This window comes from Microtus oregoni, unplaced genomic scaffold, assembly GCF_018167655.1.
Source record: "Microtus oregoni isolate MIOR12 unplaced genomic scaffold, Mior012 000012F_ref0000307, whole genome shotgun sequence".
NCBI lineage: Eukaryota > Metazoa > Chordata > Mammalia > Rodentia > Cricetidae > Microtus > Microtus oregoni.
The window spans coordinates 22,720,572-22,781,519 of record NW_024543071.1 but is presented as its reverse complement, the minus strand read 5'-3'; the positions used below and the strand labels follow the sequence as shown (position 1 = coordinate 22,781,519).

The 60,948-nt window shown below is 43.5% G+C and overlaps 1 protein-coding gene across 1 annotated transcript; it reads left to right on the top strand.

Moving 5' to 3' along the window:
* Window positions 1–3,674: 3,674 nt before the first annotated feature.
* On the top strand, window positions 3,675–43,580 carry Lgi1 (leucine rich glioma inactivated 1). The gene is made up of 8 exons (XM_041661611.1): window positions 3,675–4,289; window positions 4,742–4,813; window positions 24,293–24,364; window positions 24,480–24,551; window positions 33,537–33,608; window positions 36,405–36,574; window positions 36,858–37,022; window positions 42,392–43,580. Exons 1-8 carry the CDS (start codon window positions 3,826–3,828, stop codon window positions 43,225–43,227), a joined length of 1,923 nt encoding a protein of 640 aa, XP_041517545.1. The 5' UTR covers window positions 3,675–3,825; the 3' UTR covers window positions 43,228–43,580.
* The last annotated feature ends 17,368 nt before the right edge of the window (window positions 43,581–60,948 follow it).

Genomic DNA, 60,948 nt, shown 5'->3' with positions numbered 1-60,948 from the left:
AGGATGGCCGGAGAACGCCGCACCCGTGCTCCCAAACCTTTTGTGGCGTCCTTCTCTTTGGCTCTGGCTCTCAGCTGGGTTGGTTTGCCAATTCCTCCAATAGCTGTGGGGCTTGGGCCACCAAGGCTGACCTAGCTGCTCGCAGAGGAAAGAATCATCTGGTGACTGGTGTCACCTCAGCCTTGGCCCAGATAAAGATGCTATTCGCCTGGTGTCTCTACAGCTGCCTGGCGTCTCCACGCAGTGCAGTGGTTTCAGGTGCTCACATCCACCACTGTGGTGTCTCCGACTAGAGGAAACCCCTTGGTACAAGTATCTCAGTACAGAGCCCTCTCACCTGTTCAAGAGCATGGGTTAGGAAGAACCCCCCACCCCGTCCCACTTCTCTGTACCCTTCTCTTTCTCCATGTCTAGGTCAACTCTAGGTGTGGTTGTTCTCACTGGACTGGTGGGGTCTTTTTGGTTCCTTCCTGTGGTTAGACTCTTAATGCCACCAGAACCTGCCATCGGAGAGAAGAGTCAGCTTCCTAGAGTGGCTATCGTCTTCAACTGGCCTCATATTTATATGAAAACTTGGCTTCGTAAGTAGTGGGAGTCACAGGACCAGAAGTTATGTCTTGTTTAAATGATGATAACTCTTTCTTATGTATCAGATCAACACCAAGCATTTAGCTATGTGATCTTATTCAGGTCTCTCAGTAACTCCATGTGCTATGTACCCCGACCGTCCCCACCAGCAAGGAGAAAACTGTGACGTAAGAAGTTAAGTAGGTCCACGATCACACCGCTGTTGTGTTGCAGTACCAGCCTTAGATTCTCCTCGGCTGCTGCTCGGCAGCTCAGACTGGGTTCCTGGGCCGTTTCAACCAGGCCTTCCAGCTCCCCCGGGCCACCTGCCAGCTCTGCTTACATCTCTCCAAGACCCCTCTCCCAAAGGCCACCATGGGGCACAGGTGGGTTGCCAGTCTTCTCTGGCACCGCATTTCCACGCGTCCATCTGCTCTGCACTCTCCGGGAGCTTCCCAGGAGGGTAGGATGGGAGGCATCACCAGCAGTGTTAGTCTCTCGTCTGACCTCACGTCTCTGCAGATTTGCTAAGCCCTTCCTCAGATTCATTTCAGGAGCGTATTCCCAGAAAGGCTGTCAGCATCCCGCACGGCATGGTTTAAACTGTGCCTGATCTTGGTGGGCATTTTAATTGAATAAGGAATTCAAGTCTGGGCTTTAAATGCCATCCAAAAAGAAAAAGTTACTGTCTTTTCAAAACGTCCATTGTAAATTGTACTTAGTGCGCCCCCCACCCCCACCCCCACTCCATGTTTCTTTCTGTGCTTGAACTGGCAAACTGAGCTGAGCAGCAGCAAGTGAATGGGAAGGATATAGTTTCTTGCTTTCATTCAACATCCTCCTGGCTTTTACCATAACCAAACAAGAAAGACTGCGTGGCTTGTCCAGCAGCCCCAAGCCAAAGGCTTGTCGGTCTTGATAATCGGTTTTATTTGAGAGGGAATGGGAGGGAGCAGATATTCTGTTTGTCTACCTTGATTGTTTGACCCAAATATTTGCCATTTGCTTTGCCCTATGCAGGGTAGTGGCTCTGTCAATAGGTGTCTATATGGTGGCCCAGTGCCTCAGTGTCCCCATCCAGATCCAAGATCCCTGAGCATGTTTGAGGTCATTGTTTTGGAGTTACAACACTTATTAGAAATTAGGGAATCAAGAGGGCAGCTGTCTGAATAAAATGAGTCTGCACAAAATTTTCACAGTGTAATCACATTATAGAGAGAGATCCCATCATGCACTTGCAGAAGAATTCAATTAAAAAAATAAATTCGACTTGTGGCCAACTTTTAAGCGACAATTACTGTTTAATTGAGGCTTGCCCACGGGCCCGGGTTTCTAAGAACAGTCTCTTGCGTCCTTTTCGGCACAGTCTACGGTGAAACAGTAGTAGGGCCCATTTTAAAGCCAGGGCTTCTCTGAGATGGTCTTTTGGAAACATGCACCAGGAAAAAAATGACTGCTTAAAACCGCATAAGCGTCGTCCAGCTGTTGAGAGCAGCCCAGGCTTTGCACACGCCGGTCCCTCCTCCCTCCTGCCTTTGGATCCCAGCTCATTCATTGTTTCTTGAGGGAGCTGTGCCCTGACTTCTTTGACCAATGCAGTCCCTTGGGTGCTAACACCGTTTGGAGTGTTTTCCATGGAGCTTTCCATCCCCTGGAATCATTATCGTTCATCATCACCACCGTCACCACCAGCCCAGCAATCCAGTGAGACAGTGGGCAGGACTGGCACACTCTTCTCAAAGCCAATGAGTTAAAGGTAGGGGTGGTGGCACCTACCTGCAAGCCCACATCTCCGGAGGTGGAGACAGAATGAAAGTTCAAGATCAGCACAGGCTACAAACAAAAGGAGTAATTGGAGTTAGCCTATGATCGAGAGGGAGAGAATGGCAATGCATGGGCCTCCGGTAAGGGTGGAGTTTATTTCATAATGGCACAGGCACATGAACAATCCTTTTCATATGTTCAGTTTAAGAAGCCAGAAGAGAGCCGGGCAGTGGTGGCACACACCTTTAATCCTAGCACTTGGGAGGCAGAGGCAGGTGGATCTCTGTGAGTTCGAGGCCAACCTGGTAGTCTACAAGAGCTAGTTCCAGGACAGGCTCCAAAGCTACAGAGAAAGACTGTCTCAAAAAAACTAAAAAAACAAAAACAAACAAAAAACAAAAACAAACAAACAAACAAAAAAGAAGCCAGAAGAGGAAGAGCCATGCCTAACATACCAGAGAGGGTGGCCACCTTAAGGGATGGCTGTCATCAGAGTGGTAAAGACCTTCTCTTCCACTGTCCTAAGGATTTTCTCACCCTTTTGGACTGGACAACCCCACCTCAAGGCCAGGTCATCTTGATTTTGTCATTAAGCCAATTTCTTTTTCCAAGGGAGTGTCCTCTTTCCTCTGGTATATGCCGGGAAGAGCCTGTGGTTTTTGTTTGATTCTCATAGCCATGACAAGACCGTCTACACTAGCATCCCCACTCCACAGCCGTGATAGCTCTGTTATCTGTGAAATCAGCTAGCTTCCAAATGACCTGAGCTCTCAAAGCCTGATTTCCTGCTTACTCCAGCATTCCCCACCCTTTAACACAGCCGGCTGGGTGAGCCAGGCCCCTTTTCAAAGCCCCAGGAAGCCGGAGTTGGCTGCCTCCTGCTGGCAGGGAGTTCGTCCCAGCCTTTTGGAATGAACTCTGCCTAAAGGAGAGAGAGGAGAGAGCAAGCAGGGAGGAGAATGGATTATACACAGAGACGGTTTACAATTCTGTCACCTCCCTCACCGTGCAAGGAGAAGCAGGCTGTGTATGGTGGTGGGGGGTTGTGAAAAAAATGATAATTCATACTAGTTGATGAGTGTCAGGAAAGTATGTGCTCACACGCATTCCTCTGAAAGTGACAGTCTCCATGTGTTCGGGTTGATCTTTCAACAGTGGCATCAGCCAGGTGGACTCTGCAAGGAATGCTTTGAGCTGCAGACAGAGTTTCATTTAACTTCCTTTTCCCAGCCAAGACTGGCCCCCAAGCTAGGTTTTCTTACGAGGTTGTTTGCTACGTGAAAAGCAAATTCCCAGAGGTTCCCCCAGATTGCCCACATCCTATGCTGGGATGACTGCTCCACCGCCCGCCCACCCACCCACTAATAAGACATAATGCTGTCCTATTTTTGGTAACAATTAAAGGGCCTCCCGGTGAAAGCCGAACGCTGTTTATTTTCTGTTACATCACTTCACTTGCCTTCGAAGACTGCTCTGCGCTCACTGTTTTCTGTGATGCGAGCCGGCTCTTTTCCTCCAGCAGTTGGCTCGCTCCCATCTCGCAGCACCTCACAGGTCTCTTCCCCCAGCAGTGCTCTGCCTGAGCGAGGAACAGCTCACGAATCAGCTGGAGGTCCCTGTTTTGAAAAAGCAGATACAGAGGCAGAGAAGGGTGGACTCCCGAGTGACCTGTTCCTAGAGCAAGACAATCCGCAGCTGAATTCCAGAAGCCCTGTTCATGTGTGGGGAGATTTTCTCGACTGCATGGAATCAGAAAGAAGCAGAAGGATGGGAAATGCCTGCATCCCCCTGAAAAGAATTGCTTATTTCCTATGCCTCTTTTCTGTGGTGTTGCTGACTGAGGGGAAGAAACCAGCGAAGCCAAAATGCCCTGCCGTGTGTACTTGTACCAAAGATAACGCTCTATGCGAGAATGCCAGGTCCATTCCGCGCACCGTTCCTCCTGACCTTATCTCACTGTAAGGCCCGTAAGCATTTTGATATCTAATTTACAATTGAAAAAAATTCCAGCTGGTGGATTTGGGGGTTTGTATGGATTCTGAGAGGGGGGCATGGAGCGAGAGAGAGACAGAGAGAGAGAGAGAGAGAGAGAGAGAGAGAGAGAGATTCCTCTTGCATGCTTGGCCATTTGACAGCACTAAGATTTTGCTGTATTTAAAATTTGTGATTTCCATAAGCTGCTACCAAGCACGCGTAGCGAGCCCCCACCCTAGACATTATTCTGAGGTACCTGGAGCAGCTGACCTCTCTCTTGCTTCATCTGGGAAGGAAGAGAATCCTACTTTATAAAATACTGTGGAAACAGCAACTGTTGTGATCAATCGGATTAACATAAGGTCTGTTCTCTGTGTGTATGTCTCTTTGTGTGTGTGTCTGTTTGTTTTTGTGTGTGTGTTCTGTTTTCTTTCAGATCCTTTGTGAGATCTGGCTTCACTGAAATCTCAGGAGGGAGTTTTTTATTCACACCATCGCTGCAGCTCTTGTGAGAAATCTTTCTATCACGACGCTTTTTAATATGGCATATAGTTGGATAAGCCTTCGCGTAAAATAAGCTGAATATTATTTCTGTTGAATGTGGTGATGCTTCTGAAAAGGGGGAGGCTATCAGTGAGGTGGGAGGCAGATGGGGTGGTTTGTAACTTCACACCCACAATGCAGGTTGATTCTCGCACGGGTTAAATTCGCTAACCTGTAACGCCGTCTTCTTTAATGGCTGTTTATGAAGTTGTTGGGATGTCACCACAAGACTACCAATTTTAATGAAATTGCTTTCATTTTTAACTCGGGAACTTTGGTCATTTTGCGCTGGAGTTCTTGGATTTGTCAATGCAGAGCCCATAACATATGCACTCAAGATGTTGTTTTCTGGGGATCTGGGGCAGCCTGCTCCTCTGTATGATTTACCATGTGGGGAGAACGAGAAGGGGGGAAAACACCATTGGTTCTTTCTAGGTAATTCCTTAAAATACCAGTTCTCCAGAGACTGCTTTCTAATCTCATCTAATTTATCACCAGTCCCCTCACAGTGAGGGAAAGATGATATTAATACAGCAATACTCCATGCTCTGTGTTTTGAGTTGGCCACAAGGGAACCACATATTCAGTCTATGCCTGAAAATATTCAAAAATAGCCTTGGGCTAGGAAATCAGATCTTTTCACAGGCGTAATGAAATATGGATAATTTGTTCTGATGTGTAATGTTTGACAATTGGACTCTAGTTCTTAATGGGGTATCACATGAGGGCCAAGGGGTCTTCCATGCCGCAGAATCAATCTTGGGTTGGCAGAGAGACACTTCCAAGGTAGAGTCAGCTGTCAATACACTGAATTTGAGATACCGTAACTGTGCAGGCTTTGGTTTATTTGTTTTCTGGATTTGTATTTGTTTCCCCACTTAGCCATTTTGTTGAGCTCATTTATACTAGGCAAACAGTGTAAATTTGAAATCTGAGAATCCTGGGTTCAAATTTCATGCTACTAATCTCAGCCCACCATTCTTTGGAACTTTTATGTAGTCTTGTGCAGACTGAATGTCCCCTCCCCTCAGCTTCCTTAGCTACAAAATGGAAGTTATAAGACATATTTTGAAGAGCTGTAATCAGAGAAAAATTTAAGTATATAAAACTTTTTCTTTTATTTTTAAGAAAGGGTCTCACATAATTCATGCCAACTTTGACTGGCTGGCCATCAGCTGCTGCTCTTCCGCCCTCCACCTCCCCACTGCCAGGGATCTAAGGTGTGAACCACCACACGCAGCTTTAGATCAAGCTCAAGACGTGATATATTGGATGTGGCAAAGTCGTACATGTTTTATAAGGGCTACAGCTTTAAATTTTTACATCAAGATAAAATGCTAAAAGTTCCTTCATATCTCATGTGGTCTGCAGGAAATCCCAACACTGGCCTGACTGTTCCATTACCTTTACAAACTTGTCGGGTGTTTTGACATTATATAACAAGTTTCATTAATGTCCTTTCCCTGGCTAGTGCCTTTGAGCGATTGCCAATTAACTACAGAATTCCTATGGGTTTATCTGTTTGATTAAAGGAAGTGTTAACATGTCAAAGAAAAGAATTTTAAAAGGTTTTTTTTTGTCTTTTTAAGACACAGAGGGGCAATGTCTATAAGTCTGTGCTGATTCTGAGAAAGTGATCAGCTCTGCTTATGTTGTTTATTGGTCACGTAAATAAATGTTTGTTTTTAACGTGCTCAGGCACCTGCCTCTTCCTGGGATAGTCCACTAGATCAGCCCTTAAATTCCCAGCATTCTCAGTCACCCCAGTGTCTGTCACTCTGACACTAGGTAGACATTAACTGGACATTGAGAGCCTAGACTACACTCTACTTTGTTTTCACTGGGTGGACCCAGCCACACTGAGCACAGACGCTGGGCAGTCATGGAAATACTTACCGGCTGCTGCGCGGTAATGTGATTTCACCTATTTAGAATCACAGAGGGAAGCCAGGGGACTGGTTTTAAATAGCCCACACCGAGTGTGTGCCATGCTCCTCTGTCCCATGCTCTGAGTTCCTATGGAACATTCCAGCCTTTCTTTCTAAAAGCAGTTCAGGTTTCAGAAATAACAAAGGAGCTGGTAGCTCTGTCCTGTATGTCCTCAGTTACCTCATTTTAGCTGACCTCAACGGGGCAGATTTGGCCACACTGGCCTTATGCAAAACCATCAAAAGTCAAAGTCTGTCCATAGGCTCTAGGACCTTATTTCTAAGGACCGTTTCCTGTGCAACCTGCTTGTTGTCTCAAGAACAGGCCAAATGAAATCATTTTACTGAGTAAAGGAATAAATGGCTCTGGTGTACCCTGACCGCAGACAGAAGGTGTCTTGTGGACAGTGCTGCCCTGTGCCCTGAGAACCCTACCTGCTGCTAACACGCCATTGGAACAGGGAGACCACAAGGCCACCAGCATCACGAGAGGTTGACAATGAATTCTAGGCCATGGATCGCTAGATGAATCATATATATGTCTGCGAAGAAAAATTTTAGAATCAATTCTGTTTGATCTTTGTTGAAGGCAGTTGGTTTCTCTGCTGTTTGAACAGAACAAGAAATGCCTGGTTTCAGCTAGGTGTGGTAACGCACCCCTTCAATCCTAGTAGTGCTCGAGAGGGCTGAGACAGGAGGATCCTGAGTTTGAGGCCATCCCAGATACACAGAGAGACCCTCTAAAAAAAGAAGGGTGTCTATGATGTGGTGTCCTATCCCTAGCACCCACCATAATAATCTGATTGTGTGCTCATGGCCCCACATGCTTCTTCAGACCTTCCACATGAGGGATGATGAGAAGTTCTTTTTAAAATGTCACCCTCAGGTGCTTTGAGAAACAAATGAGGTACCCCAACTTCTAAGTAGTATTTGGGGTAAATATGCTGGTAAATTGTGGCTGGCTATGCAGTAAGCTGTGTTGGAGAAGAAGAAAATAAAAGCCCCACTCTGCTAGGGAAGAGAGAGAAATTAAAATGAGCCAATAAAAATTTATCAGATAAGTTGTACAAAACATTCTTTTAAAATATCCTTTCTGGGGAAAAAGGTTCCTCAGCAACTGTCATTTTCTTCATGTTTTTCACAGGGCCAGTTTTGAAGCATAACCAGTGAGCATGATTGTGTGCTCCCGGTAGCTCTCAGTGCTGAAGTGGTACTTTTAGTGAACGCAATTTGGAGAAATGTGTTTTCACACATTATGGTCCTGTTCCTTCCCAGCTATAGACTGAAATCCCCAGTGATCAAGACTCATGATGGGAGACTCAGAGAATAAAATGCGGCCACGCTTCTATTTGTTTATGGCGTTTTAATGAATTAAGGCCCTTCAACTCCTAAGACACTCCTATTTTCTGGCAATGAATTCCAGAAATACAGAACAGCAGCAGCAACAACAACAACAAAAACTGTACAAATTCGATAAGGCCAGAAAAAAATAACCAATTTTTTTTTCCCGATGAGATTTAGTCTTGGGTAGAACGCATATTTTACCCTGATATAGATAAAAATAGTTTTTCTGTTTTTTAAAACTATTTAAATTTAACAAAATTATTCCACAATTGACACCTGGATACATAATCCATAAGAAATCAAAAACTCAAAACAAATAGAAAAGCAAATATCGTGAACAAGAAATAAGCCTATTCTTATCACAGTTCTTCATGAGGCAAATACCCATAGGAGCTCTGGCTCTTTAAAGCCGCTGGGTTCTCTACTATAGGTAATGAGAACAAAATGTGGCAATACTCAAGCTAGACCAGTCAGCCTCAGGGGTGCAAGGACACTTTCCTAGCTGGTTACATGTGGATGAATATGTCTTGTCTGGGTCCAACAGGTGCCGTTGATGCAGCTCTGTCTACGAAGCTCCCCTACCTAACACTAAATGTCCATGATTTCTTTAGCTTTTTAACAAATATTTCTTTTCTTCCTTCCTTCCTTTCTTTCTTTCTTTCTTTCTTTCTTTCTTTTCTTGAGACAGTGTCTTATGTACTCCTGGCTCTTCAGTCTAGCAAGGATGATCTTGAACTCCTGATCCTCCTGCCTCCACTTCCCAAGTATGGGGATTAAAGGCATCTGTTGTCACACCCTGCCACCCCCACCCCCACACCACTACACTGGGTCACACCACTCTGTTACCCTGTGGTGCTGAGAATCAAACCTAGGGCTTCATGCACGCTCTGAAAGCATTCTACCAACTAAAGGACTACACCCCAGCCCCATGAGCTGATTATCCGTTGGTGCAAACCGCTTCTGTGGGAGGTGTGCTTTCATTGAAAAGCACATTTTACCCTTCCAGTTATTCAGGCCAGAAGCCTGACGGTGACCTGCCCCTCATCCCTTGATGCCCACTTTCACCTGGGAAGTCCCCCTGTGAACAACCCCAACCCTAAAACCTGCCTCTTCCTCTTCACACAGACTTTTCCTGCCTAGGGACTTCCAGGCTTCTGCAGCACTGCCCCCACCCCCAGCTTTCCATCAGAGTCCTCGCCATTAGCGTTACCTTCTTTGCAACAATAGCTCTCATTGTGCCACCCAAGTGCTTGGAAGCTTTTAATGGTTCCTAGGAAGGGAGAAAAACAGAGTGTCGGAGCTGATGTTAATAGCACTTGGCTCTTTCCTGTTGTTCTGGACTGTCGGTCACAACACTGACCCTAGCCTCTCCCTCCCCATATACACCAGGGACTACCACGTGAGAGAATGAGGAGTCTCCGTCCTAGCCTGGTTTCTCATGTTCTGGATGCTTCTAATACTGACTGAAGTTACTTAGTTGTACTTATATCTAGTCCGTAACTGACATCCAGGGTGGGCAGTGAGCCATGCTTAGGGAAGAGTCTTGGCACTATAGAAGGCCAAACTTTGCTTCCTATGTATTTGTTGATGCCAATCCCCATAGCCACAGACCTCTAGTGAAGCATTTTGTTTTCGGACCTTGGTCATGGTTTCAGCCTTTCTAAAGTTTTATATACCCTACTTTCACATAAATTAATAGAGTACCAGGAAATGGTAGGTCACTGATAAGTGACCTAAAAACTCTCCCCCTCCATCCACATACTACTAATGCGAAGAGATCTTCAAAGTTCTTCTAGAGAGACGGCCAGCATTTCAGAGACAAAACATCTAGCCTCTGTGAGACCCCTTTGTCTTTAGCCTCCTTTTGTCCCCCCATTTTGCTTCCCATTTAGCTTCCTGGGTTCTTCGCTTGCCTGCAGGTACCAATGTTTCTCTCTTCTGTGAAGGGTAAATAGCCCATTTACCCTGTCCAGAGGGACACCCAAACAGATGCAGCAGAGATGCATTACTAAGATGAGAAAATCATGAACACATAATTTTCTAGCTTATTTGTAACTGCTTAGTGAAAAATCAGTGTTTATTGGTGACCAAGGGACCGGGGGAGATGAGTATTTATTGTGTAGCTGTAAGCAGGAACAAAGCCAGAGCAGGAGATTCTCACTGGAGTAAATGGGTTTGGGGATCCTACCGTCCAGCAGGTTCAAGGCTGGACATTGTGAGGGGCACAAATGGGATTGGCACGCAAGGTCACCTTGATCATCTGTGATCAGAACCATGTTGCATGCATGGTCACCCTGATCATCTGCGATCAGAACCATGTTTGGCATTGGTGGTGATAGTGATGCCAGCTAGTGGAGATGCTAACATGGGCAGTGGTACTGTTGCAGGGGCTTCTCTGTGGGAGCCATGAAGTCGCCCCTGCTTCCCTGGTGAGCTGGCAATGAGGCAAGCATTAGTAGCTTTGTGGTCAGACACTGTTGAGTACCAGTTCCCTCTTCGATGCTTAGTAGTTGTATGATTTGGAGTAAACAGCAAGGCATTGATATTATGAGTATGAAATGTGTAATATGCAATAGAATCTATTGAATTGGGTAGCAGTAGGGATTAAAATCAGCAAAACCTGGCTTTCTGACCGTGGTTGGTTTCTTTCTTTTCTTATTTTGAACCTATCGTAGCCTCCCACTACGATCCTGTTGTATCATCTCAGTCAATCTACAACCCCAGCTTTAAGGTTCTGTGGTACTATGCACAGGTTTCTCTCAGAACATGCTGAGAAATCTTGCCTTCAATTTCTTTTAAATAAGAAATGCATGTTGTTTATTTATAAAAAATGTCTAACCTTCTTTCTTCTTCCTCATAAATAAATAAGAAGAACCACAGTTTGTAAAACATGTCCCATTTTTGCTTAAAATAGTGAATCTGAGCTATTCCTCAGATGAGTGCCCCAAAAGTAGGGTGCAGAGAGGTCTAAACTAGGATTTAGGACACGGGAGTCTGAAGTCCACTTTGACCATAAATGGACGGTGTCACATTGGGTAGGGCACACAATGCTGCTGGGCCTCAGCTTTCATAAGCATAAAACACCAACGGAAACATAAGTTATGGCTCTAAAACTCAAATGCTATTTGGGGTGATGAGATAAACGAAGAAAGCCCTTGGGTATGAGACAATAGAAAGCAGTAGGGGCAGGCAACCCGGAGAAGATATGACTTACTTAAAAGTGACATCCTTGTCTCTCACGGATTATTGCTAATGGCCATGCGGTTCATGAACATGTAGTCATTATCCTCCTAACCTTTAGGGAAAAGCAGATTCTAAACAGGACAAGGGCAAAACAGAGCATGAGTCGGCATTTAGGGCCTTCGCGGTAATAATACCTTAGCGTCATCCAGTCTTCAGACTCTATTCTATTCTGTGGGGCTGGAGAGATGGCTCAGTGGTGAAGGCGACTCGCTCTTGCAGAAGACCCAGGTTCAGTTCCCAGCTCCCATACCTTTTGTCCACAGCCACTTACAACTCCAGTTCTAGGGGCTCCAAGACCTTCCTCTGACCTCTGTGGGCAATGCACACACTTGGTGGACCTACATACTCATCCACACAAAATAAATACATCTAATAAAAATAAAAATTCAAATACAATTTAAAAAATCTATTATACTGTAATCTATGAACAATTTATAATATCATAGAAAGTCACTTTGTTAAAGTAACATAAAATTATTATATCAGTTCTCACAAACCAGCAAATTAGATTGGTAATTAAAAGAACTCTTGATATAGACTTATAGTTATTGCTAAAAGTACTAAATGTATTGATTTCATGACACCCCGGGTTCAGTCCCAGTATCTATTCCAAAAATAAGTCAAAATAAGTGATATAGTTCCCAATCCCCTAAATAGTAAAATGGGGCCTAACTGGGCCTTGTGTGTGGTGGTTGAAAAGAAACAGTATTTTCGTATCTCTCTCATGAGTCCAAGATCAGGAAGGAATTGCTGGACCCACTTACACAGTGAGATGGCGGGTGTTTGCCTATGTAAAGTGCAATGAGAAAGCAATGCGTGGGGGCTGCCGAGATGCCTCAGTCTATAAGTGCTCGTCACTCAAGCATGAAGGTCTGAGTCTCAGCCCCAGCAACCGGTAAAAGTTCTAGGCATGGTGGCTCATACCCGTATTGGGAAGGAAGAGGTGGGGGGATCCTGGGAATTTGCTGGCCAGCTAATCTTTTTGAATTAGTGAGCCCCGGATTTAGTGTGAAACCCTGTCTCAAAAGCAAAGGAGGGGAGCAATAGGGAAAGACACCCAATATCAACCCCTGGCCTCTACACACGCACACGCGCACACACACACACACTCACACACACACACATACTCATTCACACATACTCATGCACATACATACATATACACACTCATGTGCACACACTAATGCACAATGCTCATGCACATATACACACTTGTACACACATTCATGCATACACATACACATAATCATGCACACACATACACACACACACTCATGCATACACGCTCATGCACACACATACACACTCATGCACACACATTCAATTACACACACACTCATGCACACACATCTACACACATTCAATGACACACATACTCATGCACACAAACTCATGCACACACATACACACACTCATGCACACACACATTCAATCACACACACTCATGCACACACTCATGCACATGCACATCTACAAACATTCAATGACACACATACTCATGCACACACTTATGCACACACTCATGCATACACACTCATACACACACATACACACACTCATGCACACACACATTCAATCACACACACTCATGCACACACATACACACACTCATGCATACATCCTTATACACTTTGTGAAAAAAGAATCAGATGAATCTCTAAAACATAGAACCAAAAATCCATAAGAACAAACGGATTTATCCCATGCTTCCACAGCTAAGTATCTCTGCTCTTCTTTAAGAGGCCTCACTGGAGGTTTACAAGCCACTCAATAAAACCAGTTAAGTTTTGACTAGAGACTTTTACATTGCCTGGTGCTGCTCACTCTGTATTTCGATTTTTATCTCATCATCACGACCATCCCAAGTGCACAGAATTCTCTCTGGAGGAAGTACTGAGCACAGAGCGAGTGTAAGCCCAGGTAGCCCCTCACTGTCTGTTGAACCCCAATAAGCTGCAGAAGCGGAGCTGAAACCTTCGTCCTTACTGTTAACCACTTCTGTTTACTTCCTTCTGACAGGAATAATCTCGGGCAGGTTTGACTTTGCGTAGCTTTGTTCCCCAAATCAAACCCCCTTTCAAAGGGTCAACCTCTGCCATTAACAAGGTTATTCAGGGAAAATGTGCCCCGATTCCTGGGGACAATGACAGCAAAGGAGTTCCAAATGCTCTCTGAAAGAGCAGCAGCATCGCTGGCAAGGCTTTCCTAGTTTGCCTAGGTTTCCACCCTCATTTGTATGTTTAAGCTCTGGTCTCCCTGCTTGAAAAGAGAGGCAGGCAAGCTGACAGGAAAAGAAAGAAAACAGTAAAAGAAAAGGCCCTTCTTTCCTTCGGCGCTCCATCCTAATACAGTGTTCTCCAAGCCTGTGGCCAGGGGAACCGCTATTCTGCCAGGAGAGGGTTGGATGCTCCAGTGAGGACAACTGCATCTCCATCCCTGATTGGCTGCTCACAATGCACCTTGACTTAGAGAAGACTGTAATTAAAGTTGTTCTATTCTTCTCAACTTCCCCTAGAACATGGGTTTTATGGACCGTCTCTTGAAAATGTCCAGACACAAAACTCAGTTATTAGCTTACTTATTTAGATCTCACTTTGTTCAGAAGAGTCATGATGGTAAACCATGGACGGGTCACGTCTATCATTCTAAAGGAGAAATGAAGCCATCTGGTCCATAAGGGGATGACTCAAAACGGTTTCGTTAGAGTCGTGCCTCACCACCAGCCTATCCACCTGGTCAAGCAGCTTGGCATATGTCTGTCTCTTCCTTAGGGAACCTCCAAGTCGATGGTCTAGCTCATTTACTTGGAAATGACTTGCAGCTCAATCGTCAAGTGAAAGGCTCCGTAGCTTGGTTGTACTCTCACTGTATTGTTGCTTTTAACGGAAGTGAGTTTTGTCATTATTGCTTACTTTGTCACTGAGCCAGAGCTGCCCTGGATACATTCCATGGGAGACTCAGTTTGTGTAGATTTCAGTGATTGACAGGTCCTGCTACCAATGAGATTGGGAACTTGCATGTTTAATTTCCCTTTGAAGAGGCTCTACTTAAAGAAAGGACTTGCAGAGCTAAAATCCCGGATGAGTTTCTTCAACCCACTCTACTAAGCTCAGCTGCCATTTCTTCTCTGTGTGACCCTCCCAGTACCTGGAAGTTCTTATGCAGCCTGGGAAATATTGGTAGCTGTTCCAGTTTATGGCTACTGGGCAGAGCTGGTAGGACCAAGGTGAGGAAGCTAGCTGTGCTCATGGACGTTAACCAGTCCCAGTGGGACAATCATGCAGGAATTGCAGAATTGTACCTATACCATTTGCAAGATCTAAATTATTTTACTCCCTCTCACCTCGGTTTTCTTTATGTTTTAAGTGGAGACTGTAAAACCCACATCGCCGCATGCATTTGAGAATAAAAGAGACGTTGAGCTGCTCAAGATGAGGTCTGGTACAGATCCGACTTTAGATCAAATTTAAATCACTCCTTGGTGTTCCTGGGAGCTAGATAATGACATCATAGAAACACAGGGAGAGGGAGCGGCTGTGCCAGTTTCTAGAAAGAACGCATTTTGAATATACTGAGATGAGAGTTAATGAACTATATCATAAAGGGGTGGGCATGTGCGCAGGGAACTCTTAGAGATTTGAAATCTATATTCTAATCCTGGCCCACTAGTGACAAAAAAAAATACAGCTTGATCACATTGCTTAATCTCTGCCAGCTTCAGTTTCTTCTCCTGTCTAAGGTGGTATTAGAGTTTATGTCTTTAGAGCACACGCACACACACACAGGCGCGCGCGCACACACACCTTTCGGCAGACGACTTGAGGATCAGCTGAATTCCACTGAAAATATTTTTCAAGGGTGAGAGTCAAAAATAACTGTCAAACAATGTGCTCTTCATCACTGCTTCCCACTTGAGCGCTCCTCTGTCTGAAGAGCATATTTTAAAATATTCTAATGTAAATCATTCATATGACACATGCACTCAGAACAGGGGCGCTTAGCTGATGTGAATCACCAGCCTATTGTTAATTCTTCTTCAGTCAACCCTGCTCTTTTTGGATAATGAACGTTACCCACAACCAAAGGGTCTGAATTGGTTAAGCGAGGCTCTAAAGGCTTTGACAAGTCCCGCCAGCAGTGCTGCCACAGCCCCCAACAGCTGGAACGGATGCAGTTTGTTCTCCTTAATGCATAGATAGTACACATACGCCTCGACTCATAGGATCCTGAATATGTACTGTACGTTTTCATACACTGCCCGTGGACGCCTGATAGCTTGGACCATACCACCAGTCTTATCTGGCAAGGATGATTTCCCTGAAACTGAGTTTCTCCCATCCCTGTTTTCTTTGTGTAGCTGCTCCCTGGCAGAAGCCCCAGAGACAATGCTCATCTACATTCTCTCCCAGGATTCTGTAGGCTCATCCAGAGAGTCCTTTTGTTATTATAATTCTCATTTTTAACAGAGCGCAAGCATATTCATTCTTAATTTGTTAACAAGCAATAAGTGGCAGAAACACGCTTTGAAGTCTGATTCCGTATTCCATATCCAGGTGGCAACCAGTGCCACTGCTGGTCCTTCTCTCCTTCCTCCATTACAGGAGAGGGATGGGTGAGGAAAGTCTTTTTCTCCTCTGTTGCTAGGAGAACTGTTCTAGGTGAAAGTGGGGGCAGGCCTTTCTGATGGCAGTCAAGATGTTCAGGCGGTACAGAGGTTCTGAGTGAGTATCATTGGGCCAGGGGTCTCGGGACAGGGCCAAGTGAGCAGCCTGACTTGGGACAATGAGATTTTCTCACAGGCATGGCACTTGCCCTGTTTTGCCATCTGCAGACAGACCTTCATCCCAGCTTATCTGCCTACAATGTCACAAACCTAGACTCACATGTCTTTAGAATTAATTGTAACCCCTGAAACTATCTCATCCAGTCCCTTCCTTTAATAAGACAGAAACTGGAATGCATTAGGATACACAGACGATTTATGGCCAAATGGGAAATCAAGATGTAAGCTTGGTCCTTCTGTGGTGTTCCTTTCTTGGCCTTTGGAAGAAGAAACCAGGGCGAGAAGCCACTTCTGGACTCTTTGTGCCTGCCCTGTCCTCTCTCTGAATGGACCTTTGTCTCTGTAGTGTCAGCTGCTCCTAGGGCAGCCTTAGCCTTGAATGCCTACAGCCAGACCTTGCTTCTCAGACCCCCTGCCCCTCGTTCACTTCTCGGCTGCTGACCACAGGTTCTGTTTAATCTAAGATCCCTGGTGATTACGTTGCCTATTCTTTTGAAAGCTGATCTTAGCTTTCATCCGACTAGGACCCCAGCCACCAACAACATTATGGCCACGGCACTAAAGTGTTTTGTTGATGAAGAGCTGTGCCTTGCTCCATACACAGCCATATAGAGGCAAGTGGAAGAAAGGACTGCAGGGTGGGGTCAGTCCTTAGTACATCAAGTCATATCCTCTCGCCACAGTGTATATTGTCAATTAAATTTATGAAAGCTTGTTTTTAAAAAGGCAGTTTCAAAAATATTATTCTAAATTGGGCACGGTAGTACATACTTTTAATCATAATATTCAGGATGCTGGGACAGATGGATCTTTGTGAGTTCCAGGCCAGCCAGGGTTATATAGTGTGAACTTGTATTGAAAGAAAGAAAGAAAGAAAGAAAGAAAGAAAGAAAGAAAGAAGAAAGAAAGAAAAGAGTAAAGAGAAAGAGAAGGGGGGATGGAGGGAGAAAGGAAAGAAAGCATTCTTGTAAATAATGGTTAAATGAAATATGTAATCAAAAGCTTATTACTAACCAAAACTTGCTTGATATTTTACACAGTGGTGAAGTCATATGTCTCCATGTTTTCATGCTTATAGAGAAAGAATAAAAATATGATTTAGTGTTAAATTCAATAGATACCAGAAGGAAATAAAATAAGTAATAATGAAAAATAAAATAATTTTTATATTAAGAAACAGTGGGTATAATACGTAAGTCCAAAATTCACTATTGGGAGTAAAAAAGCTAGGAAAATGGTAGCCATTTGGAAAGAACAACAGTCACAAGGTAGAGGTCCTTTAATTGTGAACAAAAAACAGAATGTTTAGGAAAGAGCCAAGGAAATGATCCACTTTACATTATACATGGGACTAAGTCCCAAGTGAATTAAGAAGTCATTTTTCATAGGGAAAAAGTGATAAATAAATGTTAGTGAAGAGATGATGAAATAGGCCTGTACTCCAGATTGAACATGTGATTGGCAAAGCTTGCATAAAAACTAAGGACTTAAAAACATCCTACATCCAGTGAAAATCTACTCCTAGTCCATCTATGGAAATAGAGACAGGAAAAGTGTATCCAAAGGGAGTGTGCAGTTAAAAACTGGAATTTTCATTAGACAATTACATTATAGTGATATGGGAGTCTGTTTATTTCATTGGTTAAGCAATAAAGAAACTGCTTGGTCCTCATAGGTTAAAACATAGGTGGGAGGAGTAAACAGAACAGAAGGCTGGGAGAAAGAAGCTGAGTCAGGGAGTCGCCATGATTCTCTCATTCCAGACAGACGCAGGTTAAGATCATTCCTGGTAAGCCAACTCGTGGGCTACAGCAGATTATTAGAAATGGGCTAGTCCAGGTGCGAGAGCTAGCCTAGATGAGGCTAGATAGAAATGGGCCAAGCGGTGTTTAAAAGAATACAGTTTCCGTGTAATTATTTCGGGTAAAGCTAGCCGTGCGGAGCTGGGTGGGAACGCAGCCCACCACAGCTCCCTCAACATTATAGCATACCACAATACAAAACCCAGTCATCTATTAAACTATATTAAGTTGGGGTGCTGTGCACACCTGTAATCCTAGCACTTAGGAGGCTCTCTTTCCCCAACCCCCACCCCAGTTTACCCAGGAGATCTTTTCTACTTCCCCCTCCTAGGGAAATCCATGCATCCCTCTTTGGGCCCTTCTTGTTATCTAGCCTCTTTGGGCCCTTCTTGTTACCTAGCCTCTTTGGGCCCTTCTTGTTATCTAGCCTCTTTGGGCCCTTCTTGTTATCTAGCCTCTTTGGGGCTGTGGCTTGTGGGCTGGTATCCTCTACTTTACATCTAATATCCACCTATGGCTGAGTACATCTCATACCATGTTTGTCTATCTGGGTCTGGGTTACCTCACTCAGAATCATCTTTTTTTTTTTTCTAGTTCCATCCACTAGCCTGCAAATTTCATGAGGTCTTTGTTTTTATAGCTGAGTAGTACTCCATTGTGTAAATGTGCCACATTTTCCCTATCCTTCTTCGATTGAGGGGCATTGCTTCCAGGTTGAGGCTAAGACGAATAATGCTGCTATGATATAGTTGAACAAGTGTCCTTTTGGTATGAGTGTGCATCCTTTGGGTATATACCTAAACTTGTATAGCTGGATCTTGAGGTAGATTGATTCCCAATTTTCTAAGAAACTGCCATATCGATTTCCAAAGTGGCTGTACAAGTTTGCACTTCCAGCTGCTGTTGGACAATGCTCTGTACCCTATCACTTGTATTTTAAATAATCACTGATTGGCCAGTAGCCAGGAAGGAAGTATAGGTGGTGTGACCAGGCAGGAAATAGAGGCAGAGCAACAGGAATTCTGGGAAGAGAAAAGTTTCAGTCTGCAGTCATCACCCAGACACAGAAGAAGCCAGACACATATGTGACTTCCTCACCAAAAAAAAGGTACCAAGCCACATCGCTAACACAGGCAAGAATTTTGGGCTAATATAAATTATAAGAGTTAATAAAAAGCCTGAGATACTAGGCCAACCAGTTTATAATTAATGTTGACCTCTGTGTGATTTCTTTGGGACTAAACAGATGTGGGACCTGATGGGACAGAAACCTCTGTCAATACCCAGCAGCAGTGGAGGTGTTCCCTTACTCCACATCCTCTCCAACATAAGCTGTCACCAGTGTTTTTGATCTTAGCCATTCTTTCAGGTGCAATATGGTATCTCAGAGTCTTTTTGATTTGCATTTCCTTGATGACTAAGGATGGTGAGCAATTATTGAGTATCTTTTTGTCATTTGAGATTTTTCTGTTGAGAATTCTCTGTTTAGATCTGTGCTCCATTTTTAAATTGGATTATTTGGCATTTTGATGTTTAGCTTCCTTGAGTTTTTTATATATTTGGATATCAACCCCCTGTCACATAGGGTATAGGTGAGGATCTTTTCCCACTCTGGAGGCTGCCATTTTATCTTATTGACAGGTGTCATTCACTTTGCAAAAGTTTTTCAGTTTCAGGAGGTCCCATTTAACTGTTGCTCTCAGTGTCTGTGCTACTGATATTATATTCAGGAAATAGTCTTCTGTGCCAATGCAGTCAAGGCTACTTCCCACTTTCTCATCTATCAGGTTCAGTGTAACTGGATTTATGTTGAGGTCTTTGATCCACTTTGACTTGATTTTTGTGCAGGGAGATAGATGTGAATCTATTGCATTTTTTTTACATGACATCCAGTTATGCCAGCACCATGTGTTGAAGAAGCTTTCTTTTTTCTAATTATATAATTTTGGCTTCTTTGTTAAAAATCAGGTATTCATAGGTGTATGAATGTATGTCAGCATCTTTGATTCAATTCCATTGATCCATGTGTCTGTTTTTATGCCAATAACAATCTGCTTTTATTACTATGGCTCTATAGTAGAGTTTGAAGTAAAGGATGGTGATGCCTCTAGAAGTTCCTGTATTGTACGGGACTGTTTCAGCTCTACTGGGTTTTTGATTTTCCATGTGAAGTTGAGTATTGTTCTTTCAAGCTCTGTGAAGAATTGTGTTGGGATTTTGATGGGAATTGCCTTGAGTCTGTAGATTACTTTTGGTGGGATTGCCATTTTTACTATGTTAACCCTACCTATCAATGAACATGGAAGATCTTTTCATTTTCTGATATCTTTTCTTCAATTTCTTTCTTTAAAGAGTTAAAGTTCTTGTCATACAGGTCTTTCACTTGTTTGATTAGAGTTACTCCAAGATATTTTATATTATTTGTGACTATTGTAAAGGATGTTGTTTCTCTGATTTTTTTCTCAGTTCATTCTATGCAGTCTTTCTAGGTCTTCCTCCTGGCAAGGAAACACACGCCCTTGGCTTAAAAAAAAATTATCCTCACTCCTCCCACAGCCTGTTTCATGACATATTGAAACATGCTTATCCCTTAAGGGGAACTAGAGCAGTCAAGGCCCACCCCGATCTATCCCAAGATAGATTATTCCCAAGATTAGTGGGAACATGCCTGGTTTTTCCCTTCCACAGAAAGAGAGAAGTGGCAGAGATTTCAGAGGTCTCATGGGACTGCGACAGAGGCAACCACATGTGACCTCTACAGACTGGGATATTGACCTCTGATCTCTGCTCGGGGTAACAAGGCCATTCAGACTTGTATCCCCTCACAAACAACTCTAGGGCATGGCTCCTGTGGTGACATTTGTCCCATCTGATCCAAATGACTGCAGACTCACATTATGTGTATTTGGGGGACAGGAAAACCCATAGCCCTTCCATGACCCACATCAACTGCTACAAGTATCAGAAGATTCTTGGTCCCCACGAGTACACGGGGTATCACAACTGACACAGAAGCTTCTCCCTATGCATCCTGGCTGAACACACCACTCAGGCAGCTTTAAAATAGCTTGGGCCACACTCCAAGCGTAGAATTTAGCCAGAATCCCTGAGAGTGGGAATGAGTTGTCAGTATTTTTAAGCTCGCTGGGTGATTCCAAGTGCATCCAAGATTGAAAAGCGCTGTTTGGAGGTGACACGGATCCAGGCATCTCCCCATGCAGCCTTCAACACTCTTCCCTCTGTGAGGGCTCCATATGCGGTCAGTTCCTATGTGGTCCTTGTATACACATCTTAATTGTCATTGATCCAAGAGTGCTTCTTTAGCTCCTCTGCAGGCTGAGTTTGTTTCAGCTGTCAGTTCCATAAACTGAAGAAGGGTGTTATTGTCTTAGCCAATACTTTTCTGAGCCAGGCCATTTGGATGGTGGAACACTACCCAATCTAGGAACTGGCTAGTCAGAGGGAAAAACTATGTCTTTCTTACCCTAATCACCCATGGAAAAGGACAGAGGTTATGTAAATAGAACACAGCCATTCTGCTTCGTCTTAGAAATGTTTTGTATGAACATGGGCTACAGCAGGTACCATTTCCTTTAACAGAGTTAGAAGAATACTTGATTTATCTGATTTAATTACAAATCATAATGTTGAAATAAAATATTTCTTTCTCTTTTATCTTTTTTTTTTTCAAGATAGGGTTTAATTCTTGCTATTCTGGAACTATCTTTGTAGAACAGGCTGACTTCAAATTCACAGAAATCTGCCTGCCTCTTCCTCTCGAGTGCTGGGATCAAAGGTGTGTGCCACCACCACCTGGTGAAATAAAATGTATTTCTAAGACTCTATAAAAATTAAGGATTTGAGTTTTATTTTTCTAATAGAATGTGATCTATTCATGAGTCTTTTCAAATTTATATTGAACGATAAAATAAATAAACCACCCAAGTAGATTTAGAATATATGTATAATTTTACAATCCCATGTTCATAGAAACCAGTATTGAATTTTAGAATCAAAAAACCTATGATATTCATTATTATCTCAGCCAGAGCAACCTTTTCAGCTTCTGTAAGAAAAATTTAAATTGAAGTATAATTATACATAAAGACATGGTCACCATCACAAGTACACTACTTCTCAATGGCTTTTTGTTTGTTTGTTTACAAATAAGCACCCTTGGGTCCAGCACCCAAGTTAAGAAATCAAATGTTATTATCACCCTAGAGACAGCCTTTGTGCTTGCTTTCAGTTAGAGCACCCTCCAAGAACAACCACTGTGTTGATGTCTACCTACATAGATTTGTTCAGCTGCCTTTTGTCCTTTCTCTGTTAACCACGTAGCATGTGCTTTATCGAGTTCTGACCTCTTTCCTTAGGATATTTTGCTTGTAGTTATAGTTTTAGCCAGAGGTTTTAACCTTTGAAATTTAGTTTGGCAAACATTTTTTCTTTTCAAAACCAGGAAATGGGATAGAGTTGGGGGGCACAAAAACAAATAAGGGCAAGTTCTGGCTCTAAGATTACATCCAGTGTTGCAATCTAGCAATGTGCTGTAAAGTGAAAGCCTCTTTGTTAGACAAATATTTGTCCAGTCTTCACAATGAAGCAGTTACTATCACGTATCCTTGTACTAAGGATAATACTGCACAGGCCAACAGAAATTCTAGAAGAAACCCCTTCTTTTATCTCTGTGCCACACATAGACAATGCATAGACAAGGGATGCCCACTGGTATCCATTCCCAGTCTGTCTTGCTTCTGATTTAACCTAATGGGGTGGTACTGATGAAAGAGCTATTTCTTCCCGCACCTTGGAGTGTCCCCGGTGAACCGCAGGGCAGTTTGCAAACTGCCGAGTCTGAGAGGCACTTATCTGTATCTGTCGCTACTCTATTTTACTCCCCTCATCCCTGTTTCTGCTGCCCTTAAGGACCAAAACAAAGCCTGCTCCAGCCTTTGGATGTCAGCTTACCTAGGAGTGAGGCTGAGCATCGTATGGCTTTCCAGAACCATAAAATGAGAGGAGACAATTACCAGAGTCGTGACGGGAGTCACGAACCTCGTGCTTCGTTTTAATGAGAACAGGCTGTAGTACGTGTGTGATTAGTGGCTCTTGGCTTTGCAGAGTCCAGTGAGTGACTTGAAAAAGTCATGACGCCAGAGGGAAGAGGGATTAGTAGCGAACTCAACACCGTCCCAGGACTGATAGTTTGGGAAGAAGCAGAAGAGGTCATTTTGTTTCACTTGGCTGGTTCATCCTCCACCTCCATTTTTTATATGGAAAAAAAAATCTCAAGTCTCTAAAAATAGAGTTGACCATAAAATTCACACCTGTGTTCCCATCCTTCAGCTTTGAAAATTATCGGTTTCTACTCAGTTCATGTCTAACCCTCCCCTGATTATTCTATCACATAAATTGCTCATTTCAAAATACTTCACAAAGTAAAATCTCCTGGTTTAATCTCCCTGGTTAACAGGCTCAGAGAGAAGTCGCTTGACAAATTACTGGCAGTTACATTTAGCCTACACTCTCAAAGTAAAAATACTACAAGATTTATTAGCAGACTTATTACATTGTTATTAAATTGTCTGGCATACAATTCAATTATTTAGCCTAAAAATGCCTGGTTTTAGGTTTTTGGTTAGAAACCTGGCACCTTCTCCAAAGAGTTCAACGGGGTTTGGTGATAGATTTGTTGATGTCCTTTTTCCTTGGTGATTTTGAAAAAATGCTGATAAATTTGTCCAAGTAAAAGTGTTTCTTTTAATTATTTAGTAATAAAATGGCCTCAAATGCCTCCTAAGTGCCGTTATTTTCCATCTTCAGTCTGTGGTGTTTTCAAAGAAGGTTAGCTGGTGTTTGCTATTTGTGACCACTGTCCGCTCACTATACCTGCCGTGAGCTATCACAGCGTAATGGGGCCACAATTCTCCCACAATTCCCAGCATTAAACTCTCACTGTTCCTTTATTTGGGCCTTTCAAGACATTCCAGAAGTTTCCAGAGCTTGTTTTCTCATGAAAATGACCCCTAGTGTCTTTGCCGTAGATTTGGCTGTACCTGTGCCTACTTGCTCAGCTTGTGTCTCCAAATGCTTTCTAGGATGCTTGATGCCTATGACCTGAAGAGAGGGGCTGCAAGCACCCCTTCAGTGAGCATTTCAGGAGGGGACAGCTAGGAGTGAGAAAAGCTGCCATGGTTTTCTGTATCAACAACACTATAGAAAACAGACATTTATCTGTGTCAAACTCCAGCTGTTTCCAGCTGTTTCTCTAAGGGACGAAAGCAGTAAAGACCAATAGGCTGACAGTTTCACGGTTTTCACTGTGCACTTTTTCTGGGCAGGTTATTCACATCCAACTCCTTTGATGTGATCAGTGATGACGCTTTTATTGGTCTTCCACATCTAGAATATTTGTAAGTAAGACAATCCCCCTCCCCCCCCCCCCCCCCCCCGCCCCAGTGCTGACTCAGGACAGGTACTCCTTGGTTCCTGTAGCTGTCTGACCAAAAGTGTTGTCACCTCTTGCAGATTCATAGAAAACAACAATATCAAGTCCATTTCAAGACATACTTTCCGGGGACTCAAGTCTTTAATTCACTTGTAAGTATGGTTGTTGCTATTATTTTTCAAGCTTTGTTTGTTGGGCTGATTTGGGTTTACTGGGGATTCTGCAGTGCTGGGATCAAGCCCGAGGCCTTGCATTCACTATGTGAGCACTCTGCCACTGAGCCATAGCCCTACCTTTGTTTTTGAGCTGTGAATTCAGTTTGGTTCCTAAGGTTAAGAGTGCCCATGAAAATTTAAGAACTCAAATTCTTTCTCTCCATGCACACTCGCTGTCCTCTCTGTCATCTGTCAGCAAGTACTCAGGAAATTGATCGTGATTGCTATTTTTAGCCCAGATGGGCATAATTAGAAAAGCAATCTAATGTAGGGGAATAAGATGACTGAAATGAGTTTTATTGGAGAATTATATTGGAGAATAGTAAGTTTGACTATATCCTTTAATTTGATGTTTGCTGTTCTTTTCTCACCATATAAGTCCTGACTTTATACGTATTTAAACAGGATGTAACCATAGGCAGTATCTATGTAGTGCTTGAGTGGTCTATTTTATAACCTGAAAAACTTAATTATTTGGTGGGTAATTAAAGATACAGCAGTCATTCTAAACAAGGGACAATTACTGTGGGAAAACACTCTTGTACACTGTAAAGATTTATCACTCATATTAGTTTAATAAAATGTTGTTTGGCCAGTAGCCAGGCAGAAAGTATAGGCAGGGCAACCAGACTAAGAGAATTATGGAAAGGGGAAAGGCAGAGAATGAGTCACCAGCCAGATGCAGAGGAAGCAAGATGAGAATGCCTTACTGAGGAAAGGTACCAAATCACGTGGCTAAATATAGACAAGTATTATAGGCTAATTTAAGTTATAAGAGTCAGTTAATAATAAGCCTCAGCCAATAGGCTAAACAGGTTATAATTAATATAAGCCTCTGTGTGTTTCTTTGGAACTGAACCACTGTGGAACTGGGTGGGAGAGAAACTTCCGTCTACAGACAATATTGTCTCCCGGAAAACATGAAGAAATATAAGCGTGCTTCCTGGTTACATGAGAACGTGATCAGCACCTAATGCTGATCAAAGATGTGTACCATCACCACCCAGTTCTATTATTTATTTGGAAACAGCATCTTACTAAGTTGTCCAGGCAGGTCTTGAGCTTGTTCTGTAGTCTAGAAAATCTTTGAATTTACAATTTTCTTGCCTCAAATACCTGAGTATCTGGGATTACAGGTCTGCAGCACCAGGCCCAGATCAGAAACAGAATGTTGAGCAGGAGACATGATTATTGAACTGATTTCTTATGTAACTATAAAAATACCAACTCAGCCGGGCGGTGGTGGCGCATGCCTTTAATCCCAGCACTTGGGAGGCAGAGGCAGGTGGATCTCTGTGAGTTCGAGGCCAGCCTAGTCTACAAGAGCTAGTTCCAGGACAGGCTCCAAAGCCACAGAGAAACCCTATCTTGAGAAACCAAGAAAAAAAAATCAGCTCAGTCTCTGAATTGGATTGGCTACTCAATCAATCAGTGGCGATTTTTTTAAACACCTAAAATGAGCCTCATCTGTGTTGAAGATGTGAGAAATCTGTGTGTCATACTCATTCTGTCCATCTTGAGCTAATCCCACAGTTGCTCAGCTCTGTTCTAAGCCCTGATGAAGCGGAGTAACACTTGCTCTTAGAACCTGCTTTCTAGTGTGTCCATGTGGTCTTCCTGCTATACCTACCAGGCCCCATTGTCTCTTGCTTTTAGGATTGCAACAAGAGGAAGCTGAAAGTCAAAGGTATTTTATATAACCCAATACTATTCTTTCAAGGCTTGTCTATGGTCATTATAGTACAAACACCATTTGCAATGCCCTTCCAGTTGGTGGTAAAATATGATATAAAGATGGTTATGGAGTAGAATTAATATTATACAGTGTTTATCATAGAGTCTAGTTCTGCAGAATGTTTTTCAGACAAAACGCAATAAAATAAATAAACACACAAAAGGTGAAATGGCTATTCACTACCATATGTAGTGGTGGGTTGAACGAGAATAACACCCATGGACTTTTACATTCCTTAGCTGGTGGAACTGTTTGGAGAGGCTTAGGAGGAGTGGCTTTTTTGGAGGAGGTTTGTATCTGAGGGCTGGCTTAGGTCAAACAAATGGGACCCTTAGGTCTTTTGCATCTTTACCTAATCTGTGATACTGTTATTTTGATTTACAAAAGTGGAAACAATGCATGGGCCTTGCTAAGTCATCACTAGGGGGCAATTTAAGCATTACAAGGAGTAAGAGCCCTGAAGAGGAGTGAGATCCATCTCACCTTGAAGGAACAGGTAGAGGAATTGGAAAACAAACATTTCGCCCTGTTCGGGTTTTGCGCTCCCTTCTACTTAGGCTCCTTTTGAAGGTGTACTTCCTGTTTCCCTTTAGGGATGGAGCAGGCAGCCTTTGAAACCCAAAGTCTCTGCCTGCTCAGTACATCTAGTTCATTTCCCACTATATTTACTGCTTATGAACAAGCTTTGTTTCTTTAAGGTTTTAGGCTTCAAAGAGCACTTTCTCCACCTTCGACCAGTTCTTTCCAGTTGAAAGGCAAGCATTCCAGCAGCGAGGTGCTGTCAGTAAGCCCTCTGACCTGTGTACACCACGGGGAGAATTTATAAAGCGGTTTCAACCCTTATCTCACTGTGGTTGCCAGGTGACCTTATGGAAGGATTGGGCAGTGGCATTGCCCTCCTGGAGGCATGAGAATGAATGTGTAAATTCCTCCCCTTCTCTTCGGCCACAAAGTCGGAAGTTGCCCAGGTCTTCAGCAAACCATCCAGAGAAGGCTCCACTGTGTCAGTTAAAGCAGAACCTGAGAACCCTCATCAAAGCTGACCAGATCCTGGTACATGATTTAAGGTGTAGATTTGAGAGAAGAAAGGGATCCTAGAGCCAGCAAGATGCATCAGTGGATAAAGGTGCTTGCTGCTAAGTCTGATGACCTGAACTGGATCCTAGGATCCACATGGTAGAAGGAGAGAATTAGCTCTTTGTAAATTATCCTCCAACCTCCACACATATACCGTGGTGTGTGCATGCATGCATACAAGCGTTGCACACATACAGCCAAATAAATAACCGTAATATAATCTGAAAAGAGGAGTGGAGGAGATTCTGAAGAGCCCCGCCTTTGCTCCCATTCTCCAATTGCAGAGTTGGAATCGAATGCACACTTTTAAACCAAACTCATTCCATTTTGGCCTGATATTAGATCTGCTGCAAAGACTAGGTCTGCTCCTTTAGAGACATTGCATTTTTATCACTTCTTAAAATATATCTGTTTTGCTGGGTTTACTTCCTAAAGGGCATTTACAGACAATTTGAAAGTCAGTACAGATAACTTAGTTCAGTAAGATGCTTGCCTTGTATGCATTAGATTCTGAGTTCAAGCCCCCAGAAAGCACATTAAAAACAAACAAACAAACAAACAAAGCCAGACATAGTGGCCTACTCTTGTAATTCAGCCGCTATAAAAGCTCTTAAGTACTGAGACCCTCTCTGAATTGCTTTATTCTGAGTAGTACCCTGGTATCATGCAGGCATACTTTTACATCTCTAATTAAATACTGGCGGACTCAGGAGTTTCGGGAAATTCTAGGGCAGGGTACTGGGATAGGCTCAATTCTAGTGATGGCCTTTTTATTGTCAGAATTCTAAGGCAGCAGCATATGACATTATGTGGCAAGAGACCGGTAGTTTATATTTCTGTGCGTCAAGATACAGAATTAGGGAAAAAGCACACCGCACTGTGAATTTTTATGACTGGGGCCACCACCTCCACATGCTAGGGACCTGCTCTCACACGCCCTCACTCTCTCCCAGTTCCTCCACGGTGACAACAGAGACTCTTGAAAGTGTAGCTTCAGCTCAGAGGCTACTTGAAGCTCATCCCCCAGGACTCCTGGGATATTGCTCACACCGAACACCTGCTTAGGAGACTAGGGACTAGGGGCAGGCATTCTGGAAGGCAGGCAGCCATTCTTCCCATCACTGCATCCACCTTGGTGTGCTGTTGGTTTGCCTGAGACAACCTTTAATTATGGCAATGGAACCCATTGGAAAATCGCCGCCATGGCAGACTAGACTGGCTCAGACAGCTCATTTGTTTCAGTGCCACGGGGCTGTGCTGCTAAGAAAGCAACACCCACGGCCATCTGGGGTGCTCCCACCCCACCCCCTGCAACCATCCTCACTTTGGGCTTGTGTCTCTAGGAGCCTGCAGCTTCACAGGCTGACATTCAGGTTTGCTCTGAACTGGAGAGAGAGCACGAGAACACTGCAGCATTTGCAATCCTGATTCCAGACCCTCGGGTTAGCTCTTCCCTGGGCACTGGCGCTCTCCAGTCTCCCTTCTAAGCACTTTGTAGCTATCCATCCATTTAATCTCCAAACAAGTTTGGGAGCTATGAGTTCTCGAGTACCTTGCTATCCTCACTGTCAATGCAGTGACAAAAAATGAGTCATTTTTTGTTGTTTGTTTGTTTGTTTTTGTTTTGTTTTTCAAGATACGGTTTCTCTGTAGCTTTGGAGCCTGTCCTGGAACTAGCTCTTGTAGACCAGGCTGGCCTTGAACTCACAGAGATCCACCTGCCTCTGCCTCCCAAGTGCTGGTATTAAAGGCATGTGCCACCGCCACCCAGCCAAGATAAACTAACTTTTAACAATTACGATTTTCTCTGTGAGCTCAATTAACTGAGGTTTAATAGCCCTCATCATTTGACATTGGTGATTCCTTTCCTCTTGATCAGGCATACCTGAGAAGTGCCAATTGTCACTTAGTACTCACTGTAGAGTTGCTCACTGTCCCTCATAAGGAAAGGTATGAAGATGTGATTTAAGAGCAAGATTAGAACTTGGAAAACTTTCTTACCTAAGAGAACTGACTTCATAGAAAACTGCCAAAACTCGAGCCTGCCTCCCATTCCGAGCTCACACCGGTTCCCACTGCACTCTGGAGCTGGTTTGTAGACTGATGGTGAGTCTGACGGAAGCTGGCTTGGGTCAAGGCCAGGCCCTGCTTTTCCTCAGCCTATCCCAGTTGAAAGTCAACTGATACTTGAGGAGGCCACCTAGGTCCCCAGACCACTTTCTCTTTAACACTCCTAAGTTTTCTTCCTCTTGTTCCTAAGAAGAGTTCTCGTGTTAATATTAAAACTCGGCTCTGATTTAACCCTGACACTTACCAGAGTAGCCCAATGAAGAGACCTTTGAAGAGAAGGGAAGTCTAGACCCCAGTTCACAGTTCCATTCCCACAAGCCATTGCTCTAAAGGACAGAAGATATTAGAGACCTTGGAGCACAGGAATGGTGATGTGGCTTCTAGAATCACTTGTTCTCGGTGGCTGTGTTAGTGATGGGAAGATGGAGCACAGGACTAGTGATGTGGCTCCCAGGATCCCTTGTTCCAGGTGGCTGAGTTAGTGATGGAAAGAAAGCTTCACTGTAATGATTAATTTTTGCCTTCATTCTCTTAAAAACAGCTTTTGTAGTTTCAAAATTTTCTTAATGTGGTAAATAATTAGTATATAGATTTATATATTGGTATATGTGTCAATAAAAGCAAAAGATAGATTTTTAGGATTACCAAGCCACAGTGTTTTCTTCCTAAGAAAGAGAGAAAAGACGGTTTCACCCTCCTAAGTTGAGATGGCTCAACAGTTAAGAGCATTTGTTGCTCTTCTGGAGAACAGGAATACAGTTCCCACCACTCTTGGGGTAACTAGCTTACAAACATCAGTAACTCTAGGTCCAAGGGTATCTGACACACTCTTCTGACCTCAAAGAGCATACACACAGACACACACACACAAACATAGGCATATGCACAGGCACACATACATATAAGCATACAGAGACACACACAGATGCACACGCATAAGCACACACATACATACACACAGGCACACACACAGAGACACATACACACAGGCATGCACGCAAACAGGAACACACACAAATAAATAATACATCTCTTAAAGTGTGTAGCTATTAAGCATCATTGGTTTTTATGGCAAGAAGGAAAAGTTCATTTTGGGATCTTGACACATAAAATTCACCTGCAGGCACAGTAGTTTTCCCAGAATCCATGGCAATGGAGCAGGTATAAAGCCATTGGTAGCTATGTTTCTTAATTGTCACAGTGAATGGAACCTACATTCTTTTCTCAGTCTCTCCAAATGGGATAACAGACACCTAGAGAGGGTAGGCTGGCAGGGGTGTACTCTGACAAGGTCAGCCTGGTCCTGAACTAAGGGATACAGGGAGCCAAAGCTACAGCTGAGCTTCTACTAAGGAGAATAATATGAAACTGTTTCTCTGGGAAGCTGGCGGGCGGGCGGGGGCGCAGGAGGCTGAGGAAAAGTAGTGTGAATTGAAGAACTTGCCGTGGTGGAACCTGAAGGATGTTATAACCCCAACAACCCTGGCGGAACCCTAATCTTCAAGCCAACAGTGCTGTCTCAGGCTCTGCATTTGTCCTAGCTGCCTGATGGGCCCCAGATCTCATTCTCTTCACTGATCTTTCCGCTTTCACCTTCCATATATGACTCCAGGTTATTATTGTTAAGACTAATTAGATTCATGCTTCTCACCACCAAAAGCAACTTGGGGAGGAGAGAGTTTATTTGGCTTGCATATCCCAGTCACAGTCCAGAACTTGAAGGCAAGAAGTAGAAACTTGAAGGAGAAGCTAGCCATGCTGCGTATTGACTTACTCCTCCATGGCTTTCTCAGCCTGCTTTCTTACATCCCCCAGGACCACCTGTCCAGAGATAGCACTGTTCACAGTGGGCCGGACACTTCCACATCAATCACCCATCAAGAAAATGTCCCACAGGCCTGCTACAGACCAATCTGATGCAGGCATTTTCTCAATGAAGTTCCCTCCTCTCTGATGACTCTAGCTTGTGTCAAGTTGCCAAAACCTAGGCAGAGTCTCAATGACCTTTCAAGGACACATCCCAAGTCATCTTCCACTTCTTAAAATTTCTACCATTTCCCAGCAACAGAACAGAGGCTGAGAACCAAACCTCTAACACATGGGCCTGGAGCAGATATTCTACACCAGTGTAGCCCGGTTGTTTTTTTGTTTTGTTTTTGTTTTTTTTCCGAGACCGGGTTTCTCTGTAGCTTTGAAGCCTGTCCTGGAAGTATTATGCCCAATTCCGCGAAGTCCCCTCAAGGCCAACAAAGAAACCAAGTCACATATGTAAAAGCAAAGAGCCTTTATTTTAATCAAGTTTGCAAATTCGGTCTCTCAGCATGTCCAATGTATTGGAATAACTGGAGGGCTCCAAGCTCAATTAGAATTGGGTTTTTATAATAGTAAAGGTGGGGGTGAGGGGTCTCTGAGGTTCAGGACCCCTGATTGGCTGATATTTGTCTAGGGTGTCCTTCCCGGTGAGTGTGCACTGGCAGGTGTTTCTGTCTACAGCACTTGGAATGTCTGGCGTTTTCTTTGAATGGTCTGCTCTTGGGTTGGGGGTTGGGTTATCTCAGTTTATGGTTCTTCCTGCTACCAGGAAACTACTGAAACTATTGGGACTTGGGCCTCTCATTAAATTTATCAAGGGTTGAGTTCTACTCTGGCAGGTGATAATGGTTGGAAATAAAGAATTTCCTTTGAGTGACCTATACATACTTAGCTTATCATCCCTGGCCCCCACAGGAACTAGCTCTTGTGGACCAGACTGGCCCTGAACTCACAGAGTTCACCTGCCTCTGCCTCCCGAGTGCTGGGATTAAAGGCATGCGCCACCACTGCCTGGCTGCCAGATTGTTAATGATGCAGAACCCATAACCCAGCCGTTAAGTGGTAGAGTACTGGTTTCTACCCAGCTCAGGCTGACTGCTAAACCTACCAAACCCATTGTCACGGGGACTTGAACTTTCTAACTCTTTTCCCATTCTTACATCCCCATGGTTCACTGAAAAAACATTTTGGCATCTAGTAGTAATTTCTAAAACCAACAAAACAGCATAATCAATTTTAAAGTAAGTTCTAAAACTCATGAATGTTTAAATATGGAGGAGCTCATATTTAAGTAGAGGAGGTGAAAGACAGGGAATATTGAAGAATGTTTTAAAAGGACATTGAGAAAATTTTCGAAGACCTTTGAGACCAACAAAGGCTCTTCTGCTCTAGCTTTAAATGTTATTGTGGAAGATACATAAAATGCACTGGCAAAACCTAAAAAGGGTCAGTACCTGGACCCTTCCCAGTGCTCAGTCATGCCCAGTTTTCTGTAGTGTGTATACATTTCTCTTACCTTGTTACCATCAAAACTATTTCCTATTTGTTAACTATTATCACACTCATTCTGGTCATTTGTGAAACAGTAACTAGGAAAAGAAAGAAAATAATTCTGTGATAACAGGGTAAGAATCAGAAGACAGGAATAATTACAGAGGATGGATGAGGGGACATTAGTGAGAAAGCTTTGTGCCAAGATGGAAAGATTGAAATGGAAAAGCGAAAGCCAGAAACAAGGGGATGCCCTTCCGAAAGAAGAAAGGACATGAAGACAAAGGAACTGGAAAGTCTAGCTGCTCTCTGAAGCAAGAGGAGGTGCCCAGAAGAAGTCAAAGTCCCAGCCAAAAGAGGGAGGGCATTTGGGGGTGAACATTACCATTATAGTGGTCCATCAGTCATCACTTGGGAAGCATCGTCTAGGTTGGACCTGTGAGAGTGTGAGCCTCGGCTTATAAATTCAAAGAGGGATGCCCAGGCATCATTCTGCTGATGGTTTAATGTTGCTTTGCCTCAAGTCAGTACCAAGTGCTTTGTCAATGCTAAGTGGATGTTGACGCAAAGAGGTCAGAAACTGAAAATTCAACAAAAGAAATTGGAGTGGTATCTTGGGAAAAGAAAAGTACTACATATCATTTAAGAGACCGAAAATGATTATTAAAGGAAACTTTATTATTAATGGCATTTATTAAAATTTTCACCACATTGTTGTATCACTTTTGTCTTTCCAGGAGTCTCGCAAACAACAATCTCCAGACACTCCCAAAAGATATTTTCAAAGGCCTGGATTCTTTAACAAATGTGTAAGAGGACCTAAGAAATCACTGGTTAACTGCTTTAAAATGATTAGTGAGACCTGATATTGATGATTAATATTTTTAATTGGCTTTAAAATTAGAATGCTTTAATTGACTTCACTCGTGAATCTACGTAGATTAAATGTTAGAATTCTTTGTGATTTAGCATGGGAAATCCTAAATGCTCAAGTACTCAGGCAGTGCTTTGAAAAAGTGGGCGCAGGTCGGTAAAGAGTGATTCTAAGGAAAAGTAGAGACCTCCACAAAAATTTCAAGATCTCATTTTTCTCATGAGGTCCAGGAAGTAGAGCTACAAAGAAAAAACATAAAGGAGTCTGGGAAACTGACAGAATAAGATGAAAGGTTACACCCATGGGTTGGTGAGGCAACAGAAGTGGAGCAGGAAGTGGGGGAAGGGAGGAGGTTTGCCTTTTCTCTCATTAGCCTGAACAACAACTCTAGGCTTAATCCCCAGGAATTTGGCTTAAGCCCCAGGAAGGGAATGAACTTAATTATTTTTGACCCCTTTTCAAACAAAAGAGCTTTCAAACTTTGACTTTTAAGCTTCAGAGTGAAAGATCTTGCAAGGAATTTGTATATTCTTTGTGGTAAGCAAAATAAGTTCTGTATACCCAGTCCTCCCCAAAGCAGTTTAGTCTCCTTAAATCTCTTCCAGAACATTAGCAGGGCATTTACATTGCCCTAAAGCAGAATATAGGAACAAATGAAAAGATGTATGAGAACACTTTTTATACTTACTTTGTTATTGAATATATACAAAGAAAATTAAGTAAATAGAAATGTATGATGAAACTTAAATAACTTTTTAAGATTTTGACGGAACCAATAGAGAAAGTAAAAATAATAACACAGAGAGAGGATATATGTCTATACTGATATCTCAAAACAGCTTTCTCTAATAACAACAACAACCAAAAAATCAGAGTTAAGAATTTCCTCCTAAGCCCAGAATTTAACTTCAAATAAAGAAGCTAATGAAATTCTCTTTGTTCTTTACAGTTGCTCCAATGCCTACTTTTCTCTAACATGCCTACTTTCCCAGTTCCTGGAAACTGATTTCTTTCCAAGCGAGTGCCAGAATCAAGAACCTGCCTTGAGAGCCCAACAAATTTCTAATCTGCTCTGGCTTACAATAGCCCAGAAGGGCTGGCACTCTGGGATGAGGTCACTTCTGGGAAGGTTTTGAAAGTTAGATGATGCCCATCGCTTCCTTAGTTCATGGTGGGCCCTCTGTCTCATGCTGTGCCAATGCAACACTTACAATTTGGCTCAGTCTCCCAGGGAATCCCAGAATGAGCTTAACCCAAATCGAGGATTATTTTAGAAGTACAAGGATTCATGATACCTTCTCTCTTAGTGGATTTCTTGCTGATTTTTTAAATGAGCATATTCTTTAAGATGTGTTTAAACACACATGTATTTAAAATTATGTGCTTCATGAAGAATGGGCATCACTTATGAGTTCTGTGTGACCAGAAAAGAAATGGGAGATCTGCACAGAGGCCGAGTAAATAACAGAGAGCTTCATGAGTCAAGGCTATGCGTGGAAACTTAAACTCTGCCTCATAGTTTATTACAAGCATGGACTGTTGTAGGTATTATGTCTGCATTAACTCTGCTATGGCAAAGTCGTTTCTCATTAAAGTGGAATTTGTAGACCCCAGAATAGGGTCAAGATTAACTATGTCTATGAGGAAGAAAAGCCAGGGGCTCACTGGATTTAATTCAACATCATACAGCAAACTCCATGCTTTATCCTTTAGACCCAATAACGTAGCTGCTGGATGCTCATAGCCATGGAGTTCCCAGAGTGTGCTGCTGGGACAAATGAGGCTCCAAGTTTTAAGTTTGACATTTATTTATCTATGTATTTGTTTATTTTTGTCCTAGGGATTGAGCCATGACCTTTTAATAGGCTAAGGATGCACGATTATACTTAGGAGCCTTAATTTTTTTAAGATTTGAATTGACTTTTTTTCTCATCTTAGTATATTAGAAAATAATCACATTTGGGACAACTTAGATACATGAATTTATTTTTGAACTATACACTTTATGAACTCTAAATACAGATCACGTATTTCTAATGAAATTTCTGATGAAAATTTAGCCTCCAAATTGAGATATAAGTATAAACTATACAGAGAACTTCAAAGATAATACTAAAAAAAGAGAAGATAGAGTATTAATCTATTCACTGTCTCTATAGTGTTTATATTGATTACACAGCCAGATGATGAAATTTTGAATGTGTTGGAGTAAATAAAACATTACAATTAATTATACCTGTTTCTTTTTACATTTCTTTAGGGTCCTTATAGAAAAATGCAACTTACACATACGACTCATACATTATTTCCCTTGAGTCCACTCTTTTTTTTTTTTTTTTTTTTTTTTTGATTTTCAAGACAGGGTTTCTCTGTAGCTTCTGGTTCCTGTCCTGGAACTAGCTCTTCTAGACCAGGCTGGCCTCGAACTCACAGAGATTCGCCTCCCTCTGCCTCCCGAGTGCTGGGATTAAAGGCGTGCGCCACCACCGTCCGGCTCTTGAGTCTACTCTTTTAGTGTATGGCACCATTGCTTCCAAACATGGCTAGGTTAGGAGGCTTTAGGCTGGCCTTTAAGGGTGCTCTGTTATCTCTCAGAGCCCAAACTGGATGGACAGTGAGGCAAGTTCAACACAGATGCTAGAGCATGTACGGGCTAATGCTGAAGATGAAGTCGTGTGTGGGTTGTGACAGGACCCACATACTGCAAATGCAGCCGAGGTTTCTCTTTCAGGGACCTGAGAGGAAACTCATTTAATTGTGACTGTAAACTGAAGTGGCTGGTCGAATGGCTCGGCCACACCAATGCGACAGTGGAAGACATCTTCTGCGAAGGCCCCCCGGAATATAAGAAACGCAAGATCAATAGCCTTTCCCCCAAGGATTTTGATTGTATCATTACAGGTAATGTATTGAAACCCATTTTACAGCAGAAGATTGTTTAAAGGGCTCCATTCTTTTGCAAGTATAAAAATTGATTTTTTAAAAATATGTTAAGAACCATCTGAGAAATTTAATGTGTGAAACATTATGAGCCTTTAAAACTTTACATGCTTTTAAACAGCAGAATTGCCATTTTACCATTTCTCTGAAATAAATGTATTTCTTGTGAGAATTTGGGATCTAGCCAAGGAGCAAGGCACTAGTATTAGCTCACATTTGTTCATCCTCCTTTCCTATTTTGCAGAATTTGCAAAGTCTCAAGATCTGCCTTATCAGTCACTGTCCATAGACACTTTTTCCTACATGAATGATGAGTATGTGGTCATCGCTCAGCCTTTTACTGGAAAATGCATTTTCCTGGAATGGGACCATGTGGAGAAGACCTTTCGGAATTATGACAACATTACAGGTATGACGAGCCTAACAATATTGAGTACAGCATTAAACTGCCTTGACCAAGGCAACAGAAACAGAGGAGTTTATGAAGAAATGCCTTGACTAGTCTTAGTGGCGTTAACCCCTACTTTCACTGACTTGAGGTTGCTTGCTAAACTGTAGCTAGTCCTTCATTCCTTTACTTGTAAATAAGAACAGTACCTATCCTACATCAAGGGTTGTTAATAATGTAATATGATCATGTATTTAAGAAACTTAGCACAATACTGAGCATACTAAATACACTCCAAAGGGGGATTCTTCTTCTTCAGAGTAAAAGCTCCGAATCACAGTGCTGCATTCTAATCTAGGTTCTGCCACCATTTAGTGAGACAAGGCCATGACCTTCACTGCATTCTCATTGTTCCTGACTTTAAAATAAGAGGATAAAATAGACTGGGTCTGGTGGTGCCCATCCCAGCACTTGGAAGCTGAGGCAGGGGGACCAGGAGACTGAGCCCAGCTACATAGCTACATAGAAAGATCCTGTCCCAAAACATACAAACAAACAAAATGCCACAAACCAAAGGGGGCACATGGCTGGGGAGAAGGCTCTCTGTGTGCTGCACTGACTGACTACACAGGATGGAGAGCTGGGTTTGGGTCCCTAGCATCCTGGTAGAAAGCCTGGCATAGGGGTATCTGTCTGTAACTTCAGCACTCGAGAGCTCAGACAGGTGTTCACTAGCTAAGCAGTGTGGCCAATCATTGAGCTCCAGGTTCAGTGAGAGACCCTGTCTCAAATCAGTGGAGAAGCAGTTGAGAAAAACACCAGACATTGGCCTCTGATCTCCACACATGTACACGTGGGTGAGTGCATTCCCAATACATATATACACAAACCACACACACACACACACACACACACACACACACACACACACACACACACACGGGGAGGGGGGAGAACTTTTTTAAAAAGAAAGAAAAATGGAAATAAACAGTTTCCTGTTTCTAAGAAAGAGTTTGTATAGACATATTTGTGATCAGCACAAACACATAAAGGAATATACACAGCTTAAAAATATGATTATCATAATTAAATTTGCTTGAATTCAAAGCAAGTGAATTAAATAAGAAGGCTATTTTAGATCAACTCTCAAACTCTGCTGCACATTTTTAAATAAAATGTTAATGTATTCCTTGAAACGAGAAGGGTTTTGTGGTCCAATAAATCTATAAGCCATATCTGCCTCTTGGAGGCTCATAATAAATATATTAGAAATTATGAGAACTCCTGCAGTGTGGAAACCTATTTTCAATGTTTTTCTTAATTTGTTTATAGAATCTATTTTTTTCTCCACAAAAATGCTACTGGAGAGCTCTCTTAAGTATTGTTCCCATTTCAACAGTTTTCGAAATTGTAAAATACCAATCAAAACAGTTCTGAAAACTGTTATTTCCTTACATCTTGAACCCAGCTCCTAAGAACATCCCAACCTCCTCATAAAAGATCACCATTGGCTAAGCAGGGTGGTGTACTCTTGCCATCATTAGCTGGGCAGGGTCTCATACCTTTGTAGGCCTAGTACTTGGGAGACTGAAGCAAGGGGATCATGAATTTAAGGCCAGTTTGGGATATGTAGTGAAACTCTGTCTCCAGCAAATGAGAGCAGAAGGCTTACCGCTAGACAAGGTACAAAGGGTCATAATTGTTAATTAGATTTTCTCAGTGGCCATCAAGTCAAATGTCCAAATAGATAGTCCTTGCTTGATACTGAGTTCCCCTTGGTGAAACTATCTATCCAAACCGAGATTCTTCTAGAACCCCCTTTCTCTTCATGAAAGGTTATGCTTCTCTTTCTTCCTGGGTTTTCCAGTTTGGAGCAGCTGAACTCTGTGATATTGAGCCTGAGATTTTCTGATGCGTGCACATTCCTTCAGCCACTGTTTTTTTCAGGACCTTGTTGTGTCATCAAGGCTGGTCTTGAACCCACAATCCCCTGCCTCAGCCCAAGTGTTAGAATTACATGTGTCATTGTGCTCAGCTTGTCTGGTTGGCACTGTAGACTAGAACTCGAAAGGAATGAATGACCTGCTTGTAGCCTTCCAGAGGTTTTGTTTGTGATGACAGTTTAGTTTGGTCCTGCTACTGTAATGAAACACCTTAGGTTAGGTAATTTATAAACAACAGAAATGTATTTCTTACAAGATTTTGGAGTTGGAAAGTCCAACAGATTCAATGTCTTGTAAGAACTTGCCTTTTACTTCAAAGACACCCCCTTTTCTATGGATGCGCAGAGCAAAAGGAAGGACAGAAAGATTAAAATGATTCTCTCAAGCCCCTTGTGGGCTCCACTGCTGTGAATTCATCACCTCCTAGAGATCTCAGCTCTTCAGACTGTTGCCCTGAGAGTTACATTTCAACATGGGTTTTGGGGATTTGCACATTTTCAAACCATACAGATCATAAATAACACATCATATGGTTACTAGTCTCTCCAACATGGACAGACATGGCTGCCTGTCATAATACCTGGGGTATTATTTCTGCCGGAATACGTGTGTATCCATAGAATCCTTCTCAATGCAAGCTCGTCCAACAGTCACAGTCGCTCCATCCGTCTGTGTGGACACCAAAGATGAAATCTGAAGGCCATCCCTCACACCCTGTAGCCCTCATTGTGCAGGAGAGAAGCTAATCATCTTTTGTAGGTTATGCAATTAGGTGAGCTTTGAAAGAAGTTTCGAGTAAGGGCAGGGGAGATAGTTTAGTTGGTAACAGGTTTGTTATGGGAGTATGAGAATCTGAGTTTGATCCCTAGAGCCCATCAAAACAAAACAACAAACCAACAAACAAATCCTGGTCATGGTGGCATGTACTTGTAATCCCAGCGTTGAGGAGGCTGAGACAGAAGGATCCCTGTGGCTATGGGCCAGTCAACTTATCCTAGTTAGGGAGCTCCAGGTCCCGGTGAGAGACCCTACTTCCAAAACCAAGATGATAACACTTGAGGAATGACATTTGAGCTTGACTTCTGACCTCCACATGCGCGCACACACGAGCACCTCAAATTTATTTTCAATTATTAGAAGGACCTCTTCCCTCAATACCCTAGAGCTGTAGTCAGAAAAGTCTGGGGTAGATTTGCTCTGTAGGTCTTTGGAGTTCCAAGCGCTGAACTCCTTCTATGAGTTAAGACTGTTTTTCTAAATGTCGCTAACAGACACCAACGTAGCCCACTGACAGACTTATTTTTAGCTGAGGTTCTCCCTAAATATCTTTAAAGAGCATCTGCCCATGGCAGTGCCTGCTCCTCTTTCACTTTTCACAAAGCTTCCTCTGCCTTTTCATCTTCTCCTATAATCAGTGTCTTAAAGTTCCGGGTCAGCCTGGTCTACACAGCAATGACTTCCAGACCCACCAGGATTATATAATGAGAACTTGTCTAAATAAACAAATAATCCAAAGACTCAGCTAGGCCCATATTTGAATCCCAGCTCTGTCTTTTGGTATCAGATAGTCCCTCTGAGTCTAGAAGAGTGTGCTTATCTAAAAAATGAAAGATGAGCAGGCATGGTGGTAATCACCTTTAGTCTCAATATTTAGGAGGTGGAAGTAGGAGACGCATGAGTTTGGGTTTGAGGCCATCCTGGATACAATATAGCAAAACTCTGTCTCAAAAAACAGATGCAAGAGATCTTGTGTATTTTCTCTTCCCAGGGGAATCTATATATGTTTTTCTTAGGGTTCACCTTGTTACTTAGCTTCTCTAACGATTATTGGCTCGTTATCCTTTGCTTTACAGCTAATATACACTTATGAGTGAGCACATACCATGTTCATCTTTCTGGGTCTGGGTACCTCACATCTTCTGTAGTAGGAGCTGCAGGCCTGCTTTTTGTCCCGCCCGGCTCCCGCACAGCTAGCTTTACACCAGAAATAACAACACACAAATTGTATTCTTTTAAACACTGCTTGGCCCATTAGCTCTAGCCCTTACTGGCTAATTCTGATATCCCGATCAACCCATCTCTAATAAACTGTGTAGCACCGGTCTTACCCGGAAAGATTCAGCATGTCTGAGCTGGCGGCTTGCTTCATCACGTGCGTCTGCCGGGGAGAGAGGAGCATGGCTTCTCTGAGCTCACTTCCTCTTCCTCCCAGCATTCTCTTCTGTTTACTCCACCCACCTATGTTCTAACCTATCAGGGCAAGCAGTTTCTTTATTTAATTAACCAATGACCTTCCTCCATCAATCTTCTAGTTCTATTCATTTACATAAAAATTTCAAGATGTCTTGGTTTTTTTACCACTGAGTAGTACTCCATTGTGTAAATGTATCACATTTTATTTATTCATTCTTTGATTGAGGGGCGTAAAGGTTGTTTCCAGGTTCTGGCTATTACAAATAATGTTGCTATGAACATAGTTGAACAAATGTCCTTGTAGAATAATTGAACATCCAATACCCAGGAGTGGTATTGCTGGGTCCTGAGGTAGGTTGATTCCCAATTTTCTGAGAAACTGCCATACTGATTTCCAGAGTGGTTGTACAAGTTGGTATTCCTAACCAGCAATGAAGGAGTGTTCTCTTTCTCCACATCCTCTCCAGCATATGCTATCATTGGTGGTTTTTTTTTTTTATCTTAATCATTCAGACTGCTGTAAGATGGTATCTCAGAGTCATTTTGATTTGCATTTCCCTGATGACTAAGGATTCGTACTTCTTATACTGGCTTTTTGGAACCTATTCTCTTTGGATGAATACCTTACTCAGTCTAAATATAGTAGGGAGGGCCTTAGTCCTTTCTCAAATCAATGTGCCTTTCCCTCTCAGAGAAGGGTGGATGGTGGGGTAGGGGGAAGATGGAGGGAATGGGAGGAGGGGAGGGAGTGGGAACTGGGATTGATATGTAAAATGAAAAAAAGACAGTTTGTTTTCTTTTAAAAAAAATAAAATAAAAAAGACACACAAAAACAAAGATAAGAAAGGGGAAGATAACATCTATCTCAAGGTTGTTGGAATAATTTAAAGATCTGACAAAGTTCAGAAACGGTAGTTTTTAACTAAAATTAGGGAAATTAATTCAGGTATGTCAGGGAGAACATGCTGCAGGAAGTGAGAGGGAAGTGTTCAGGTCGTATCTCTGTGCCCTAAAAGTCTAGAGCAGGTTAGATGTGACGTAGCAACTTCATTGTTTATAACAAGACCCATGAGTGTAAAGGCCCAGAACCCGAGGACATCACTGTTTGGCCCTGGAGATTGGTCCTCTCTGACAAACCGAGGGGATCTCTCCTCTTAGACTGAATTTTGTGGAAGCTGTCTAGCCGCAGCCTGTGTGCTTCCATGTTCCAAAGAGGACGGGCATACAACTAACATGTCACTTGTCTTTCCTCAGGCACGTCCACCGTGGTGTGCAAGCCGATAATCATTGACACTCAGCTCTACGTCATTGTGGCCCAGCTGTTTGGAGGCTCTCATATCTATAAGCGAGACGGTTTTGCCAACAAATTCATAAAAATCCAGGATATTGAAGTTCTCAAAATCCGAAAACCCAATGACATCGAAACGTTCAAGATCGAAAACAACTGGTACTTTGTCGTTGCTGACAGTTCCAAAGCTGGGTTTACCACCATTTACAAATGGAACGGAAACGGATTCTACTCCCACCAATCCTTACATGCCTGGTACAGGGATACCGATGTGGAATACCTAGAAATAGCCAGACCACCGCTGACCCTCCGAACACCTCACCTAATTCTGTCCAGTAGTTCCCAGCGCCCTGTCATTTACCAGTGGAGCAAAGCAACGCAGCTATTCACTAACCAAACTGACATTCCCAACATGGAGGACGTGTATGCAGTGAAGCACTTTTCTGTAAAAGGTGATGTGTACATCTGCTTGACCAGATTCATCGGCGACTCCAAAGTCATGAAGTGGGGTGGCTCCTCTTTCCAGGACATTCAGAGGATGCCATCCCGGGGCTCCATGGTGTTCCAGCCCCTGCAGATAAATAACTACCAATATGCAATCCTCGGAAGTGATTACTCCTTTACGCAAGTGTATAACTGGGACGCGGAGAAAGCCAGATTTGTGAAGTTTCAGGAATTAAACGTTCAGGCCCCCAGATCGTTCACACACGTGTCCATCAATAAGCGTAATTTCCTTTTTGCTTCCAGTTTTAAGGGGAACACGCAGATTTACAAACATGTCATAGTTGACTTAAGCGCATGAGACACCAAACTCCACGGCTGCCATCGGAAACTTTCTACAGTATGTGACCTGGATGAACTCAGTGCATGATGACTCTACTTACCACGCTAGCAGATGAATGCCTTTCAACATCAAGACTACTAAAGCCAACACTACCAGTATCACCGTCCTCAACTGTCCAATCCAGTGGTGTGGGAAGTTACCTTTTCTAAGACAAAGTTTCCTTATTTAACTGTTCTTTGCAGTGAAGAAGTGTAAATAAGTGTTTAATGGTATCTGTTACTCCGATAAAGAAATATTCATATGTACTTTTCCATTTATTTATTCACGTGTTCAGAAACAACTGCCAAATAAAATGTTTACATTTTCTTTCATATCCCAAAGGTAATTATTTACAAGAGCTGTTTGATTCTTGTTGATTGTATGTTGAGGAAATAGTTTTATATAATAGGATTATATTTGGATCAAGGATTTATGGTATGAATATTGAGTAAACTTTAAAAAAAATGAACATGATTTCCCATAATTTATCAACATGTTTATCCGGGTTCTATTAGTGGGTTTTAAACGCTCAGAAGTCATGACTTTTAGGGACACTTTGAGATGAGAGGGTTAACACATTTAAGTGGAAGGAAGGGAGTTTAACCTGCTATGTTCAGACTAGACTGTAATGCTGAGGAGGGCCATCCTGCGCCACCTGATGGCCCTGGCTGAAAGGGCCACTCAGCCAGATTTAGGACTGAATAGCCCCTGATCCAGGACTTTCTAGATATCTAACTGTAGCGTCGTCTGACAGCTGCTAGGTTGTAGCTTTCCGTCCAGGACTTGCCTCCCACCTGCTGGCTCCGGAGGCCCCTCCCCCTCTATGATGAAGAACTTTTTGCTTCTAGACACTGGATTTGCTGTCACTGAGCTGCCACACAGTGCCTACAGGCTCATGTTTGGTTGTCTAGGTTTCTGTTTCTGGACCACTTGAGTCATTAGTACCTTGCACACTGCCTGTTGTGTAGATGCTAGGTTCTCAAAAAACTGTTTTGCAAAGGCCGGGTATACAGTCTCATGGGGAAGTACGTGTGTGGTATCATGTGTCGGGCTCTGGGTTCAGTTCCCGGCACCAAACAAAAGCAGTTTTGAAAATGTGTGGCTCCTTCTCTTATAACAAACTCCGTGAGCCCCTCTGACCCACCTGGTACTTTCCGAGTACTTGTTGAGAGTGTAGTGTGGTTGTGGGAAACTGATACAGGAGCAGGCATGATGCTTGTCCGCTGTAGTCTTGGAAAAAGAATGGAAGTGAGCAAAAAGTACAGAACAGTCTAGACTTGGCACGTCATCAGAACAGCTATGCTCTTTCTTTGACTTAAGGGAAGACAGAATTTCCAAAGGAGAGTGTGTGGGGAAGACACTGCTGGCACAAACTTGTTGTGTGGGCTGCCTTTATGGAGGGCTTTTGGGTTAGCTTATGTTCCCCACTGGATGGAGGTGGGCAGATAACAGCTCCCCAGGACCCGTATAAGTCTGGTAGACTGAGGCATAAGGGGTCTCCATACTAATGACACAGTCTCCAAAGAGCAATACCCTGAGCCGTTGTGCATAAGGACTAGATTTTATTACCTATATAGGAAAGATATTAGGTCTGGCTTCAGGGTTATAGAGGAGAAAATAGCTTAACTACTCCTGATCCTGCACCTGGGAGAACTGGCTGCAGAACACCTCTTCCTCTGTTCTGATAAGCAGCATCAAATGCTTCTAGAGAATTCCTGCTTTGTACAGTCCAGGTGGAGCTCCAGCTCTGCCATGCATAAGATTTGCAACATGCAAGGGACTTAACCCATCTGAGTCCACTTCTTCATTTGTAAAGATGGGCGATAATCCCTACTTCCAAGTTGAAGTGAGTTAAGTGAGAAAACACACGAGCAGCAGACAGCATTTCCCAAATACAGCCTCTACCACTCGCCCCATGCTCTGTGAGACTCTTCCCCAAATTTATTAAGAGGCAGCATTTAACTGACCTGTCCTTTGTCTGAATGGTTGGGGACTTGCTTGTAATTCATTGACTATGGTGAAAATGATACAGGTTGGCTTCCATGCTAGGTCGTGAAAACCAGGAACTCTTTCTTGCCTTGTAAATTTGGACACTTGCCTGCAGAGCCCCGAACCACTGCATAAGAAGTCTTACTAACCACAGGCCATGGTTCTGTGTTGGAAAACAAACCCCATGGAGCAATCACCTCCTGGTGCTTTGGTCAACAGGTCCAGCTGGTGTCACAGCGAACAGCCGTCATCAAGCACCAGTCCTGCGAAGCCTCCAACTCCAGATCCTGCTATCAAGTCATCAGGCCTTCCCAGCAGAAGGACAGCCATTAGAGAGCAGCAAACCATCCATGATATCCCTGTCCAAATTCGTGACCCAGACTCTATGAGCATAATAAAGTGGTTGTTTTAAATGGATATGTTTGGGGTGATTTGTTGTACAACGGCCGCCATCAGAGGGCACATGAAACACGTGGAGCAGAACGGCCTGTGTGAACACATTTTACACAGTAGTTACCTGGTAGGCTCTGACTCATAGCACACTGCACACTTCTGGATCCCACTCTACCTCTCAAAGGATAGCTACTTTTATCAACATCATACCGATGTTCTCACCTTGTTCTGAACATTGCTCAGGATGCAAAGACTCGGCCTCCACAGTCTGCTGACCACGTGTAATTACCTTAAAGCCTGAAACATGGAGCCGGGAGGTGAGCTGGTCCAATTCAGGCTGCCAGCCAGGCCTAGCTGCTTCTTGTCCCAAGGTGTTATCTTTCAAAAATTCACTCTCCAGCTTAAATATGGGACTGTTGATAGGGCAAGAAAAGAGTGGGGAGACAGAGAAAATAAAATTAAGACCCTTCTGAGGTCTTTCATAGACATTGGCCTGTAGTAATAAGGGTGGCGGGGCTGCGTTCCCAGCACCCCGGCCGCCCGCACGGCTAGCTTATGCCCGAAATAACAACACACACACTATATTCATTTAAACACTGCTTGGCCCATTCTCTTCTAGGCTAATTCTCACATATTAATTTAGCCCATTTCTAATCATCTGTGTTGTGCCCCTAGGCGCGCTTACCGGGAAGATTATAGCCTATGTCCATCCTGGGTCGGAGCTTCATAGCGTGCGTCTGTCCAGGAGCCAGGAGCATGGTGTCTCTGCTCAAGCATCTGCTCCAGAGAGAGAGCTGTCGAGACTGAGCTCACTTCCTCTTCCTCCCAGCATTCTGTTCTGTCTACTCCTCCCACCTATCTTTCAACCAATAAAATGGGCCAAGGCAGTTCCTTTATTAGCCAATGACCTTCCTCCATCATAGGCCAGCCTTTCCATGCTCCATGTCTACAATATTCTATACAAGTCCCTCTGGTCACAGATGGCAGGACCTGGGTGCACTCCCTGTCCAGCTATGCAACTGTACACCTACTCAGCCACTTAGGACACTCTTTCCCCAACTTTCCTACATTTTGAAATCTCTGTCCCTATCCTCCCCATTACTGTTACATGTGATTTCTCCTCTTCTGGCTTTGCCAGCCCATGGCTTTTACTATGAAAAGGGTCATAATTCAGTCGGCCTTGCTTGTGGTTACTTGTTGATATAGTCTTCTTTCTTAGCAGACTTTACATCCCTGAGGGTCAAGACTACATCCTAGGCTCCTGTAACTCTTCCATCTTATCTACCTGAAGCTTGAGCTCCTAAAACAGTGCTACCTAGTGGAGAGTCCAGAGAATGGGCAGAAATCAAATAACTAGAACCCAGTTGCCTAGGCACTCCCTGTCTAAGGAGCAGCCTCTTGCTTTACAGCTAGTTCCTAGTTCCCAGCTCCGCAGAGAATCCTGCCCCTGATTGCCCACAACCAAAGGGGCAGGGAGTCGACAGCAGTGTTTTCTAAACATCTATATCCTTTGGCATGATAACCCCAGAGAGAAATGCAGATTCCCAGCCAGATAGTGAGAGGTATCCAGGGAGCTTCCTCCCAAGCTGAGGATCTAAATGTCAATCTCAGCAAAACTGTCTCAGGCACTGGGATCCTCTATCCTTCATTCCCTTTACCCTGTATATTCATGTATACTTAACAGTTATAAATAAAATCCCCGTAGCATAAGATGCATCCTTTAATATTTTAGATATAACAGGTGATGCTTACTGGGTACTGACTATGAGCCAGCTACTATATTAAGTGCTTTTTCTGCATCATCATCCCTTCCTCTGTAATTCTAAGATTATAGCATTGTTTCACAGATGGGGAAGCATTTAGAAGGGCTTGATGAGTAGCTGGTTAAGAAACAAAGAAAGATTCACTTGGATGGTACCTATCATTGGTAACATTTCAGGAACTGCCCAAGGACAAAATTTAAATTAAAAATTCAGGACTCTGTAAGCTGCCAGAGTCACAAACACAGCTTCATGAACCTGCCCGCAGTAGCACGTTGCTAAGTTTTATACTTATGGATACAACAAGTTCAATTTTATTGAGGATGTTTATTAAACACCTACTATGTGCAGCACACCATGGCAAATGAACAAAGAAAACAAAGTAACCTTAAAGGATTTACTAACCTTGTTTATAAAGCTGATTTACAAAGGCCAACATGTAAACCATGAGCAAATAGGGCAGAAATAAGTCCATTAAGAGTCTGGTATCAATAATAACCATGTCCTCTAGGTCTTTGATGTATAGGTCAATCCTGTTGCTACCCCCAATATTCCTCTTTCTGGATCAACAGACATAGCGGTGACATATGTTTTACAATTACGCAAACCTGGACTTGTAAGTCAGTGTGACTTTTTTCTAGTTTGATGGCCATAGACAAGTTAATTAGTGTTTTATAAAATATGAATAATGCTAATTATGGGGAAGGTGGCAGATTAAATCTAAGCTTCTGAATGATCCTACTAGATGGCCACATTTTAAAAAAATATGTCTTATGGTGTGTGTATGTGTGTGTGTGTGTGTGATGTGTGGTGTGTGTGTGTGTGTGTGTGTGTGTGTGTGTGTGTGTGTGGTGTGTGTGTGGTGTATTTGTGGAGGTCAGAAGACATCCTGTAGGAGTCAGGAGTCAGTCTCCTTTTGCCATGTGGGTTCTAAAGATCAAACTCAGGTCATCAGGTTTGGCAGCAGGTACCTTTACCCACTGAACCATCTCCCTGCCTCTTATTTATTTATTTATTTTTATTTATTATTTTGAGTGTGTGTGATGTGTGGTGTGTGTGTGTATGCATGTGTGAGAGTGCCACAGCACATGCGTGGAGGCCAGAGGAACAAAGAGTCGATTCTCTTCCACCGGGGGTCCCAGGGATCAAACTCAAGGCACCAGGCTTGCACAATAAGTTCTTTAACCCCCAGAGCCTTGTCCTGGGCTGATGCAGCATCCTTAATAGCTCCATATTCCATATGGCCTGCAGTTCTGACTGGCACATGGATTGGACCATTCTGATTTATCCTCAAGTTTGGTACTGGGTAACTGATACCCTGCTGTATAGGAGGAGCTATAGCCAAGAGGGTAAGTAGAAGGCTCCTATATGCGGTGTCATCCATCTCTGTGACCAATGAGGATGTGCACTGGCTTCTAGAAGAAGCCAATGGAACAAAAACCCAGGAGGTTCTGCCATTACAGTCCGTCAGATTTACTGCGTGGAGAGGTCAGATATCCAGGTGAAGCCCCAATGGCATTCTTGTGTTCCAACACAGACAACAGCAGTATAGCAGGCTTTCTTGGACTGCCAGTCCCCAAATCATGACACGGAGACTTATTATTAACTATGAATGTTAGTTTAGTTTAGGCTTGTTTCTAGCTAGCTTTTGAAAACTTAAATTAACCCATTTTTATGAATCTATGTGTTTTTCCAAGGCTCGTTTACTTATCTACAGATTTTCCACCCTCCATTTCTGCTTCCTCCATGTCTGTCTGTCTGGCCCCTGGCTGACTGGCTGACTGGTTGCCTCCACTTTTCTCTCTGCCCATCAGCTCCACCTAGTCCTCAGATGTCTAGCTCCTGGCTGTTCAGCTTTTTATTAGACCGATCAGGTGCCTGAGGCAGACCAGGTGAAACAGCAGCACATCTTTACATTAAGCAAGTGCAGCAGAAACAAAAGCAACACACCTTTACATGATTAAACAGTGCGGCGTCAATAAATGCAGCACGTCTTTGCAGAGTTGAACAGTTAGTCTGTAACACGCCCTAATATAGTTTAACACATATTCTATCCCGCAACACGGCAGGGCTGCGATTTTCATGGATGGACTTTGGCCTCTGGGAAATTACTTCTATTTTAATAAAGCTTGCTTTTGTTTCAGTGTGGCCAATAGCGTATGAGAGAAGGGAACACTCTGTGAAAAATAGCTCTTCCAACTTCTGTCTCCCGTTTGTGCCAATAAAAGCCAAACATGTCTGAATGACAGAATGAAGCAATCTACCACAGTCCCCGTGAGCGGTTCTATTCAGGAGTGATCTGTGCCTTTACTTTTTAAGAAGGTGTGCTGTGATTCATATGTCGAAGAGGACAGAACTGAACTCAGGAGAGGTTTCTTGCATTCTAGCTGGATGACTATGGCTGAATTTCCTAAATGAGCTTATGTTAGTCTCAAGCAGACGTGTCTGGTGAGGGTGAGCAGACTCCCATTTCCTGGTCTCAAATGGCAACCACGTGCTCAGTAGATATATTTAAATTATCTGGATTTTTCTGAATGCACATGAACATGTCTCTACCACAGATACGGATCTCTTTGGTATCAAGGGAGTCAAGAGTTCTGTTGGCTGCATTACAGAAACTTAACTGTGATCATTGAAAGGTGACATGCTTATTATGTTACTTTGGTTATTATAGTTGTGAAGAGACACCATGACCAAGCTTGCAGTTTCAGAAGTGTGTTCATGACCATCTGATTGGGGGCATGGCAATAGGCAGGCAGTCATGGTTCTGAAAAAGTAGCTGTGACCCTACATCTTGAGACAGTAACCATGGGGCAGAAAGAGACAGCTAACTGGGAATGCTCTGGACTTTTGAAACCTTAAAGCCTACTGCCAGTGCCACACCTCTTCCAACAATGCCACCTAAACCTTCCCAAACTGTTCTGCCAACTGGGGACTAAACATTCAAACCTCTAAGCCTATGGGATTATTCCCATCCAAGCCACCACATGTATCTAGCTTCAGAAATGCCTGAACCATATAACCAGATATTTCCATTAACTCTGCCATTCCTTGCCCCTTGAGTTTGTTTATTTCTGTGTTAGTATTTTCCTAAGTCTTCTTTCTTCTATGGTGTGGTGGCATTCACAAGCAACTCCAGTCATTGATCCTGCCAGCTTAACCATGCCCAGCAGAAAGCACAGGGACCACTTTTTCTCTGTAGTTCTAGCAAAATCTCAGGGCTGATACTTATTAGTCTATGCTAGATCTGAAAGTCATTGTGGCTAAAGGGTAGAATGATCTTGTTGTGGAATATTTGTTTACATCATAAAGATGTGTCTCTGCCTAAGGCACCTTCTGATTGGTTTAACAAAGAGCTAGGTCAATAGCTAGGCAGGAGAGACTAGGAGGAATCTAGGCATGTGATTTTGCCAGCTCTCACGAAGCAAGCCAGATGTGCTGTATTAAGAAGAGGTAACCAGCTGGGTGGTGGTGCATGCCTTTAATCCCAGCACTCAGGAGGCAGAGGCAGGTAGATCTCTGTGAGTTGAAGGCAAGCCTGGTCTATAAGAAATAGTTCCAAGAGAGGCTTCAAAGCTACAGAGAAACCCTGTCTCAAAACATCACAAAAGAAGAAGAAGAAGAAGAAGAAGAAGAAGAAGAAGAAGAAGAAGAAGAAGAAGAGGAGGAGGAGGAGGAGGAGGAGGAAGAGGAGGAGGAAGAGGAGGAGGAGGAGGAGGAGGAGGAGGAGGAGGAGGAGGAGGAGGAGGAAAAAAGATAACTACGTGGCAGAACATAGATTTAAAAAATATGGGTTAATTAAGTTTTAAGAGCTAGTTGGGGGAAAAGCCTAAATTAAAGTCAAGTTTTATAATTAATAATAAGTCTCTGGGTCATTATTTGTGGGCTGGTGGTCCAAAGACAGTCAGACAAGAAAGCTCCATATCTGGCCCCATTGGCGGCTTTGGGTCATAATGCTTTTTTCTGGAACCTGTGGATGGGAACTGGACAGACTACAGGTGAGTTAAAAGTGACCACCAGAAGTAAAATCAAGGAGTTGTTACAAATAGAAAGGGAATGCTGGAACAAGCAAAACCAGATGATGTCACTGGGAGGTCTGATCTCAACTTCCAGAGCTGGAGGCTCAGGCTAAGCCACAACTTCCCTTGTGCCTAAAATCTCTTTGCTTGGAGGTTTCGAAGCCTGTGTCTAACTGGCCATCCAACCCTGGGAGAGGAGCCAGTGTTCCTATATCACATTCTGTTCTTCTGCAGCTTGAGCTCCCATTTCAGATGACCCTCTCCATGGCAAGAACAACATGGCTTTTATCTTCCTTCAGGGCTTCCTCATAGCCTAGACTTACCCCTTACTGACTTAGTTTTCCTGAGGATATTGAGTCTTTTTTTTTTTCAAAGTATCTTAAGTCAAACACAGGAGAGAAGAGTGGAACATTAATCTCTGTCTTTGGTTAATCTGGGCATCCACAAATCACATAAGAGCTAACAGAACATGGGCCAAAAAGATAGCTCAGTAGGTAAAGATACTTGCTGCCAAGCTGATGACCTGTGTTTCATCCCCGAGTCCCACATGTTGGAAGGAAAGAACAAAGTCCACAAATGGTCCTCTCTCCTCTGCACACATATGTACTTCCTCCCACATACACATTAATGCAGTTTTTACAAAGTTCCTTAAAAGAGCTCCAAAAGTTAACTAAGTACACACACACACACACACACACACACACACACACACACACACATACACACAAACATATGTATATCCCTAGGGTCCAGCCTCATACACACTGAACCTAAAACTTACAGAATGAGACAGAGGAATTTTCATTTTTAAATGCCCCCTGGAGGATGCTGACGTTGGCAGTCTCGGTTTTGGAATCTTTGGAATAAACAGTCACATCCCAGGGAACAGCAGCATGCCAACAGTACCAAGCCTAGGGTTGGTAAAGAGGCCCCAAAGCTCTGAGCATGGTGAAGCCCAAATAGAATGTTTAAGTTTCTTTGGGCTTCATTTTTTTAAAAATAAAATATTGGAACTGGATCAGATGATTCGAAAGTCCTTTCCAATTCCAAACAAAATAAACAAACAAACAAACAAACAAAAACCAGTCTGTTGTGGGGGTGGAGAGAGGAGGATATAAAAAAGAAAAAAAAAAAGAAACCCCGAAAACTCAGAGGTTTGAAAAAGCTCAACCCTATCCGACCTTCCTTAGACTGGATGGATCCTGGGTGTCCAGCATCCCAGTGTTGTCCTAAGACAACTGTGATGATTTCGCTGAGTCTGCAGAATAACTTGCTGAGCTGTCCAGGATGAGGCTGCAGAACATGCCTGTTTCCTGCTCACTTGGCTTTGCCTGGTTGAGGATCTGCAGGCAGCATTTGGTATGTTGGTGTTTGACAGGTGTGACATTTCACTCACCAAATGGGAAGTATTTTTAGCACAGAATCACCAAGGTTTAGAGAGAAAAAAGGACTAGTTTTTGGAATAGAGCGTGAACAAGCAGATACCCGATGTTAAAAGACCAAAGAGAAAGAGCTCTTTCACAAAACGCTCACTTTTGCCTTCAATGCTCGCCACGAAGCTTGAGCAACTCACCCTCTTCCATGCTTCCTAAAGGCAGTTTTCCATTAAGTGCAGCAGCTTCTGACTCATGTATATTCCTCCTGTCTTTAGATGGCCCAAGCTCCTGTGGTCAGCAGCCTGAGAATGTTGATTGAAATAAATTCTGAAGTCGGGTGGTGGTGGCACACTCCTTTAATCCCAGCACTCAGGAGGCAGAAGTAGGCAGATTTCTGTGAGTCTGAATCCAGCCTGGTCTACAGAGTGAGTTCCAGGACAGCCAAGGCTACACAGAGAAACCCTAAGAAACCCTGTCTTGAAAAACCACAAGAAAAAGATGGGAGGGGGAGATATATTCTATTTTCGTCACATTTAATCATTTAATTATCACAATGATGTTATTATTGCCCCTACCGTCTGGACAACTGAAGATTCTAGAGCTAAGGACACAAAGCTCAGCAGAGGCCAGTGTGAAACACAGTTCTCCCAACAGGCGACATGCCTAAAAGCCCGAATACCAAAGAGAGGACTCTGCCAACCCTGTCCGTTTTCCTGGCCTTACTGGCAGCAGACAGAAAATGGCAGTATTGGGGACTTCTGGTACCATAACTTCTACTTCCCATGAGTCTCTCCCTAGAAGATACTGCAGATGTCCTCCACCATAACACAGGGATAAACTGAGAAAGAGAGGGACATAGGGTCAGGATTTGAAAATAGAATCAAGGCGATGAAAAGCAAGGGAGCTATGAGATGATGTGGCAGTTCCAAAATTTCTTTTTTAGAAGTTGCTTTATTTATTTATTCATTCGTTTGTATCCATGTACATGCCACAGCCCATGTGGCATTAGAGGACAACTTGCAGGAACCGGCTGTCTCCTTCCACCATGGAAGCCCCAAGATTGACTTCAGGCCGCTATGTTTGTTTGCTTACTGAGCCAGATCGCTGGCCCCTTGCTCTGAGAGTTTGCTCTGAGAGTTCTGTGAAGATGGCAAAGGCAACAAAATGACCCCAGGATTAAGATGGTTGTGAGAGATGATGTTTCGTTGCTGCTGTTGAGCTTTAGGAGGATTCGAGAATCAGTTAGATTCACAGAAAACTAAGCAAGTAGCAAAACGATCCAGTTACTAGCTTCATGAGAAGAAGTCACACAAGCAGGAAAGACTGAACAGTAATTAGCAGGGACTAATATTTACATATTTGCAGTGATCTAAATACAGAATTATGTGTGTGTTCTTGTGTACCTGCAATGGTGTTCACAAGTCCACATGTATGTACGTATGCACAACTGCATGTGCTGTGTGTGTGTGTGTGTGTGTGTGTGTGTGTGAGGTTTCTCACTGACTGACCAATGAGCCCTGGGGATTCTCCTGCCTCTGCCTCTCCAGCACAGGACCCCTGGGTAAGACTGCCACAGTGGGTTTTCTCCTTTTACAGTGGTGCTGAAGGTCAAACTCAGGTCCTCGTGCTTAGGCAGCAAGCGCTTTACCAACTGAGCCATTGCCCCAGTCCCTAAATACCAATTTTTAATTTAACATTAACAAAGCTTAACTAGAAGCCAACATTACCCAAACATTTACTCTGAGCCAATGCAGCTGCTCCTATAGTTTAACCCATTCGGTTATTTCATTCACCTGTGTGCACTTTTGTCAACGTCCCGCTAAGCTGGACAGCGTGCATGCATTTCCTGAGGCCACAAAGCTGGACCGCAAAATTAAGCAGCCTGTAGTCATTCAATTATGCGATCTCACGCCGTCCTATGGGGTGGGAGGAAAATAGGGTGGGTGCTAGCAGATAGTGCCCAGAAAGCTAAATCTTCACCTACTCCAATAATAACTCAACAGACGCCTATCTGGAGCAGATGATGCAAGGAAGTCTAGCCTTTGGGCACTACTCCATTTAGAAAACAGAAGTAGGTATCATTAGAAACAGATAAAACAGCTGAAAGTGTCTGTCTCTGGAGAAGGAGATTAGAGAGGAAAAGGGGACACGTGGTATTACTGGAACTGCTTTGTTTATTTATTTATTTTTTTTTTTTTTGAGACAGAGTTTCTCTGTGTAGCCCTGGCTGTCCTGGAACTCACTCTGTAGACCAGGCTGGCCCCAAACTCACAGAGAACCTCCTTCTTCTGTCTCCCAAGTGCTGGATTAAAAATGTGTGCCACCAGTGCCCAGATCAGGGGTCCATTATCTCCTCTCACCATGTACATCCTTAGAATTGAGCTCAGGCCAGCAGGCTGGACAGCGAGCACCTTCACCCCCTGAGCCACTTGCTGGCCCTAATGTGACTTTCACACAAGGCTTTGTCAGGGACCAGCCTCAACAAAAATACCACTTGCCGGGGTAGGGGTGTAGGAATTTAGAAAAATGAGTAAAGAATGCGAAGATGCATTGAAAAATAATAAAACATAAACCATAGAATAGTACCGGGAGGGAGTGCCAATGAATACTGAAATTTCCCGTGTTTAATTTTCCATACGCTTTTGTACCCCAGTACAAAAGGGGAAGAAAGCAGCAAAAGGCTTCTTTAACATGATACAAAGGACAACTCAGTTGATTGCTTCAACACGCTGAGACATCAAGTCATTAGCGTTTTGTTGTTCAGGAAGTGAAGCCACCATAGACCAAGTATTGTGAAAGCAGCCTTTCGGCAGGTAACCTCCGATTACAAAAGAAGGAGCAGAAGTCTGCTTGCATATCCTGGCCATCTGTCAGGATGGGATGAGTCTACTTGTATGAGCCATCTTAATGTCAAAAAAAAACAAGTGATCACATCCCAAGTCAGGTACACTTATTGTCAACCATTTTGAGCAACCTCCAAAATCTCTATCAGACAAGGTGGAAATAGGCTCACATTTTGGGGCCTCCACACACTTGATCAGCTTTTTAACAGGGAAATTTTCCTCGGAAAGAAAAAGGTCCTAAGTCCCCTCCCCATCCAGTCCAGCTGCCTGGGGAAAACACTGTTGGCTTGGTGGTGCTTTTGCTTCCTCATACACCTGAACCAAGGCCAGGATGCTGGGATCCTAGAAGTCATTGTGACCGAGCCAGATGTTCGTTACGTTTTTACTAGGACAGCATACAGACCAATAACAATGGATTCATCTACTGAAAAGGCTCCCAAGGCAAAGACAAGCACATCTACCCAGAAGTACACTTCCAAGTCACACACTTCCAACTTTCTCTAGACTCTTAGTCATATATAAAACAAAACTTGACATGCTTGATTGACCCCAAATAAGCCAGCACTTTGAACTATCTAAATTCAGTCTCTTTTGCTTCCAAGATTTTGAATTTCACTCCCTTGGCATCTTCTGAATCTTCCCCCCTTTATTCCCAGCTTAAAGGGTCAACCTGGGGGTGGAGAGATGGCTCAGCAGTTAAGGGCACCTGCTGTTCTTGAAAAGGACCTGGGTTTGGTTCCCAGCACTCACACCAGGTGATTTGAGCTGATGCCCTATTCTGTACCCCACAGACATTTGCACACGCATAGTACACATAAACTCACACACATACACACAAATTTAAAAATAGGGATGTTTAAGGGAGGTGACTCATGATGATATCGGACATTTCTACATTCCAGCTACTTTGTCATGAATGCTATGGCAAGCGATTCCCAGCAATAGCAATTCTTACTACCCTGTAGCGGGTGTCTTTGTCCTTAGAAGGCCCTTGAGTTAGAACTAGCACAGTAAGTGGGTACAAGATGAAGAGATACCACTGCCTGACAACAAATCGAACAAGAACCAGAGCAGAGTTGATGATCTCAGACATTTTCTGACTGTACTTTTGGGTCCTTCCCAGAAGTGAACCATTAGCCATTATGATAAATGCCAGAATCACTCATCCAGGGATGAGAGATAAACTCTACCTGGAAGCTGCAATATGGCTCCGTGCCATATAGCTTCACAACAGGGGCCTGGTACCTGCTAAGGGTTCTGAAGAGGAGAGGTGAACAACACGAACCACAGTTTTTTTTGGGGGGGGAGGGGGGGCATGGCTCAAGAACAGGTCTACAGTGCCCACCAGCAAGCCACCAAGCAAACTGGCCAGTCCTTGCATGTAGCTTCAGTGACTGTATGTGGTAGCTGTGGGCATCCACATTTCAGGAAAAAAAAAAACTAAAAAAGATTTGCCTAATGTGCACAAGAAAGTTTGGGAATGACAATGTCTTTCCAGAGAATAGTCTAGGGAATGTCTTCTGGTGATTCCAAAAATAGAGTCCCAGGCTACCTAGAATGATGATTCGTTTTGCTGAATGTTTGTCAAGGCCCCACCTCTGCCCAACAAGGAGACAGAGGAAGAGCAGAAAGAGACATCCCAAAGCATCCCAGTTCATGTAACGTGAGCCTATGCAGAACCCATTCACATTACAGCAGACCAAAAGGCAAAGTAAGGACAGACATCAGATGCTGGGCAGCACCTTCAGTGACCCACCTCTGCTGACCTTCCACCAACCAGGCCCCACCTCCTAAGCAAGACCTTCTGGTGAAGAAGCAATCAGAACAGGAGCCTGTGGGAGAACGTTTCAGAGTCCGTACATAACAACTCGTGAGGGCTCAACTAAGATATGAACAATTCAATCTCTCTGAAACAATTCCACAGCTTTTCCTGTGTGCCAAAGCAGAGGCACTATCAGGATTACCGGTGTCCTCCTGCCCCCATCCAAAAGGGGGTGACATAAACACTTTGCCTTCCTCTTCCCCATAGACCCTCAGCTTCCCATCCTTTTATCAAGATGGGCAATATTCTGACCTAGGTGATGGCTCACACAGTGAGACAACCAGCTTCATAGACCAGCGGAAACTGCCTCTTTCTTAGGTGATTCAGTGTGCGGCTGGATTTGCAGCAAGACTCAGTCTCAAGCATAAGGAGCAAGGGATACGAGGGCCACCACTACATGAGATGCCTGTCCTGTCGTTAGGTGCTTCAGAGCAAGCATGACTAGCTTTGTCCCTGTTCCCGACTCACGCAGGAGCCCTCTGAGTGACATGGCTGGCTTTTGGGCTCTCCCATGGTCTCCAAAAACTCTCCTGGGAGCTTTCTGAGGACTTCTGTGAAGCAGAAAAGAGAGAGAGAGAGCACAAAGTCCGCCAGATGTTAGACGGGGGGAGAGGCCAGTGGTGTTCTGAAAGCCAGGGGTTCAGAAAAGAACCTTGTAAGGGGAGAGAGTGGGAATGGGGGTACAGCAGGGGATTTAAGAAGTGTTACTGTGGGTTACAGCTTTTACACCATTTAAAGGCATGTGGCTGGACCATGCTCATCAGATTGTCTTCTTCCACAACAGACTCCGTGAATCATAGTTGCAATAGGATTACGGAAAAGACTAACATAATTCCACTGCTTCCTTTGAATGAGCATTTGTATAACTTGGGCAGGTTATCTTGTACCTCAAGAGAAGCCTGGAAAATTACCCAACTCACAGGCTCCTAAGCAACCAGAAATCCAACAGACAGAATCCCAAATACACATCGGCACATGGCTGTCCCTGCTCTTCTTATCCATGCTACTGTACTAAGGTCCACCAGAATCATTTTTGTGTCTCAGAAATCAATGGAAATGTTTCCTCCTTACCTCTCTGGGAACATTCCTAGCTCTAGCCTTGGCTTTTAGCCTCTTTGCAGGCTGTAGGCTGTTCCCTGAGAGGGCTCTTCTTGGGCTGACTTGGTTGACATTTTGTGTGGCTATCCCCCCCCATGTGACAGCATGGGTTTCCTACTTCCATTCACTGTTCTCTAAGAAAGAGACATTTTTAACCCCTAATTCGAAAGTATGTAAATAACACAGATATTTAATGTTTTCCCAGCCACAAAGCCAAGAGCTGTTTAGTAAGGGTTATGTGGCTTACAGCAAAGGAAACAACCAAGGTCTGGTACCCCACCTCCCTCCCCTTCTCCTTATATTTATTTGTTGATGGAAAGGGGCTAGAACAAAGATAACTGAGTTGGAATTCACTAGGGAAATTACTCCAGGAGCTACTGGAAAGGGGCAGTGGAAACTGGTAACCATAGTGACAGAGCAGCAGGAGGGTGGGAGGTGTGGAGAAGTGCGGGCAAAGAGTGTCCTAAGCCGAGGACAAAAGAGAAACAGAGAGAAGTCACCAGGTCAAGGGTTCAGGGGCAGGGGCTGTGAATAGCTGGAGCTAAATTCAGAATTTTAAAGAGAATTTTGAAGTAAATTGCAGTTGCTGCGCAGCCAACTGTAGGTTCCTGTACATTAGAAAGGCGGTTCCCCAGCTCCTCTAGAGTGCGGGTCAGGAGGCAGCTGTAGAAACTAAGGTAGAGAGGGGACTAAGGCGCCAGCCCTTGGGGCGGTGGGAAGGCAACCAGAACACCCCAAAATTGCTTTATCTAGGTGACCACAGCACAGGGCTGCCCCCTGGTGGCGGATGCCTCCAATAACCAGGAGGATGTTTGTTCTGTAGCTCAAGGAACCAAACCAGAGGCCTGGGAGGCGAGACGGATAGACAGATTAGAGCATAAAAAACACGGTGGTCTATTAAATATAAATAGTAAGTAAATGATGAGTAACGGGTGAGGCTGTGCTTCTCCCACTACCCAATAAGGTGGTACACGCTGATTAGATTTCTTCTTGCTCCCTCATCCTCTGTGTAATTAAAAAAGGAGAGAGGAAAGAAAGGGGGGGGGGGGGAGGACAAATTTGAGGCCCAAAAGTATTCTTCCCTTCCCCCCTCCCCCGTTCCTCTTCCTCTCCCCTCCTCTCCCTTCTTACCTTTCTCCCCCACCCGCTCATTTTAAGAATATTTATTTTTTATTTAAATTACTCCCTATAGCAATATGCCTTCAAAATAAAATAAAATCAGAACAAATTCCTTAAAAAAATAAAATAAAGAGGAGGTTGAACCCTGCCCTGCACTGTTTCATGTAGGTTAGACCTGTGTGGATCTTCTTCGTCGCGCACAGCTCAGCAGCCCCACACGACAGGCTGGCTCCTGCCAGGCTGCTGTCGACAGACCCTCCTGTCGGTCTCCCAGCTTGCCCTCCCTTCCGGGCTCCTTTCCTGGCTCCTGGTCACTAGTCTGCAGTCTGTAAATTCTTGCCATCTGTCGGTTCCCGCTAGCTCCTCCTCTTGGCTCTCTAAGCTGCATAAGCTCCGATGCTGAAAATCGGTTGTGTCGGATAACACGGGAGCTGCTGTTGGCACCTGTGTGCAGTCACAACCACGATTTAGGATCAGTCGCTCTGCAGCTTTGCTACGCGTTGTCTGTAATCCCGAAGAAAAACCCACCCTAAAATTTCATCTCTATCAGCTTTTTGTCGACATATTCAAATTTCTTCCTATCATAAGAATGATTCCTAAAGGGGCTGGAGAGACGTCTCTAATGTTCTTACAGAGGACCAGAGTTTGATTACCAACACCCACCTGGCGGTGAACTACTGTCTGTAACTCCAGTTCCAGAGGGTCCAGCACCCTCTTCAGGCCTCTGTGGGCACCAGGCATTCTTGTGGCGTGCATAAAATAAAATAAAAATCGTTAACATTTTAAATGATTCCAAAATATAACACATATTATTGAAAAATCAAGAGGTAAACAGTTTTTGCTTCTGAAAAAGGGGAAAGGTCACCAAGAGATTAGCAATTGTAGTGTTTGGGTATGTTTTCCATAGTTCTATCTTCTCCTGTGCTTTTATTTCTTTTTTTTTTCTTTTTTCTTTTTAGGCACACTTGTGTGAAGTAACAGCAGCAACAAGAAGGCTGAAGAGATGGCCCAGGGAACAGAGGATTTACCTAGCATCTTAGTTACTTTCCTACTGTTATGTATACCATGACCAAGGCAACTTAGAGAAGGAACGGTTTATTGGGAGCTTCCAGGTACAGAGAGCGAGTCCATGACTATCATGGAAGGGAGCATGGTGGCAGGCAGGCAGGCACGGTGCTGGACGGGTAGCCGAGACCTTACATCTGATCTACAAGCACCAGGTAGAGGGAGCACACTGGGAACAGCATGGGCTTTTGAAACCTCAAAGCCCATCCCCAACGA

What these genes read in the sequence shown, in the direction of transcription:
- Lgi1 (XM_041661611.1), top strand. Translation starts at nt 3,826, where the DNA reads ATGCGAGCCGGCTCTTTTCCTCCAGCAGTTGGCTCGCTCCCATCTCGC. An exon ending in CTGGATTCTTTAACAAATGT is followed by an intron (nt 33,609 to 36,404) that starts GTAAGAGGACCT and finishes TTTCTCTTTCAG; the next exon opens with GGACCTGAGAGGAAACTCAT. An exon ending in GAATTATGACAACATTACAG is followed by an intron (nt 37,023 to 42,391) that starts GTATGACGAGCC and finishes GTCTTTCCTCAG; the next exon opens with GCACGTCCACCGTGGTGTGC.